We start from the raw sequence: 52,360 nt of genomic DNA, 5'->3' as shown, positions 1-52,360 counted from the left end.
AAAAAAAAAAAAAAAAAAAAAAGACAATGAAGGGGTTGGGGAATTAGCTCAGTGCTGCCCCCGCGTGCCTTGCAAGGGCAAGGACCTGAGTTTGATCCCCCGTACAGCCCCCCAAGTAAGACAATGAAGAATTACTTTGGTTTTATTTTATAGGCTTCTCTGGCTGCCACTTTTATCTCAGGCCTAGAGTGCCTGGTCCTTGAGGGCAGAACTTAAAGAAAAGGGACTGGCTAGGGAAATCATGGGAACCTGGGGTTTGCAGCCTGGCAGTACCCAAATCTCTGGTCCCCAATTCTGATGCAGAGTTCTTTGGCTGCCCACCTGTGGTTCAGGAAGGCATGTGAATTAACCACAGACATAAGACAAAAATCAGTGTGAGCAGTAGTGTGGCCTGCTCTCAATAAATCTCTAAGGGGGGCTTGTCTGGAATCTTAGAGGAAGCCCCATGTCCCAGTGGGTCCTACGGAGAGGACATGGAGCCATAAAAGATGATTCTCAGCCTCCAGACTTAATGTTTGCCTTGTTGCCTTAGCACTTATTTAGGAATTGTTATCCCTTTATTCTTTCTTGTCTTCCATTTTAGAATGGGAATGCCTATCCTCAGTTTGTCCTGTGACTGTATTTTAGAAACATTTAATTTGATTTCACAGAGGGGAATTTTCTGCAGGATGAATCATACCTTAAATCTTACTCATATTTGATATATTTGATATTAGATGAGACTTCACACTTTGATTTCATAATTGATGCCAAAATGAGTTAAGATGCTTGGGACAATGTGGAGGGAATGAACACATTTTGTATGTAAGAAAGACAAGAATTGAAACCGTGCTATGGTTTCAGTATATATTCCTTCTTTTCCATTTATGGTTGAAACCTGAAACACATCATTAAAATATGAGGAAGTCACTCCAAAAAATGGGCATTTGCAGTGAATAGACACTTCTTGGTGAAGAAGTGCCGACAGAAAATTAATATTTTAAAAAAATGCTCAGTATCACCAGCCATTCTAGAAATGCAAACTAAAACAACACTGAAATGGCTGGGGGTTTAGCTCAGTGGCGCAGTGCCTGGCTAACAAGCACAAGCTAATGAATTTGATCTATGGTACCCCCCAAAAAGAGAGATTCCATCCCACTCCAGAAAGAATGGCTATCATCAAGAAGTAATAAAACTGGCAAGGCTGTGGGGATAAACGAACCCTTCTCCACTGTCGGTGGGAGAGTAAATTGGTCCAACCAATACGGAAATCAGTGTAGAGATTCCTCAGAAAACTAAAACTACAGGTTTCAGTAGACCTAGCTATTCACCTTTTCATTATCTTTCTGAAAGAGTTAAAAGTATAATACCACAATGATATATATGCATATCCATGTTTATAGCAGCAAAATTTGTAAAAGTGAAATCTTGAAAACAGCTCAATGTCCATCAATAGGTAATGAAGATAAAGAAAATGTGTTTTTTATATACAATGAAGTATTTCTGTGCCATAAAGAAAGACATTTTTAGGTAAATCAGTACATCTTGGAACCATACTTCTAAGTGAAATAAATTGGACACACATGGGGCTGGGGATTTAGCTCAGTGAGGCTGCACCTGCCTCTCAAGTGCAAGGTCCTGATTCTGATCCGTGGTACCAGAAATATAAAAATTGGACACACATGTTTAAACATTGTGTTGTTTTTCTTGTGTGAGAAACCAGAAAAGTAGATAAGGACTAAAATGGATGCTAGATATTGTGAAGTAGGAAGAAGATGTTCAAATGGGAAAGGGAACAAGGCAGGAGGGAGGGGAAAGGGACGGAAAGGAAAAGGAAAAAAAGAGAATAGAAGGAAGAAATGGTAACAAAGCTTTTGTAAATGAGGAGGAGAAGAGGGGTTGAAGGGAGGGGAGGGGAATAGGAAAACAAGAAGCAAGATAACATCATGTACAGGTACAAATTCCCTGTATGAATGTGGTCATTATGTATATCTAACATGTTTACCAAAAGTGATTTTCAAAACGAAAATATGAGAAGGTAGAATCTTTAGAATGTTATTAAGACATGAAGTCTCCACCCTCATGGATGTGATTCGTTCCTTATAAGGTACCCCAGGGATATAAATGGACCCCTTGTATATTTCTATCCTTTCTACCATGGGTAGATGGAGCACCAATGTTCCATCTTCATAGTGGAGCAGGTCTCACCAGATACTGAACCTGGCAGTGCCCTGGGTCTTAGACTTCTGACAAAATTCTAAGTAAATTTTTTTCTTTAGAAGTCACTCTGTCTAAGGAATTTTTCAGAGGTATTTTCAGAATATTTCAGAGGTATAGAGTAGGTAAGGAAAAATTCCTCTGCATTATTTCTAGATGATGGCAGTCTATTGATAATCATTCAAGTTGCAATGTTTTCTAGCAACCAATCCTCAAATGAAACTTCTAATGCAGAAAGACACTAGTATTCATTTCCTATCCCTGCCAGATTGAATAACTTCAGTATGTTAATGCTGGAAGACTAGAATGTAAAGGCAGAAACAAATAATTACTAGTAAGCAAGCTGATTTTAAGCATTGTACCTTTGCAAAACTAGATAGATTTTATGCTACTACTTCGCACAAGCAAAATATTTTTGGCCATATAACCACTAAAAGTAGATTTAAATCACCCTTGAATATGAGGTGTGGAGGAGGTTAAATTCAGAGCCCTATGTTCAATTTCTCTGTGTACAACCATTCTATGGTCACCTCTGCTTATGAATTGAGCCTTGAGTTCAAATCCTGAATTATCTATTTAGTGTGTTTTCATGCTCCTGATTTTTGATCACCACTCTCTCTGGCTTGTCACATTTTTGAAGATATGAGGCAAACTTAGAGTCAATGCCACTGTTTTGTAATGTTGTTTCACCCTTCTGTGAAATGAAAATCATCTTTGAATTCGACTTCTCATTGGAATTCATCCCCTCTCTGAAGGGTAGGATCAGTGCTCAGGTTAGGATTGAAAAGAAGTTTTATATGTAGTGCAGTACAGAAATCTAATTTAGCAAAAATTTTCTGCTTTGCCTTTAGCCATTTCCTTGTGTTTGGAAACTACTAGTCATCGTCAACTCACAACTTGGTTCATTTGCAACTATGATTCTTGGCAGGAAATGACAGATACCCTTGACATGCATTAGATCACAGTCCTCACACTAACTTAATGAGTTTGATACTATTAATAATTGACAGCTGTATTACTGATGAATGAAGTAAAGTACAGGTAGGGACAGGGCTTGAAAGAAAAAAAGATCAAGTATCTGAACATTGTTCTAAGAAAGTCAGCCAGCGAACCAGGTCATGGTGCACAGAGCCAGCACAGCATTGGGGCAGGATGAGGAGGACACCTCTGTGCTCTCCTGGCTCTCTGCAGCCCCAGGAATACTACACTGTGTCCCTACACACTTTAGATCACATTTTACCTAAGTTATGACAAGATTTCTTGAGTTCCTGCTAATTACTTTAAAACTCTAGTAGCTTTGTTTTTGAGGGCCACACACAAAAATCGGTATCAGGGCTGTGTAAAGCAACTGAGTAACTTGAGGACAGAAATCAGTGATATTCTGGCCTATTTAACTTCCTGTGCTAGTATTTTTTTCTCTCTCAGCATTGTCTCTACTTCTACTAGCTCAACACCTACATCTTAGCTACATAAAGGAGGTGCTAATGACAAGCACTGGTCTCCTTGGTACCTTATTTTTCTCTCTCCCCTTTCTCCCTCTTTTTTTTTTTTTTTTTTTGGTACTGGAGATCAAACTTTGGACTTTGCAATTGTGAGGCAGGCAGTAGAACCACTGAGCTAAATCCCCAGCTTTCTCACTCTTATTTACAGATATCTCTTCTCAAAAAATCAAAACATAGTTCATAGTTCCATTCAATATCACCCTGGTGCTTTATCTCCACCCTTTCCTCTCCACCCTTGTCCTTTAGTTAGGGACACTCTCAAGCCATGTTATAAACCACCGCTCTTGCTGGGACTACACATTAACATACATGTTTCAGTTATCAGAATTTATTTTCATTTAATAGTTAATTTTCTAGGTTTGATAGTTTTATCAATGCGAATTCTGAGCTAGAAGATCTTTGCCTTGTATTTGAACTTAGTCTCTGATTGTACTGTGTGGGTTTCTAACAAATCTTCTTTGCAGAGTTGAAGAAAAGAAACTGTGTGGATCAGTTGTAGTTTAAATCCACTTAAAGAGACATCCACAATTCTACATGGAGCAAAGAGGGAAGAAATGAAAGTTAAAACATAGTCATCCCAGAGAGGTCATTACCGCTAAGCCTCATTGTGTGTTGATTCTACAACCTGTCAGCCAGCTTGGAATGCCTCTCATTTTCTAACTGGCACAGCTAATGATCCAGTTATGCAAGTGCTTCTGCTTTGCTTGGCATACTTCCTTCCCAGAATAAGCTAGAGGTGAGTTCCACTGCTCTGTTTCATCTTTGGAATGTGGCACCTGATGAGTGTGCAAGCTGCTGGGAGGTCAAAGGACTTTGCTTCTCCCCCATTCTCCAGCCCAACCAGTTTTCTCCTTAACTGCCGCCTCTTGGACATACTGGGGTTGTGAAATGCTGCTGGGCCTCACACCTATGGTAAGAATAATGGCTGCTGGTGGAATTCTGCTGAGGTTGAAAGGGAGCCTCCCACAAGAGTTTATTTTCTAAGGCCATTTTTGCCTCAGCATGAGACAGATTATGGATTGGGCATTTCCTTTCTCAATCCAGTCTTCCCTACAAAACAGATTACAGAATGTCTTTAATTTTAGATACAGAAATATCGTTGTTGGCAGCACTGGTTTTACTACAAGGCATCTTATACCTGTGCTCTTGTTAAAGGAGATGTTAAATGGGAAGTGGAGTAAAATATACTCCTATTGAACTAAATGAGGGATCAGATGACCACATTAATTGAATCACCACGTTGTGATCAGAAATGAAAACCAAATGTGAAATAACGTGCAAACAATTTTATTAAATCATAATTAGCTAATGTTGAAGTTTACAGTCTGTGAACAATTTTATTTTCACTTAAATGACGCCTGAATAATCTCACCAATACCATATTCTTGGATTATTAGACTACAGGAACAAAAGTCTTCATGTGTAAAAAATAACTTCAAATATTATACCAATAATAAGCTTTTAGAGGAAGTGAGACTTTAAAATTAGTATTTCTTTGGCAGGGAATCATTCTTTTGTTCACTGAAAAAAATCTTTTAAAATTGGCTGTTCAGCTGGGCATGGTATGCATGCCTGTAATCCCAGCACTTGGGAGGCCGAGGAGGATCACTGTGAGTTCGAGACCAGCCTGGGCTACATCGTGAGTTCCAAGTCAGTCTCAACTACATAGTGAGACCCTGTCTCAAAAAAAAATGGCTTTTCATTCAATTTTCAGTATGACAACAATATTTACAGTAGCAGATTAGTTAATGGATATACTTAAATGTAGTGTGATTTCCCAGAGGAAAAAAAATTTACTTAGAAATGTCTACATTGAATAATACTATATCATGCTGGCAAAGAAAATAAAAACTGGCTATATATATCCTTTTCAACACTGTATTTTCAAAATAGCAGTAAGCCTTTTGTAGGAAATTAATTGTAACTAAATTTAATAAAGAAATTTATTTTTATATTATTTATCTCTAATGAGGCTTTAATTTTGTCATTAAAATGAAAAATAAATCAGATTAATTTGAACTAGTTTTTATAGGAAGATTCTTTACTAAATGTAAAATCTGCTATGTCCTTTTTCTAAATTCACAGTAAATATGTAAAAATATGCATTTGCCCGAGATACAGAAAATGGTCTCTATAATTTGAAAGCAAAATTATACCTCTCCATTCACACAGATATGGGTGATCTTAAAGAAAATAAAATCACTGAGTTTTACTTTTAGGTAGCTCAAAGCACAAACTTCAAATTTTCTGAGGCTATTCTCATGAATCCAACACCACATTCTTATTTTTATTTCTTATACTCACCTTCTTTTCAAAATATATGAAGTCCTGGATAAAGACAAAAATACAAAAGTGAGTTTTTGGTAACACAACAGAGATGAATTCTCAGATAGAGAGGCTAAGAGAACAGATCACACGCACACTAACATTCCAGTTGCACAAAATATTAAAGATGTAAATCTGGGAATAGTCTAGAGCTGTAAAATCTCTTTTCCCACCTTTCCAGTTTATTAACAAAAAAATAAATTCTGTAATTTTATCTGTTGATACATGCATAAATGTAATTATGTGATTAAATTTGGTAATTGCTTTAATATCACTTTTTGATATCTTTTCTTTCATTCTTTCTTCCTCAACTTTTTTTAGAGACAGGGTCTCACTATGTAATTGAAACTGGCCTGGACCTCACTTCGTAGCCTAGGCTGGTCTCAAACTCACAGCGGTCCTCTTGCCTCAGCCTCCCGAGTGCTGGGATTACAGGTGTGTGCCACCAAACCCAGCTTCTTCCTCAACTTTTTATGGCTCTTCTCTAATCATATAACTTCTCTAGTGACTGGAATCCCATTTACAGGTTTAAGCATTTTTTTCAGGATAATGACAGCCATGCTAAAGAAAGAATACAGTACAGACAGAACCTGTTTTGGTTCAGGATTATCGATTCTGTTATAAACTTATCTACTGTGCCCCAACTCGGCTTACTCCATCACTATTTAAGTAGAATCTTTCTTTTTTTTTCAGCTTTAATTGAGTTTATTAGTACATTTTAGGTATACAGTACAGTTACATTCATCATTGGGATCCTGTACCTTTACATGACAGGTCTTGGTTCTCATTTTTTCTCCTAGTCCCTGCCCTCCCTTCACCCCCTCCTCCCCTCCCCATCTACAAACACTTTATTTCCATCTTTTCTTTATCGAACATTTTTTTCTTTTCCCTTATTACCCTTCCCCTATCCATCCCACCTTCCCTACACCTTTAGCCCCTTTCTTCCCATTTCACAATGAGAATCTTTCTTTTTTTGAGTTAAACAAAATCCTATGGATTTTATTTCTCTCCCATTTATTATGTTCTTGATCCCTTCAACAGTATAGTTAACACTTTTGCCAATTACTTGCTTTGTACTATTACGACTTTACCTTTCTTCACTCCATTTCCCATACACTAACCAGGATTTATCTTTCTAAAATTTGGATTTACACCTATTTTATTTTACCCAGCTTTAAGCCAACCAGTTAATTAAATATCTTTCATTGAGCAAAACTGTGCCTACAAAAGCTGCCTGATCTTTAAAAGTACTTTTACAATTTGTTTGAATTAACACATCAAAAATTATATGCATTTATGGAGTATTTCAATACATGTGTATACACTGCGTCATCTTTCTTTCAGGTTAAATATTTACGGCTTTAAATATTTATCACTTCTTTGTGGTGAAAACCAAGCTTTTTTGTTCTGTTTTTTTAAAAATCATACAGTACATTATTTTGATGGAGAGTTATTCTACTGTGCAATAGCACATAAGAATATATTTCTCTCCTCTATTTTTAAAGGTTCTTAACAAAAACCATTTCTTAACAATTCCTTCACCTCTCCTAGCCCCATTTCCCACCAACTATAGTCAACGATTTTTAGTAAGACTAATCCTAGTTCATCCATTACTTCACTCCCTAGACTCATCTATCTTCCCTCACTGCCATTGTTTAAATGCAGATACTTGATATCAAGTCACTGTATACAGAAACAGGTCAATACGTGTCCCTAAAACAGATGGTTTATCTTATTTTTACATATTTATCATCTTATCTAGGACCTCCTAATAATTCCTCTATCACCATCAAATGGTAACTCAATGTCCCAGTTACCCTGTTTCATAAATCAATTTTAAAACAACGTTGTTTGAACTAATACGCAAACATTATCTACAAGCTGCATTGAGTTAGTATTTCATAAGTCTCTCACTTAATTTTATCTTTGCACTTCTATTTTCCTTGAAATATATGTAGTGAAGAACTGAGCTCTTTTTCTTGTGCATTTTTACATTTTGATTGCGTCCATAAAAGAGTGTTTAAGATATTACTCCAGTGTTACAGACTGTAATCACCTATGACTTCTGCACAAATTTAAGGCTGGGACCCACCTGCAGTGATTTGATAGAATAGTTTCTGATGCAAAACAGACTGTGTGTGTGTGTGTGTGTGTGTGTGTGTGTGCGTGCGCGCGCACGTGTGAAGAGTTACCCAGGTAGTTCTACTGGACAGCTAATGTTGAAAACCATTACTCTTCCCATAATTCTTAACTTTGTGTGCATACTGGGATCAACTTGTGCTACACAATTTTCTGATTTATCTCCTTTGAACTGGGATATATCCTAATACTAGTGGTTTTATTTTTATTAGTATGTAGGTTACACAACCTAGTGGGCTCTATTTTAGCACTTGTATGCAACATTCTTTGATCATTTTCTTCTCGCTCGCCCTCCCTTCCTCCACCCTTTCTTCTCTCCTCTAATAGTCTTTCATAGTCGTTCTTTTACTTTGTTCCCCTCTCCTCCCTTGTCCTCTTCGTTTCCCTCCTCTTCTATCCTCCTCTCATCTCTGCCTTCCCCTCCCCTTCCGTCTTCCCCTCCCTTTTCTGTTCTCTCTCCTCCCTCAGTCCCTCTTCTCTCACTCTCACCCTCCCTCTCTTTCCTCTTCCTCTCAGATTTTCCAAATTAAAGAAAACATATGACTTTCTACGTCTGGCTTATTTCACTAAACCTGGTGGTATCCCATTCCGTCCATTTTTCTGGAAATTATGATTTGACTCTTTTATGGCACTTGGGTTTTTAGAAGTGTGGAACCGCTGTTTCAACTTACGTATTCCCTGTAACCCTTTAGACCTGGAGGCCTGATGTATATATGCTGCTACTGTAGCCACACACTCGATGTTTTAATAGTAAATCAGGACAAAATGTCCCTGTTTCACTGATATTCGTTTTCACTCGAGCTCACAATATTTCCCCCCAAAACACTATTATGTGTTTGGAAATAAATGTTTTACAAGAAGTTATTCTGCATAAAAGGATTAAGTCCTCCTGTAAAAATGCAGACTACAGACAGAAACTGGTTATCTGTGAGTCGAGAGTATCAGTATTAAGTGGAATTGCAGAACAAGAAACAAAAAGGAATCATTCTGCAACACAAAATGATTTCATAGAGTCATGTATTCTTTAATACATTATTGAATCTCCTCAAAATGACACCAGAGAAACTATCTACAAAACAAGATGATTAAGAGTGGACTTACGATGAGGAAACATGCACCAAGCATCACAGCTTTCATCTTCACGTCAAGGTCTGCAGGAAACTGGGTCCCAAAGTTATCAGCATCTGTGAATATCTCTCGGATAAAGCCAGCCCAGTGCTTAGAAATCTTGCCAACTACAGATTTTTCATCAAGTGATGTAATCTATATTGCAAAAATAAAGTCTGAAAGATGTCTGGAATAAAGTGTATCAAATCTACTTTCATTGGAAACTGGATAAAGAAGATGTGGTTTTTCTATAAAATGGAATACTACTCAGCCATAAAGAACGAGAAAGTAGATTCATCAATAGTTAAATGGGTGCGTTTTGAGGATATACTTCTAAGTGAAATAAATAAGGCACACATATGCAAATACTGAATAGTTTCTCTGGTGTGAAAAACTAAAATAGTACTCAAGATCCTAATGGGACAATTAGCAAATAGGAAGAAAAGGACCAAAGGTGTAGGGACAGTGAGAAGGATAGGGAAGGGGGAATAAGGGAAAAGGAAAAAACTATGAGAAAATGTAAAAATGGAATTAAAGTGATTGAAGGGGGGAGGGGAGGGTGAAGGGAGGGTGGGGACAAGGGGAAAAATCTACTTTCAATGTTGGAATGAAATTTTAAAATATTCTATTAAAATTGTACCCATATGTAAATATGACCTATAATTTTCATTTATTATCATTATTGTTATTATTATTTTGTGGTACCAGGGATTGAACTCGGAACCTTGCACTTGCCACACAGGTGCCTATGCCACTGAGCTATATCCCTGGCCCTATAATTTCAGTCCACACACACACATACACACACACATGCTCTTATTAGGTGAAAAACTGTTTCATTGTACAGATAACTGACACAAAATTAGTTTTGCTGAAATAGTTAACGTTTTCTATTTTACACTAGGACGGACAACAATAAATTATTTTAATTGATCCAAAACAAAATCTAAGAAGCAAAAGCTAAAAGCTTACAGTGTTTATTTAATAAAATTTCTAGAAGCTATTAGAAAGATAAAATATTTATTATATATCTATTTTAAGATTAGCATAGAGAGTTTACATAGTTTACAAGTTTAAAAATGATGGAGGAATCATTACTACCAACTGCCAGGAGGAAATAGGGAATAGGAAATTCTAACAGCCTAGAGAAGAGTATTGTCAGTTTTGAGCAAAGAAAGTAATTAATAAACAACTTGACAGGATGTCTCTTGATCAATGGTTGGATCTCTAGTGTGTTTCAATAAAAAAGGAGGAACAAAGCTGTGTAAAAACACTTCCAAAGCACAACAGTTTGGACTTTGTAGTTTTTCTAGAGAAAGGGGCCATCATACAGAACAGAACAGACTGTACCCACACTCAAGCTACTCTTCAAGTGGTCATGTAGGGATCGAGTGTAGCCCACAGTCACCAAGCTATGTACACATAGGATTGTGTTAAATGTGGAGGAAGTGTGTCCTTTTCAAATGTGCACAAAGTATCACATATGCTTGCAACAGTTCCACCTGGGACCCCCGGAATAAATGTCAGGAAACAAAATCTTGACTCATTTCATTTGGATGGATAGCGATAAGATCCTAAAAGTTCTGAAATATATTTCTAATATGAATTTGTAATGACATGGATTATTATCAATCAAATATTCGTTTTATTGCCTATCTTACTGTAGGTCCAATATATCTCTTCTCATTCATGATTGGGTTTGGCCGTATGACTTGTAAAGGTTAAAGTAGGTGGAATGAATACTATTCTTCAAAGTGGCTAATTTTCTTGATGTGGCTCTTGCTGCCCAGTGAAAAACTACTAGAAAATTATCTTCCAATCAGTTGCTGTTGTTATAATGTTTCAAAGACAATTCATATCTAAATCATAACAGATGCTAAGATATACATTGAGAAAGCTTGCTAGAAAAAAATTAATTTCTAAACATCAAATATAAAACCTTTCACAAAGCTTCTGTAGTGTTTTCTCTTATTTTCTAAAAATTAAACATGTCAGCTAAATTTTTGGTAATATTCTTCCTCAAAGGAGTATTGTTTCCTTCAAATATTTAAAGCAACTAAGTTTTTTAACTTTTCTAGATTTATGATAGATGTGCCATTCCCTGCATAGAGAATTGTTACACATACCCTCATACAAAGAGTTTATACATACTTATTACCCACACATCTCTACATCACATGTGTTTTTCTCAAGACCGTCTACCACTTTCAGTATATTACCTCTATAAGGAGAAGGATTCACTTGCATATAACCAGATGCTAACGGAATAATAAGAGTTCATACAAACAACAGACAGGTACATGATGGTGACAGCACGGAGCTGCACAGTGAAAAGCCTTGGGAAGGAGTGGAGAGATTGCCAGAATATCTATATCTTTCCATAAAGGGAATTAGCCCTACTCAGCTTTATGATGTTTCTTTCTCCTCTGTGGAAAGGTAGCTCCAATTTACCAGATTGTATGATTTTCCAAAGGAAACAAGAGATCAAGATTAAGTTATAAAGTCTTCCTCTCTTTAAACATTTACAACAGAAACAACTGTGTTTATTAGGTTGGGGAATCCATTAGAAACTTTAATAATCAAATTCTATGTAATGGATATATTTATTACAATAACCTAATTTAATATAAAGATACAGCGGAGATGACAGAGTAACATAAGTAGGTAGTTCCCCCACATCCTTGTATCCCTGGTGGGGGCCTGCAACTGCATACAGTATTGGTCTCTGCTTTTTTCTATACATACATACCTATGACAATGCTTAATATATAAATGGGCACAGAAAAAGATTAGCAAAAATAACTAATCATTAAATGGAAAAATTGCAACAAGTACACTGTATACTCTCTCAAAATATCTATTGTACAATACTTAAAATTTGTCTGATGAAATGATGTGATACAATACCAATGTGGTGAGATATAAGGAAGTAACTTGCAAGGATTGTGCCTTAGCATTAGACTTCTCCATAAGGGTTATCGGAACATCCACAGTAAGACACCACTACAGTTGATCCGATAACCAGCTTTTACCCAGACGACTACCTAATGGACTGACCTTATGAGCAGGTAGCATATACAGTGATATTATGTCGGAAAAAGGGATGACTTATATTCTGGCAGAAGGAGCAGGATGGGGCAAAAGATTCGATCACAGTGCTCAGAGTGGTATGCAATTTAAATTTTAATAAATTGTTTATTTCTGGAATTTTTCATAAAATATTTTTGGATTCTCATTGCTTATTTTCCTTTTCCATGTCAGTACTTCATATATAACCAAAACTAGAGAAAAATTGTGAAAGAAGTTACTTCTGTATTACCCTTTTATTAGTCAGTTTTCTTATTGCTGGAATATAATACTGGACATCTCTGATCTAAGGAAGGTTAAATTTAATTTAGCTCAGTGTTTGAAGAGATACACTGCATGGTCAATAGGCTGCAAGGGAGGAACATCATGTTTAATTCATGGCAGCCAAGAAGCACAAAAAGGGAATAGCACCAGAGAGGAAGGGGCAAGATACCAGACACAGACTCTAAGACCACACCACCTTGACCCAGGGATACCCAGAAGTGTGCTCCACTAATGCCCTGAAGAAAGATCTTAAAATCAATCAAGTCAATATTCCAACCTTACCACCATATTCTATCCCTTTTCATTGTTACTCTTATATCCAAACACACATGATTAAACCATACTTAATCCCTGTACTAAAAAGAATAGCAACTTCATAATTTTGCCAACATAAAACAATTATTCTCCATATAACCAGAAATCCAGTAGTCTCTCAAACTCTCAGCAGTTGCAGCCTTTTTCAGAATTCAAAATCAATGTGTGTTCTGAGACCCAAGGTAAACGCATAGTTGTGAATCTCTGTTAAAAATCACAAACAAGTTATACAACCCCAAGATACAATGGGGCATGGTAAGCACTGTCTTTCCAAAGGGGAGGATTAGGAGGTTAGAGTTTGGTGGAAGAAAGACTGAATGAAACCCAGCATAGCAAACATTAAGTCTTATAACTCCTTGTTCCACATCCAGGACACATGAGGGTGAGATGTCAGTTTCAGAGGCCTTGAGTGGACCTACCCATACGCTTATTGAAGCTCACACGGACTCTTTCTGGGGCTGACTCCAATCTCAGTATACATTTTCAGTATTAGTTATCATTCTTGTTGTTGGAACACAATCCATAACACTCAGAATGTAAAGGTGGATACATTTAATTTGGCTAACAATTTCAGAAAATTCAGTACATGGTGTACAAGATCCAAGGCAGGAACATCATGGTGGAAGGGTGTAATGGAGAAAAGATGCTTAGTTCCTGGCAGCTGGGAAGCAAGTGGGGAAGCAGCACCAGACAAGAAGGGGTGAAGGAGCACATATAGGCTCAAAGACACATCCAGAGTGTGCTCCCTAAATTCCCCAAGGCAAGTCCCAAAGCCAATCAAGTCACCAATACACCCTAATCACCACAACCTTATTAAAACTATCTCTGACTTATTGGGCTTTTTGTGGGAAGTAAGGGTATCAGAGCTTCTATATGACCTAGAGAACCTATAGTTGGAACACGCATAAAGGGAGGCTCCATGAGTTTGGGCAATCAGATTTTGAGGAATAAGTTAGTGCTCTATTTTTTTGGGGGGTGTGGTTTGTTTGTTTTCAATTTTTCATTAATTACATTTTTGAGATGGATCTGATATGTAGTTGAGGTTGGTCTTCAACTTGTAATACCCCTGCCTGACCTTCTCAGTACTGGTAATATGGAGTTTCACCATATAGAAACCACCATATTTAAGTGCTAGATATTTTATTTCAATATACTTATCTACATAGATCAATTTTTATTTTTCCATTCAGCATAACCAACCCTAACCTTTAATCTGAATAGTGGCTATGACTCCAGCTAAAGTTAAATATGGTAGCACATTGAAATATTAGTAGGAAATACTTATTTAATGTATTAATAGCATTATGCAAAATTATACTCTTCATATATTAGGAAAGCAAATCTTATAAACATAATGACATTTCTTACCTTAAAATCAATATCTGAACAAAATGTCCATGTAACACAAATGCCAACAATTTTTAGTATATCCTTTCGCTCTTCATTTTGAACAGTAAACTTCTGCTTGAAGAGGTCCCACTTCTGAATAACATAACCTATTGGAACACCAGGAGGAGCCTGGATTTCTATTTACAATAGCAAAGAAACATAAGTAAGTGTAATAATAATTATAATATTTATCCTCAGTGAAAAAGTAAAAAATTCTTCCTGTACCACTTCACAGACATTCCTAGTAATTGCACACTGACCTCCTGAAGGCAACATGGGAAACAGCAGAGGTTACATCTCAGTGGTCTCTCCATAGTTATGACTTCTCGGCCCAAATTATCAAGAATCCTCAGAGTAAAAGGCCTATATTTTCCACAGAAATTTTGGATTAATATATTAGTATCTTCCACTGCCAAGTAAACTTTCTGTCCTAGTCTGTTCTTAATTTCATATTTGTTATTAGTTTCAATGCCTATTAAGACTAAAAACATAAAGGGGGGTTCATAATTATCATTTTGTTGAGAATAGCGAATCTCTCCTATATTATATAATATCTAGCTATACCAGCTTTAGATGATATTTGCAGCAGCACAAGGAAGAGAAAAAGGAAAGGTGCTTTAGAAGTAACTCAGACTGAGAACAAAGACAAAAAAAAAAAAAATAGGAGAAACTGTTCCCATAAGAAAAAAATTGAGCCCTCATGTAAACCATGAAAAACAATTCTTATCTCCTTATTTGATAGACGGTCACATAGAAAGACTTTGCTGAAGAGAACTGATGTAATGCTGTAGGTGGTCTCCATGGCGCCTGGTGTGTAGATAAAATGCCTACTTTTGGTACAGCATCCACGTATTATGGAGGAATTACAGAAGTTTTGCTACATTTATATTCTATGAAATCTTGTATTTTGTATTAAGTAAATTGGCTTGAAACATTTTAGAAACTATACTTTGGTCTTATTTTTTGTACCACATTTGAGCAAGGTATTAAGGTTTATTCTCAATGCAAACGTGTGAAAAGGGAGGGAAAATGGAAGGGTAATTAGAACAGCACGCTAGGCCTGAGCACCGTTGCTGCACTCAGCTCTAGTTGGAAGTGGGGGATGGGTGTTAGCCAAGAGGAGAAGATATCTGGAAACATGTTGTAACTCAATTAATACAAGAGAAAAAAATGGGAACAAAGTCTTTGTAGATAGGGAGGGGTGGAGGGGTTGAAGGGAGGTTAGAGGAATGGGGAAAAAATAAGAACCAAGATGGATTATGTAAAGGTGCAAATTTCCAACGATGAATGTCATTATATAGCATATCTTACGTGTACCAATAAAATTAATTAAAAAAAGAAAGCCTACTTTTTACAGCCAGAAACTAGCAATTAATATTTAAATTCATGAGTAGCCTTCAGATACTGGATTTATAATTTATTAGATGACTCACCAAAATAACAAGAGCTTAAAAGAAAAGAGGCCAAAACCACAACCTGTATGCATGTTATATGTTAGAAGTTTTAGTCTGGCGGAGAAAGACTGCAGGAGTTCTATCACTATGAACTTTTTAAAATGTCTTTGATTAGATTTAGACAGATGTGAATTCTGCTGTTAAAAGGACAAACCTTCTATCTCATAAGTATATATTTGGTAAGAAAAAAAATGAAACTGATTTTGAAAGTATTTATTACTTAAATGATTGTTTCATTAAACAATCTCAGAAATTTCACCTCATTCAATTTTAAAACAACATGGGTAATATAATCTCTACATTTTATTCTGGGTACATAACAAGTGAAAATAAAACCAGAAAATTCCATATTTATGTCTTTCAGTTCTATTAAGCTTTGAATTGAGAAAAAATGTAAGTGCATGCTTAGCTTCTAGAACTTCTTTAGAAATCATCTTCTTTATGCTACTTATATGGAAAAAGAATATATTCTATAAATTTGGGGAAAAAAGAAACAGGAAAATTTAGGATGTCTCTTTTAAAAATTAAGAATTAAATAACTTTGAAGATTACTTATAATTGATGACAAAGGAACACATATTTCACATTTATAAAGTATGTAAATCTAAAGAGATATGGAATATGTTATATGCATGGTACTTTGCCATTTGATTTTATGACATAAATAACATATGGTAAAATAAATCATATTCAAATATTTAGAATACAAATTATCAAATATGGCCTCATTTCCAGAGAAATGCTAGTTTAGAGAAGGTAAACAAAATCAACATCACTGTACGAGCTCAAAAATTTATATTATAAAATTCTAATATAATAAGTGACAATTAAAAATCCCTTTCTCAGCTTGTACAATTGATGTTCTAATTTCTATCAGTGGAAAGGAACTCGGAAACAGATGAAGATGGTTTTTAATAGTCATAGTCTGCAAAGCAGAAGAGTTTTATTACACTCATATCTAAAGGAAGACACTATGGTTCAGAAATCTTTGTAGATCTTATTTCCCAGGCAGCTGTCCTGAATCATCTAGTTGCTTCCTAGGTTATTCTTGCACCTGGAGTGCATTGGCCACAAGGCGCTATTTAGTTGCATCCGGCCCTCTCAAAGGACCAGTAGGGCTCCTATAGAAAAAAGAAGTGCTCTCCAGGCTTTCATCCACCATCCTCCAGTACTGCAGGGCCTCTGATCTGACTAGGTAGATAGTCCTTAGCACATGGATCATTTTATAGCACTTATCTGAACTCCTAGGAGGAAATGTGGGCATGAACAATACTTTTCCATTAAAACCCTATCCATTCAAAAAGTTCATTCTCTTTGGAAATTTAGTAGTTAAAGTCCACATGGTTCTATGCCATTTCCAAGTTGACCACAAAGTAGAAATCCAAACCTAAAGAAGTAGAAGTCAGGTAAAGTGACAGAATAATTTAAGATGATTGTTGAGGGGGAGAAAAGCAAAACTGGTAGTGAGCTTGTCTGCAAAAATCTCTTTTTAAAAGCATCATCAATACACTGGTTACATACTTTCCAGAAGTTCAATTCTCTGGTGAACCAGAGCCAGATCTATCTGTTAAGAGAAAAAGAAAATTAAATGCATATAATCAATTATTAACACTTAACATTATCAATATTTCATGTTGTACTAGGCTTTAGTGAAAAATTAAATTTAACATTTTAATAGGTAAAATATGTATTGAAAGTTTTCACTTAACTTAAGTAAATTTAGATCAATAAAGCTAATTTACACTGGAATTCATTAAACAAAGTCTCTCTAGAAGAAGCTCAACATTTTTCATAACGTTTTTTACTCCTGGAAGAAAATTTCTAAATACAAGTTCCAAATGTTAAATGTGCTTGATGACTTCAGTTGTAATATGTAATAATTTTCTCTAAGTATTGTATGAGATCCTGATTTTGAAAATGTGTTTCAGAGTTTTCCTCAAAGAATATAATTATGGCTAAAATTGTTATATTTTATCCTATTTGAGTGCATTGTGAAAGGTTAAGTCAGGACAGTATGCCAAAGACCACCTGCTTTATTGAAAACCAGATACATATCATAAAACTTTTTTATATGTTTACAGATTGGGCACATACAACTTTATATCTGATTTTTACCTACCTCATTTCTCTTATCACATAAATGTTAAACCTCGCGTGCCACAATTCACTATCATTTAGTATAGCAAAGTAGTGATCTTCACTCCCCCTTATGTTTGGTATTTATAAAATGTAATGTTCTAAAGAAAAAAGCAACATTATAAATATAGCATTTTATTGGTTATTGAAGTGAATCAATTTATATATAAAATATGAACTCTTTATTGGGCACTGCTATTTGAACCTAATCCATAAGTTCCTTTCAAATTCCCAGAAAACTCTTCAGTTTTGGGATGAAAACACTGGGTTCAGTTCCAAAGCCCAGATTAAAATTCCAGTCTCACTTTCTCAGATTTTTGACCCTGGGTGAGATATGTAAATTCTCCTGACCTCATTTTTCTCTTCTGAAAAGTGGTGATAATTATATCCTGAAAGCATCAGAAATTTTATGTAAGGTTTACAAGGAATAACATAGTATTGCACTCAGGGCAAAAAAACCCTTGAAAATATTGCTTAACTAATATTCTCTATTGGCTATAATCACAAGTTGAAATCAAGATAATAAAAAATATAATGATATCTACATTTGTATTGTGCTTAAAAAATGAACATGACCTAGAAGAATTAGAACAATCTCTTAGCAGATGTTATACCATTTCAGATATTGATGATTTACTCCTTTGTTACTCTAGTTAAGTAAATTGGAAGCACGCTTGTATCATTTATAAGTGTTTATGTATTTGACATTACCTGACTTAAATATTCCAGTCCAGGTGGGCAGTTCAGTGAAGGTGGTAGCATTGGCATCCAGTGTATTCCTGCAAGTACATTTGGACAATTATATATTGACTAGCTTTGGACAGGAAACCAGCTTGGCTAGTACCTGAAGAGCTAGCTACAAGGATTGAGTAGTCAGCTAGGGGACCCAGATAAGCACCCTGAGGGCCAAGGTAACCAGCATGGGGACCAGCGTAGCCAGCCTGGAGACCTAAATGTGCAGTCTGGGGCTGAGTCACTAGGCTGGGGAACTTGACAGGCATTCTGGGACCAGAAGTAGCCAATGTTTCCTGGAGACCTGGAAATAGGAACAAATTAAATAATTTAAATCCTAAATTGCTGGGAATAAACACATCCCACTTAACTCAGCTTGCTTGGGGTTTTATCCTATACTGCATTCCTATCCTATTTCTCTTAGCCATTAAGAAACCAATAAATATTTAGATTAGAAATTTCAGTTTCAAAATTTAGCAACCTGAGTACTTTGGAAAACAAAGTTTGAGAAACAAGGAAGAAAAATATTATAAGAATCAAAAAATTTTAATGACTAACAAGCAGAATAGAGAAGAAAATTTAATGAGCATGTGCTTTATATTTCTCTGTGAATGTGTGATTACAAGTAAAGTTTATAAGCTTATTTATACAGTAATAATTCCATAGGAATGACATATATTTTAAAGTACTGTGATCCACAAATATTTTAACATTGAAATCCATGCAAAATTTTAAATAAGAATGTAACCTCTATGTACAAAAAACATGTACTAATGAAAGTAAATAAAAACATTTAAAATAGGCAACATATACTTTTAAATGGGATACTTCTGATAAAATCCATGCACCATTAAGAACTAAAGCTAATAACACTAAATTGTACAATAATGGATTTTCAATAACTTTTCAAAGGTATTCCTTCTATAATGAATAAATGTTTTTAATGATAATCATTAATTTATTTCAGTGTATCTATTAATTTTGTGGAATTAGGAGTTATAGCTGTCAATGAGGGAATCTCTTAGTGAGCTCATAATCAACTCAGGAAGACAAAAAACAAAGAAAAATGTATGCTGATGTGATGGATGGAGAAAATACATGGAGATGACTGGGTAGGAAGTAGTAATTTTAGATAGAAATTAAAAATTTAGCTTGATTGAAAAGATGGTGAGGAAGCCTTATGTAAAGACTTGGGAAGAAATGTTGCAGGAAGAAGGAAGAGCAAATGTAAAAACCCTGACTTTGGAATTTTGCACGTTAGGAAACAGTGAGGAACATCACAAGAGAGAGAGGAAGACCAGGAATGGCTTCCAGTAAAGCAGCAGGAAATAATCTAACTATTGAAAGGAAGTTTGTATTTTATTCCAAAATGTGATGAGCAGCCAAAGAATGAGTTCCATTTACGTAAATTCTGTGAGGTCTTTGAAAGTACTGAGTGTAGCAGACATCCCTGCCCAGCACTAGCACAGTAAGTGGCACATGCTTTTGCTCTCCATAATTTGGCTATATTGTTTTTTGTTAGGAGTCAGACCAAAGTCCTGTGTGACTCAATGGGTATGTCAGGCGGCAGACTGGGTGAGTATAGCTTCTCCCCTAATACCTGCCACAGAGACCTAACACCGGGTCTGTGAAGTGGCAGGGCTCTGCTAAATTAACGTACATCTGAGGTTAGCCAGATCCCAATTAAAACCCCTTCCCCTGGTTATGGCTTCTCACTGACCCGATGGGTTGCTGGTTAATCGTGACCGAGGCCCAGTTCCCACTTTTTCTCTCCCCACAAGATAAGCAGAGCCTCCTTGGCACCATACCAGATGTTTCATAATATATCACTAGATGACTTCAGCTCACCTTCTTTCCACGCTTGTAATCAATACACACTGGATACCCTTGGGGCCTTTTGTCTTTGCTGCCCAGAGGAACTTAGATCATCCCAAGACCCAGTTTTCTCTGTCTTGTTTTTGGTCTATATTCTTAGTTTGTGTTGTGTTGCCTCGTAGGAGACTAAGACCCACTGCAGGAGTTTCTGGTAACTTCCCTTTCCCGTTCTCTATGGTTGAGCATTATGATTAATGATGAAACAGAAGGAATCCCTGCTCTCACTGCCATATCAGGGAGGCAACATTACATTCACTTTTATTTTAGGGAGGTATTACATCAATGTCTTAGTTACTTATCTCTAGCTGCTGAGATAAAATACCTGACACCAACCTAAAATTAAAAGGGGAAAGGTTAATTGGGCTCACAGTTTGTAGAGGCCTCAGTCCATCATTGGCTGGCTCCAAGGCAGGGTGGTATGTGGTACAGGGGCAACAGTTTATGGAAGGCCAAAGGTAGCAAGGTAACATAGGCCCTTAGTAGCATTTTCTTCCCCTTTTATTTTATCCAGACTACCGCGATTAGGGCAGTGCCAAACCAATCAGTGCACTGATTTAGTAATCACACACCCTTAATCCCAGCACTTTAGATTCAGCCAACTCTGAAAAAGCCATATGACCACATGAGACTCCAGGGGGACTTCTAGATACAAATCATGACATTTCAGTCCTCACTCCCAAGGCTCACGCACATCCACTTATGTAAAAAGCATTTTGTCCTTCCTTAAGAGTTGCAAAAGTCCTAACAGTTTCAGCATTGCTGAAAATTCCAAATTCAGAGTTTCTCTGAGATGAAAGGCAAACTCAGCTACAAGCCCTTATATGAATGAAAAGAAAGTTAACACTGTCAACGTTCAATGGTACAAAATAAATATTTCCATTCCAAAATGTACAAATGAAGATACAAAAGAATAGCACCAAAGCTAGTCCAAAAACTAGCAGGGTAAACATTACATTCCCCAGTCCAACTTCTCAGCAGCCCCTATAACTTATGGTAAGTTGTGAACTCCATCCGAAGAGTTTGGGTGGCTCCACTCCTATGGCACTGCTAGTGATTGTAGCTCTCATCACTTCTTTCTTGAGCCAGCTCTGCTCATTCCTTGTTTTCCTCAGATGATCCACTTTTCTGGCTTCGCCAAATTTCTGAGGTCTCCACTGTACCTTCAGCTTCCCACTCCCCTCTCAGGGGCACACTGCCTGGTCTCCCAGGACTTTTTCTACCTTCCTGACCCCACAACTCCTGCTTTCAGTGTGTCCCTAAAAACAGCACCGCATGGATGATGCCAAAGTCTGATGCCAGCTGGAGCAGTACCCTGGCTTCCTTCTCTCTTGGCTGTAGGGGTCCTTTGTCTATTAACCAAATCCCAAGCAAAAACTCCTGGCCATTCTAGAACATAGTACTCTGGGTCTCTCTTCTCAAAGTCTTTCACTTTTGCAATTTTGAGACTGCAAAGGGTGGAGTCCTGTTGCTTCTTTCGATGCTTTCACACTATCTTTTCTATTCTCCTCTTCCTTCTCAGAAATCAAGTTTTCTCTGCTCTATCTTTACAGATCCTAAGATTAATGGAGCTTCCTTTCTGGTGAAACTCAAAACATTTTAAATCATTGTGCAGACCTCTTTGGTCTTGATTCTCAACATAAATCTGACTAAAAGCACCCAACAGTCACCACGCCACTGCCTCAACATTAGACTGCCCTGATATGTCTTCTGGCAGATTAATTATTCTGCCAGCCTTAATCTCAGTCTCAGCAAAAGTCTCTGGATATGAGAAAAATGTAGACAAACTTTCTGCCAAAGCATAATACACACCACCTGTAGTCCAACATCCAATGCCATCCCTCCCGACTGAAAACCTCCTGTGCTTGGTGTTTACTAACTTTCTGGTTTTCTAAGCTCTGACCAGAATCTTTCATATAGAACAGCCTGAGGCATTCCAGCTGTATTTTTTTTCAGCTGTCAGCACTGAGCTTTTCCTAACTCTTCCCCTTCCCACCAGCCAGATCCAAAAGTTCCCATGCAAATGGTCAGGTACGGTCACAGAAATGATCCCACTTCTCTGGTACTAAATTTTGTCTTAGTTACTCTTCTCATTGCTGAGGCAGATACTCAATATCTAAAGTTAAAGGGAAAACAATGATTTTTTTAGCTCTCAGCTTGCAGAGGTTTCAGTCTGTAGTCTGCTGGCTCCAAGGCAGAGTGGAACCCTGCAGAGTGGCATCACAGAGGAGAAACAGTTCATGGAACCCAAACAGCAGCAAAAGCTACAAGGGGATTACCAGAATTAGGGAGGTACCAACCCAATCACATACCCTAAATCCTAATATCACACACTCTAGATTTAGCCACATCTGAAAAAGCCCTGTGACCACCTGAGGCTTTGGGGGGACGTCTAGATACAAACCATAATATCCAGTGTGATTTTTAAATTCGAATTGGAGAAAAATACTTTGAAGTTAGGGGTCTGCTGGGAGCAATGCACTGTAGATCACTATGGCCAGGCCTAACTCATACCCAAGGCCTGGCCGAGAAGAGGATGATTTTCCTTCCTGTCCATTCACCAGAGAAACATCAAGCATTATCTCCTGCAGACCCTAGTCATTCTCCCTGTTCCAATCAGGCATCCCCTTTCATTATTTTTTTTTTCAGATCACTGATTTTCATTCAACTTGAAATCCTGATTAGAATCAAAGTAGTTAGAATAAAGCATTACAAATATTACAGAATTACTACATTATTGTGATATGGCTTTACGTTGATCGTACGTATAGGAAAAAATAACATTAGAATTAAATCAATAGCAACATGTGCAAACCAAGCACATTAACCATGACCATCCTCAAATTGTTTCGGTTAGGCAATGGCTGATATTGCTGCACGCAGGTCAATCTTCTTTGAAGGACTTCATCCATTTAAAGAAAGTCCCTCCTCCTGGCCCACAATGGCGAGAGGTCTTCGATAACCTCCACTTAGGTTGCTTGCAGTCCTTGTCCCCAGTGTTTTCTGATACATCTGAGTAAATAACTTCACCTGCAGTTTCAGTTTTGTCTCATCAGGACAAAGAGTTTCCACCAACTCTGTAAATTTTGCTGTTGTTTTTATCTTCTTCTTTGTCTTATTCTTTAAGTTTGTTAATCTCTCACCATCTTCTCACTTGGGGAACCTTTAAGCCACATGGGCGTGGAAGGCATCGAAGTTTTATGACTGTATATGTTAAAGGTAGCTATTAATATAGGGAGAGGAATAGTGTTATGACTTGGATCAAAACTTCCTTTCAAAAATCTCAGGTGGTCAGAGGCAGCCTTTTAGAATGTGATCAGATGGTGAGGGCTTTAGCCAGTTCAGTGAACTAAAACAATGAGGAACTCAGCTGAATGGGCTGTTAAGAGGTGGGGTGAGAATGGTTGCTATTTCTCAAATCAATAGATTAAGCATATTGCATTATCTGAAATAGGGTAACAGTTTCATTTTTATAAAGCTGAATGGACATATCATTAATTCATTTCCTACCAAACATGTGTCATTTATTATTTGCAAACTTCTGTAGTTAGTGTCTTCCATACTGTCTCATTTAATCTCCAAACACAGTGTTAGTTGAAACATGTTATCCCTAATTGTAACTGAGACTGAGCTACTAAAGAGACTGAGGTCCTGCAAGGACTGAGTCTTTGAGCTACTGTAACTTGTTCAAACCGCACAGAATGCTAAGTGACGAGTGCAGAACATGAAGTCTGATTCAAATCTTCTCGTTTTTCTACGAAAATCATGGGTGATATTTAGTAGTCCAATGGCCCCTCAGTACCTATAGGAGTTTGGTCAGGACATTCTGTGGTACCAACACCTAAGAATGAACAAACCTTTGTATAAAAAGATTCAAATATTGCATATGATCTATGTATACCCTCCAATATTCTTTGAATCATTTCTAGGACATTTATAATACCTAATATAAATGCTAAATAGCTGTGACAGTATATTCTTTAGGAAACAATGTCAAGTAAAAAGTGTGCACATGTTCCATGCAGGTAATTTTTTTGGGGGGGTACCAGGGATTGAACTCAGGACGTTGTGCTGCAAGTGAGGCAGTGGCACCGCTGAGCTGAATTCCTAGCCCATGTAGATAAAATTTAGGTTTTGAATATTTTAATTCTATGGTTGGTTGCTTATAAGGAAACTTATACACTGATCACAAAATATTTACCTCCTAAAAAGTGTACATTTTAAATAGGCCAATTCACATAAATTTTATCTTTAGAACAATGCCTATAGCATAGTGAGCTCTCAATTTTAACTTATCAAATTGTTAACATCATTGTTACATCAGGACGTATGACACAGATATATGTGGCCTTGGTCGTGTGAAAAAAAACAAAAACAAAAACAAAAAACCTCTATTTTTCTACAAAACTCTCAAGTCTCATTAGATCTGAATTTAATTTTGTGTACCTAGTTTTAGTTAGCTATGGGATGGGTTAAATCATTTTCTAAGTGGCTTGGATGAATATCACAGGCTCGTTAGTAACTCTTTGGATACAAACCTTACAAGAGTTTACAGCAGAGGTTCTCAACCATGGCTACACATTAGAACTATTCGGCATTAAAAACTTACCAGCCGCTGAGTTCAGAGGTCTGATTTAATTTTTCTAGGTTGGTGATTTCTTACTAGCACTTTTAAGTATTTCTGGGTGACACTGGACGAAAACTACAATCTTAGAGTCTTGTTGCTTATTTTGCGCATATTCTTTTAACTGTAAACATCAGAATGAGATCTATAGACTGTTGGGAGATTTTTAAGAAAATAAAACTCTTTTCTCGGAGAAGAAAACCAAGTGGGTACACTCTTTTATCCTAACCAGATCACCTTTGATATTAAGTCCCCAGGATGTTTTTCTACTAAATCTGGACATGCCCAAAACTTGCCATTAACGAAAGTCTAGTAATACGTTGATAACTTCAGTTTTTTAATGAAAACCTTTGAATTATTTTATACAATGGCTAAAAAAAATCATTCCCTACTACATAGTGATATACCTCAACTACTTTTCTTAGAATTGTAAAGTATGATTTATCATATACATGAAAATAAGCTTTTATGGGTCTTATAAAATTAAAATGAAAATTATTTCCAGGTAGCCATGTTTCTATTGATTTAAACTTCCAGTTTTAAACAGCTTTATCATTTTTATTCTGTTCTCATTGAACACTTTCCAAATACAAAAACATCTGGGGACAAATCACCTAAATGTCATTACATGATCAGAATTTTCAGAATAGGTGAATGAAATGATGAGTACAATATTTCACTTATGATCTGTGTCTTGGAGTTGAATTTATATGCAGACTTGTATTTCCTTTGCTAAGTGTAAGCTTGCTATTGACTTTATCAGTTCTTCTTTATACTTTTTATCATCCTCTGTAATAAAAAATTGCTTATATGGAATGCACATAATGCAAAAGAAAACCAGGAGTAACAAGTTACCAAAAGTTTTAGTGTAATTTTAAGAAAAAGAAACACTAGAATAAAGACCCATTCCCCTCCCCTTATCAGTACCTATTGATTACTGTTGCTTTACTTCTTTCTTCACATATTTTACCTGGTGGTGCTGGTGGGGGACAGTAAGGAGGCGGTTGAGTTGGCAAATTTGATTCTGGGTGAGGAATATCCATTTGCATGTCTGAAATTCAAGGAGAAATAAATAAATGTGTTTAAAAAGAGTATATATTAAAAACAGCAATGAATTTTCCTTAGATAATTTTCATTTGTGTGATGTGCTGTATTGAAACAGGGCAAGTAGGATGGGTGTGGTAGCACACACCTGCAAGCCCAGCACTCTGCTTGGCTAAGGCAAGAAGATCACAAGTTTCAGCACAGGCTGCAACTCATTACATAGCAAGACCCTGTCTCAAAATAAAGTACAAAGGAAGGCTGGGAATGTAACTCAGGGTGAAAGCCCCAGGTTCGATCCTCCAAATCACCAAAAAAGAAATAGGTAATTTATCTTCACTTTGTTTGTATTATCAGAGAAAATTTGCAGTAGAATCCTGTTCCAAATAAGTTATCTCTGAAATAACATGAGACAGCTTAGTTATTGGGACTCACTTTCAATTTTTTCAAACATAGCTATGACATACAGTTCCATTCTTTGATTTTGCAGTATTAGGAAAAAAGATAGCTTTCAAAATACATATAGGCTATGAAGCAAGACATAAATGAAAGAAGTTAGAGGTGATGGTAATTGTAGGAATAAGAAAGATAAGTATAATCATTTCTGGAATTATTTTTTTAAATATTTAAAATAATGCAAGGACTTCAGTGTATACCATTTCATGCTTATCCTGGACCCATACAAATAAGCTTGAAGAATATAAAGTTTCTAAAATATACTTGATTCTCACCTATGAAAACCACGATACTTAATTATACTAAACATATTAAAGTTTGTTGTCTGTCAATTAATGTGAATTGGATAATTCTTAACGCATGAACCATTTTGGTTCTCAGCCTCCTACTTCTTCATATGCATGTCTCTCCTGTAATTCCATTATCCACACCAACAAATGCATAAATATGTATGAACATCTCTTATGTTACTCTGGGTATAGTTGCTGGGCTATAATGACTTTGTCTTACTGAAAGTTATGGTCCAGTAGATACTACGCTTACATTATCCTTTTGGTTTTCTAGTACACGTATAAAATCATTTGTTTTCATATTATGGTGACATGACATGAATAAAGAAAATTATCTTATTCAACATTTCAATCTGATATGTTCTGTATATGTCTCTATTGTGCACTTTCTAAGACCACGCAACTCGTGGGTTTATGAGGAAGGCTGGATTGCAGCCTTCTCCTTTCTCCGCTGTTCAGTTGTTTCATAGTAACTTCAAGAAAATTCAGTCCACACAGACTAGAAAATTCTGATAGCAAAGAATATCTTACTCAAATTAGGACTTTTCCTTGAGCAGACACTAAAAGACACCCCAAATTATCATAGTTCTCTGAAATATCACAGGCCATTTGATTCAAACCATCTTTGCTTATTTCTCAGTTGCAAGTGGCAATATTAACTGATTACTTTTTACTTTTTTTCATCACATATTTTACCTTGTTCTGTTGATGGTGGACAGTTAAGGGGATGTCCAACTGGCACAGTTGTTTCTGGAGGAGGAATATCCATTTGCATGTCTACAATTCAATAAAATAAATATATGTTTAAATAAATTATACATTCAAAAGCCTTGTGTCTAGCTGTTAAGATATTGCCTACAGCCTATACTCACCAACCTTCATTTAAAAACAAGAAGATTAGATTCAGAACAGATCCCAAACAAACACACTTCTGAGCTCACAACTTTACCCTTAAATGGCGTGTCACATTTTGGCATCACTTAACTGGTAGCATTACTTAGCATGCAGCACACACACACACACACACAAGCACACTCAGGAGCAGAAAGAGCAATAAATCAGCAGCTCATGATTTCTAGATTTGGGTATCAAAACAATGATCCTAGTTTCAGAGATTACAGGATGAATTCTTGCAAAGAGAAAATAAGTGCATAGGCAGTTGTTCATGTAGAACAGATAGTTTAGGAATTATAGATAAATTTCTATATTTTTGAAATGCAATTTAAAACAGCTTATACACAGCATAAGACTTTCACATTGCCTTTCAGCTATATTATTTTTACACTTCAAATGTATAAATACATAAGATTACAATCTAGGCATATTCATATATATATGTGCACATTTTATTTATATTTATGAGCATATATGATTATATTCACATATAATTTTATATTCGAAATTGAAGAGTTGACCATAAGCAAATGAATTTTTAAAAAATTGAGTGGAAGTAACTGGAAATTTCTCATCTATAAAACAGTTTAATTGTATATAAACAGATTTTACAAACAGCAACTAAGAGAAGATCCTAAAATTCCATGTGGGAAAACAAAGGAGTTAGGTTCTCAAGATTATCTAATATATCTACCAAGTTTGACATTGTAGTGAGAGATGAATTTTTTAGCCAACTCAAAAAAAAAAAAGGACAACAGAGATAATTTCAAAAAAATAGGTTTTAATTTTTATTTTCCATATGTATAGTATTTTTCTTTTGAGTACTTGAATTTTTAAAATGTGTATGTATGTATATATTTATTTATTTTGGTACTGGTGATCGAACTCTGGACCTTGCGCTTGAAAGGCAGTCAGTGGAACCACTGGGCTAAATCCCCGGCGCTACTTTGAATTGTTAATAAGGCAAAAAACTTTTATTACATACTTGTTATATAAACATTTTATTTAGAATTTTAAAAGAAAAAAGTGAGAATATTATAGTTGGTATTCATTTAAGCCTATGTATGTTATGAAATATGTATTAGAGCATATGAATGTTATTACAATGAACTAGCAAGTATATTATCTGTTAATGAGTATGCCTTCAATAGTTCTTATGTATTAAAACATAGAATGAAAACATATACTGGCTGAAATACAGTATATATTATGCAATATATTTACCATTAAGCTTAATATTTAGCTTTTCTTAGGCTTTCTTATTATTAATGAAAAATTAATGGCAATGGTTATTCATGTACACATTCTCTATAGTTGAAATACTTAATTAGGCATTGGATTCTAAAGTATAAACACTACAAAGCAAACTATATACTTTTGGGAACTGAATGAACACAGTGGCAATTAACAAGTTACAGATTTAACATCATGGAAAGGTAGAAAAGCAAATGTTTAAATTATGTTGTGATTTAAACAGTTCTCAAAAATAAGAGATGATCTCAGCAAATGTCAATGAATTTATAAATCAAATATGAGTCTTGAAACAAGGTAATCTGGAAGTATAAAGTCACACTCAAGGAATAAACATTCTTATTTATCTAGTCTAGTTTACAAAATCATTTAAACCCTTTGGAGTACAATTCATAAACTAATGCTATGCATCATATCAGGTACATATTAAGCATCTAGTGTTGTAAGATCCTACCTAATGAAGACCAATTGAGAAGACACATAGTGTTCACTTTTCTTGGAGTCAGAAATCAACTCCTCCTTGGCCGGAATCTTATTAAGGCCTTTTCTTCCTGTCTGGTTACATCATCTTGAGTTTTAAAACATAAGCTAGTGAGGGTAAGCTCACACTGGAAATACTATTTCAGAATAGAAGCTAGACTCTTACTGTACAGAAGGTTTATGTGCAACAATTACATAATATCACAAGCACTAAAAAATGATATGTTCTAAATTCTGGTGCAAAACATAAAGTGACCCTTGCACCTTTACATGTGCCAGTTTAAGTAAATTGCAATGCATCCAATAAATAAAGTTATCTAGCTTGTAGATATCTGCTTTCTTGTTATAATAGTCTTTTGATTTAATCAACATTAATGTATCTATTCCAAGACATGTCACTCAGTTTTGGAAATAACTGAGTGTGTCACTTGTTGAATTAATTAGTTAATAAATTTAACATGAAAATAAAATCAACATTTTAATTGTTAAATAATATCTTCTAATAATCTCATTAGAAAAGTTTCAGAAAGATGTCAGGAAAAGTAGAAATTATATTTATGAACCACCTACAGGAAAAAGTCTATCATAAAGTCTAACTATATATTGTACCAGTTCAATCATAACTACTCCAGAACAAACAAAACTTTAAAATAAAATCTGTTTCCTGAATCTTTTTACCTAATTATGTTATATGAGAACGTTGGAAGGAATTCAGACATTGTACACTACAAAAATACATCTCTATTAGTCTTTCTGTCTTTGATCCATTTTAATTTTAGTTAAGTATATGTTGAGAAATACTGGTGTAGATTTAGTCTTTGGCATTGAATGGCCAGTCACCTTTGCCAATACCTTTTATTTATTTTTATTCATTCATCTATTTATCTATCTATTATTTATTTATTCATTTATTTATTTATGCAGGTACCAGGAATCCAACTCAGGACCTTGTGCTTGCCAGGCAGGCAAGGATCCACTGAACTACATCCCCCAACCCCCAACACCATTTATTAAAGAGGCTGTCTTTCCTCCAGTATATGAAAATCAAATAGTTAAATATGCTTTGAGCTGTGTCTATTCTGATCCATCCATCCCCATATATGTTTTTGTGCCAGTATCATGCTATTTTTATCACTATAGCTTTGCAATATAACTTCAAGTCTGGGATTGCGATGCCTCTGGCTTTGCTCTTGTTACCCAGGACTGCTTTTGCTATTCAGGGTTTTTCTAATTTCATAGGATTTTTAGGGTTGTTTTCTCCAGCTCTATGAAGAATGCTGTTTATATTTTGATTAGAATTGCATTAAATCTGTATATCAATTTTGGAATAATGGCCATTTTTATTATTGTGATTCTATCTGATAAAATGAGTAAAACTCTTGAAGTCCTAGACATAGGTAAGAACTTTCTGATTAGAACCCTGCTGCACAGGAAGTAGTACAAAGAATCAATAATTGGGATCATATAAAATGTTAAAGCTTCCCCACAGCAAAAGAAACAGTCAACAGAGTGAAAAGAAAGCCTACAGGACAGGAAAAATTTTGTCAGCTATACCTCAGACAGAGCACTAATATTTAGAATATATAAAGAATTTTACAAAATCAGACCTCTCACAATAAAAGACCAATAAAAAACAGGCAAGTTAAAGTAATAGACACTTTACAGAAGAAGAAATACAAATGGCCAACAAATACATGAAGAAATGCTCAACATCTCTGGTCCTTAAAGTGTAAAATATACAACACTGAGATTTCATCTTATTCCAAAAAAATAGCTATCATCAAGAAATCAAACAATAACAAATGCTGGTAAGGCTTCAGGGAAAAATGAACCTTCTACCTTGTTGATGGGTGTGTAAACGACCATGGAAATCACCTTGGAAAATTTCCACCATGAAAATCAGTACAGATATTTGTAAAAAAAAAAAAAATACTGAAATTCCATTTGACCCAGCTGTTCCCTTCTAGATATTTTCTCAAAACTGTTAAAGATATCAGAGTACAGTGATATATGCATACTCATGTTTATAATAGCAAAATTCATAATAGCTAAGTCTTAGAAGCAGACTATATGTCCATCAACAGATGAAGGCATAAAGAAAAAGTGATACAGATAATGGAGTACCACTGTACCATAAAGGATAAACTGGAGTCACTGGTAGGAAAATAGGTGCACCTTGAGATTATAATGTTAAGGAAATAAATCAAATTTCACAAGCTTAAATATAATGTGATATCTCATATGAGAAATTCAAATTATAAATAATGAGCAAAGTGAAAGATAATACAAAGTAAGAAGATAGATCTTTCTCAAATATGAAGAGAGTCAAGTGATGGAGGGATGGGAGGGAGGAAGGGGAGGAAAAGGGGATGAAAAAGGAATTAAAATTTATTATGTACATGTACTAACTCCACACAAAAATGTAAACATTATGCACTGTAAATATGTATTAATAAAAAATAAAATCATTCTGTCAAAAATATTAAATTCCTGCTGTGGGTTACATTATAATTGCAAGACACTCCATCAAAGAGAAGGAAAATCACTATGGAAACTTCCAGCTCATTCTACGTTAAAATCAATGCATCTTTTGTGATCTTGAAATGTCTCATTACTCCCAAAAAATATTTCTGGGAAATCATAAACATACGATTTAATTGTCAGAAACTACTTCCTAATTGCCTAAGAATATAAGGCCCTCCACACTTAGTTTCCCAAGACATAAGGTAAACCAGATCACATTCTTCTCAAATATCAAGAAGTCAATCTATGTTCTGAAATATTTCAGCTCTACATTAGTGCTTTAAAAACAATAGCCAGAAGGTTAGGTCGCTAACTTCTTCCAATAAGTGAGAATGAAAAGGGAAATTGGGAATAGGCCAGGAGGAGAAGGTAACATTTATTGAGATAAGTCACAAATTAAATAATTCCCTTGTACTTCTAATTATATTTTAGGTAAATTGTGTGCATTTTAAAAAGTTAGTAAATGTTAAAAATAATCTCAGGTCTTGATTACGGTTTGTATAATGTCTAAGCAAAACAAAAATGTTTGCATTTATGAAAATGGATGAAGCAAGGAATGGGTGAGCATCGGAGCACACCCACATGTGCACCCGTAATACGGGAGTCAGAAGTGTTCTGAGGCTGAATATAAAGTCAACACACCTTGTAACATGAAGTCTTCTGTGTTGTACATTTCTGTATTTTAGGCTCAAGAAAATAAAACAAATACACCTACAACCAATCTGAAAGAGGGTTGTATTTTACACTGCACTTTGAATAAAAGTATAGATCATACATCAGCTAAAACAAACGGAGATAGAAGTGATCAGGTGTTCCACCTCAAAACTAACAATTAAACCAAGGAGACAAAATAAACAAAATTGCTATTTAAGGTCATTTTCATTTGATTGTGTCGTACTTCTAAAAAGCCTTTCTGGGCAACCCAGCGCTCCTTCACAAATTTCATATTCTTCTTAGAAATGATAAAAATATTTATGGAGAAAAAAGTGGATTTTGAATGCTGTAAAGCTCACTGAGTTAAGATGGTTCATGATTTATATCCTTCACATTAATGTTCATATTTCACTGGAAAAAAGACAATAAACGATAGCTTTGAGTAAAGTTGGTTAGAGACAATGTTTGTGACAACCTCCCCTTACACGAAATAGAAAAGTGTTGAATTTCAATTTACTCTTGTGGCCACATATTTTTATTAGGCCATGTAAGACTTTTTTTTTCTAAGCAGGTATTAAAACAAAATTTGAAAAAATAAACAGAACAATTGTTAGTACTTATTACATAAAGTGCTGGATTTTAAATAGAGAATTATTTAGTGTAGTGCTATTCTACATGTGCATAAACATGCATATACACGAATACAGATATTTTCTATATAAATATTAATATATTATTTATGTGGTTTTCAAGGAATATTTATTAAAGGTATAGAGCATGTAAGGTCAATACCACACTTTAGATCAAGCACCATGCCAAGGCACCCAGGGAGATTGTTAATGCAATTTAATGTTTATATAAAATACTGAAGTACTAAAGTCAAAGTCATGATGCTATAAGAGGGGTTGTAATGGTAGTGGCACTGCTGGGAAAGTCAGACATGAACTGAAAATGTGTAAAGACAATACCACAGAGGTCTCGGTAAGCGTGTGTGGGGGGGTGAGATGGGATATAATAGACAAGGGGAACCTCACAGGTAGAAGTTGTGAGGCTGAAAATACTTTCGCTTGTTCAAGAAAGTAAAGGACCTTTGAGGTTGCAAGGCCCAGGGAGGAGGTGAGAAGAGCGCGGGGGCCAGTTCACACTTTAATGTCTCTTCACCTCTAGGCGAAGCTCTCTAAGAGATGTTGTTCTACTATACTCCTGTTTTATAGACTGCCTCTCTATCCAACTTCAGAAACTCATTCAATTCACCTTTCAATCCTTATTTAATTTCCTTTTTTTTTTTTTTTCATTGCTCAAACGCCACAACTGTTGGGAATGCCAGTGTGACATAGAGAAAGTTCAGCTGTAACGAAGGTTCAAGATGTAATGAGAAGGCCCTAGTTTGCCCTACATTTGTTACCTTAACCGATAAATTAGGAGTAAGGACTGTTCCTGGAGCTGGACAGCAGTCATGCCCAGACTGACAAGAATAACAATTCCTATAAGATGATGAGGTAGCCAGATAGAGAGCTAGATGAGGTAAATACTTCATCAAACATTTGAAATAATAACACACAGCTTTCATTAAGTTCTTTCTGTAGTGCCAGGTAAAGCTGTAACAACTTACATTAGTACGCTTAAGTCTTAAATCTTGTATCACTTGTGTTACACAATTTCAGAGATAAAACAAGTTGAAGAAAGTAATAGAGGCAAGATTCAAACTCCAGCAACCTGACCGTGGAATGCACGGTCACTATGCCATCTAGCCACTCTGCCTTTCCTACACCTCTGGTATTCTAGAATGTCAAGCACAGTTTGTGTTCTGGTCATAATTCCAATTAATACAGAGCATTCCGTGACAGCAAGCAGGATTTACTAGTTTTTCCTTCAAATCACTTATTATGCTGTCAGGAGCTGGGAGGCCCATCTTCTGCCCATGATTTGGGACTGCCCGTTGAGCTGTGAAGAACTGTAGCTAAGTGAAAACTGGAGCCTGCAGGGTCTCTTCAGGCAGGACATATCTTGTCATTGCAAGGGATTTGGGACCAGGTATTCTGCTAGGGCTCCTTGATGAGTGCCTGCTCCACTTTGGGGATCATTTGCCAGCTCTTGGACCTCTTTCCCAAACCTCCGCCACAAATTCTCTAGTCTAAGAGAAAACAAGGACATCTCCAGAGAAGAAAGTGGATATGGGTATCCCAAATTGCCCTCCAACCCCCACAAAATAGATTTGTTGACATTTGTGACAGAAAAAGAATTTCTAGAAATGTCAGTAAGAGACATAGATTTATTAGGCAGAGTTTGAAAGTGAGAGAAAATAAGAAAAGGAATTCTACTTATGTATATCTTGAGGAGCTAAAAGAGACACCACTTTGAAGCAGACAGTAAGACTAGTCTATTAACAACAAAAGGACTCATTTATGACCTCTCAAGGTGGGCCAAAGATAGGTAACTTTCCACTGGGTCGTGAGTAGGGCTTCATGTTTAGGCAATTTCCTTCATATAGGATGTGGATTACTGGCAATTCTCACTCTTGGTGACATCTGGACCTCCTCCTACCCTGCAGTTATAGTGCATCTGGGTCTTGAAATAAAGTAAGGAATGGGTTTGGGCATATTCCATCAATTGTTAGCAAGGAAGAACAGAGAAAAAGATATGTTTCCATCTGGAGTGAGTAAGAGGTCATGGGCTATGACTTGAGAATGTCTATCTCGTGGTCCATGAGGACTCTTGTTCTATTTCATTCCTTCTTCCAAGGAATAGAATTGTTGCTGAGAAATGGTTCTCTAGCCAACATGCATTTTCTTGTATCTAGATGTGGACATTTGTCTGAACCATTGCCAGTATAATTTAAGAAGAAACAAACTTGTTATTGATAAGCCCAGCACTTCTAAAAAATGTCCTTTCATAGTGCTATTACCCTCTCACCAGCTTAATGCAGGAGATGAAGAGACTATAAGGGATGGCATCCCTAAAAAATCAGATGAGTCTCCTCACCCTGAAATACCACAGAAGTAAAACCTGCCAGCAAATCAGAAGCCCCCACAGATTACAGGAAGTTGAAATTGAGCTTTAAAAATTAGGATTTTCTTTTGACTTTTCTTTTATGCTACTGATAGCTATCTCTCTAGGTGGTCATTTTGAAACAGAAATATTGAATGAGAGCTTTAAAATAGGATTTAAAAAATTAAGCTATTCCTCCAGCTTCTTCATGCTGAAAGTAAAAACTGTCACCCTCACCAGTTCTGGTGCCAGGAAAATTTCAAGAGTACCAAACTCTTTGGGCCAACGAACCTCTGGGCCTGTTAGCGGGCTCACTATAATCAGTATAAGCATATTTCCCAGCTTTTGTTCTATCCCCTCTATTAGTTGAAGTTTTTGAGTGTGTCTACCTGCTGCCCTATCAATTTGGCCAATTTGTGAATAAATAAATTTTTTCCTTTTATTTTATTCATTTGTTAATACTCTTCATGGTTGGCAGGGGCAAAAATTCAGTGAATTATCTACTCCAGTTATGGAGGCTGAGAAGGCCCATAACTTGTTTTTTGCAAGCAGGGAGGCCTCCCGTACTTGGTTTCATTCCAAGCCTGGAGCCCAGGGAACCAACAGAATCAGTGCTCTAGGCCTCAGGTGAAGTTCAAATGCCTGAAAACCACCACAATAACTAATGTAGCATGTGATGGATGCTCAAGCTCAAGCAGTAAGTGACCAGAATGTCTGCTATTAAAACCAAGAAAAGCAAAGAATAACAATAGTTAGCATAGATGGGTAGAAAATAGTATCCTTAAATATTTATGGGGGAATACAAATTAGTATATCCATATGGGTTCCATAAAAAACTAAAAATAAGACTAATATATGAGTCTGTGATTTCACATCCTGCATATTTATTTGAAGGAAGTAAAGTTAGTATACAAAAGAGATACCTGCACACCCACGTATATTGCAGCATTAAGACTAAGATCCAAGCTGTGGAATTAGCCTAGTTGAGCATCAATAGATGATGAAAATATGGTACAGGTACACAATGGAGTATTACTTGGCCATAAAGAAAAATAGAATCAGATAATTTTCAGAAAAATGCATGGAATGGGGGAACATCAGGTTAAGCAAAACAAGTCAGATCCAGAAAGTTGTGTTTTGTAATATGTGTAGAATCAACCAGAAACAGATGAAACATTTGGGAAAACTATATAATCTTCATGTTGTGCAGGAATCAACAAGTGTCATGTGTTTTGTAATATGTGTAGAAACTTGAAAGAAAAATGACGTGAAAGTAGAAGGATTATTAAGGAAGCAAATGTGGTCAATAGGGTAAGGGATGAAACTGAAGGGCAAAGAAAGGTAGAAGGGAGCATAGAAGCAATAAAAATGTATCTGTTAGTGTTCACTAGAAGAAATATGTATATACAAGAAATATATTTGTGTATATATGTGTGTGTGTGTGTGTGTATATACATATATATGTATATATATTCACAAAGTAGGAGAGTTGGAGGATCCATTCAAAAGTCAAAGAAGCTCACTGGAAAGTGTTGCGTGTGCTCATATCAGGAAGTCCAATGGTCTGCTCTAGAAGACTAAAGAATCTGTCCTGGAAGCCTGGAGATGCATGTCCAAAGGTGATGGCAAAGACTGGAGCTCTTACAAAGGAGTACAAATGATACCTCCTTCTTCTTTCCCTCTTTACTCCATTTAAGCTACAAGCCTAAGGTCTGGTGCCACCCAGATGCAGGTGGGATTTTCACCTTCAGTAAGCCAATCATCTAGATACTCCCAGAACTGTGCTAAGCCAATCAGCTAAGTGTTTCTTATTCAATTTGATATCACCATTAATTATCACATGAAGCATGATTGTGTATTCATGAAAAGTTCACAGTGAAATCCAGATGTACATTAATATGTGCAATTATTATTAATAATATACATGAGAATAGAAGACAATCCTTCCTTCCTCTGCTCTTTGCTCTAATTAGGCCATCAGTAGATTGGTAATCACCTGTTTGGTGAGGAACACTGATTCAAAAGCTTGTGTCTTCTGAAAATACCATTATAATCTGGAGGACTTGAGAAAAGGCAAATCGTTTCTATTACTCTCACAAATCTCTCTCTACTCACTTTAGAACACTGACAGCAACTTTTGTGTGTGTTTGTTTCCCTAAATATACCAAGCAAGTTTTCACTGTACACAACTAGGCGTGTTGTAACTCAATTCAATTCTGATATCATTTACTTGGAGTTAGTGTTAGGTCTTACGTGTTCTAAACACAGTCCCAGAAGAATGTGGTCACTGCAGGAACTATTCGCAAGTACTAGCTTGTTGTCTCTTTAGTCAAACCTCTGTTTCTATTGGTTCCAAACTCACTGAATCAACCAGAAACAGATGAAACATTTGGGAAAACTATATAATCTTCATGTTGTGCAGGAATCACACGATGGTTTCTATGTTTATGTTATTGCAATACTGTACTAAATCAACAGATTAGATAATTCATTTTATAATCCATACTAAAGCCTTACATTTTGCACTAGATTGGGACAAAGGTATTGGGAGAGCTTACTTCTGGTGCACACAGATGAGAAGGGAAGGAGTAGAAAAGGAAGGTAAATTAGAATATCATACTGGGCCCAGAGCATCCTTGTTTTAGCTCAGCAGTAGCTGCTGGAAGTGGAGATGAGTATGAGAGAAGGGGAGAATGGGTCTGAGAACCAAGGCTTCCACTCATAGGTGACACAGACCATGGGCATGCTATGAGACCTCTGTACTTTCCAAGGGGCTCATCTGCTTACAGAGGAAACTGAGTGAGGCTAAGGGCTGACACCTGGATAATATCTTCCTGAGGGTGTGCTGGGTTGATTCTCACACTGGAACCCCTCCTGTTTGAGGGCCAGGAAGGGACGAACAATGGTGGGACTGCTCCACAGAAGGATGTCAGATATAGGCAACCCTCTGTTGGCAGGGTTGAAGGGAGAAAGGAACCCTTCTCCATTGTTGGTGGGAGTGCAGACTGGTGCAACCACTCTGGAAGTCAATATGGAGATACCTCAAAGAAATAGCATTAGAGGTTCCATTGGACCCAGCCATCCCTCTGCTGGGTATCTTTCCAAAAGAATTAAAAGAATCGTATCACAGTGATATATGTGCTCCTATGTTTATAGCAGCACAGTTTGTAATAGGTGAAACTTGGAAACAGCCCATTTGCCCATCAGTTGGAAACTGGATAAAGAAGATGTAGTTTTTCTATAAAATGGAATATTACTCAGCCATAAAGAATGAGAAAATAGCTTCATTCATAGGAAAATGGATACATATTGAGGATATACTCCTAAGTCAAAAAAGTCACACGTTTAAATACCAAATAGTTTCTCTGGTGTGAAAAAGTATAATAGTACATAAGATCCTAAGGAGGTAATTGACAATGTGAAATAGGAAGAGCTAAAGGTGTAGGGAAAGTGGGAAGGGTAGGGGAAAGGTAATAAGGGAAAAGAAAAAAATATGAGAAAATGAAAAAATGGAAATAAAGTGTTTGTAAATGGTGAGGGGAGGAGGGGGTGAAGGGAGGAGGGGGTGAAGGGAGGGCATGGATAAGGGGAAAAAATGAGAACCAAGACCTGCCATGTAAATGTACGAGATCCCAATAATGAATGTAACTGTACTGTATATCTAAAATGTACCAATAAACTAAAAAAAAAAAAAAAAGATATAGGCAACTCTCACAAATCCTTTAAATGTCTTTTCTGGAACTGAAACAATCAATACATAGACTTTTTTTTTTTTTGTTACTGGGATCAAACTTGGGTCCTTGCGCTTGCAAGGCAGGCAGAGGCACCACTGAGCTACATCCGCAGCCCTCAACCCATAGGCTTTTAGGACTATGCTAACTAGTACTAATTAAATCACTAATTGGATATCTATTTAATTTTTAAATTAGTATTTAAACTTTTTCAATTAGAACTTAAACTTTACTTTTATCCAACTAGTGATTTAATTAGCTAGCTTAATTTTTAAACTTCTTCATCTGTAAAAAGAGATCAGTGGGCTTACACAGTATCAATATTTTCTTTCAATTAGTTGCAAGTATTTCCACTATCACCACTCCTGTTCAGTATAGTTTTGGAAACAGCCACAGCAATTAGACAAGAAAAAGAAATAAAAGGAATAAAGATAGGAAATGAAGAAGTCAAATAGTCTTTATTTGCAGATGACAGATATTCTATATAGAAGACCTAAGAACTCCATTAAGAGTCTTCAAGACTTAATAACCAAATTCAGTAGAGTAGCTGGATAGAAGGTCAACACACAAAAATCAATAGCTTTCCTGTACAGGCAAAACAAACTCACTAAGAAATGGGGCAATCAATTCCTTTCACAATAGCAATCAAAAAATTAAAATACCTAGGAATCCACCTAATGAAAGAAATCAAAGATATCTACTCTGAAAACTACAAGTCTCTCAAAAAAGAGATAGAAGAGGTTATCAGAAAATGAAAAGATGTCTCTTGCTTCTGGGTAGGAAGGATCAACATAGTGAAAATGGCCATACTTTCAAAACTGCTAGATAGATTCAATGCAATCCCAATTGAAATCCTAGCAGCACACTTTACAGACCTTGGGAAAACAATTCAAAAGAGACAAAGGAGCCAAACACTTTCACTGGAAGAAAGAAAGCCTCTTTAATAAATGGTGCTGGAAAAACTGGATTTCAACTTCACAAAGATTAAAACTAGGCCTATGTCTCTCACCATGCACTAGACTAAAATTGAAATGGATTAAATATCTAAATATTAAAAGAGAAACACTAAACCAGCTGGAAGAAGGGTTAGGTAGAACTATTGAAGATTTTGGCATAGGAAAAGATTTCATGAACAAAACCTCAGTTGCCCATGAGCTAGCACAAACAATAAACAGTAAAGAAGAGAGGCTCAGAATGGTTTCCCTCAATCCAAAATCAGCACATGGGATCAATCCAGCAAGTGCCCACCTGGCAGGCATGGAGATTCAGCCTCATGAGGTGGGTACATACGGAAATATTCATGCAGTTTACCTCAAGGCCAAGGTACTTCCATGGCTTAACAGATGGGAGAGGTCTGGGTCAAGAAGAGGTGATGAGGAGCAGTGACCAGATGGGCTGTATAAACATTGTCTTATTCTAAGAATAGGAAGACAAAAAAATACTCTGAACTGCTCCAAGCAACACTAATTAAAAAATTAAATATATTGAATTTTAAAAAGCATAATAATCAAATACGGCAAATAAATCATGTATCAGGGTATCTGTATTGTAAACTGTGAATCAAAGGCTTCACATCCCAAAGGGTTCATATGAAAGACACTGTAAGGAGTGGAATGAACTTACAGATGAATTCCTACACTGTGTCAGAATAAAACGGACAGAAAAATTCTTGTGTATTTAAGCTGATCTCCACTGTGAAGAAATTTAGAAACTAATCTGTGTTATTAATTAGGCTTATTCAGTGGGAGGGGGGACTGAGTTTACAGAATTCCTCCATGGTGAAGCTGAATTGAAATAGTTCTCATGAATGTGTCAGCAGTACCTGTGACTGCTCCTCTCTCTTTCTCCGAAAGCCCCCACACCGTCTGTCCTGTGATCATGGAATCTGTACTGAGGTCTTGTGCTCAGACACGCCCAGTAGTAGTTCCACTAAATCATGAATTCTGAATATCTGTTTTGTAGACCTGCCAAGAGCATTAAGAACAGTCTATAAATACATCAGCTTGCCATTTTAAATATGTTCTGGTTTGTTTTGTTATGTGCTCATGACTGGAAAAAAAGCAGGCAGTGTCCCTCTTCTGTCATGCATAAACATTAATTAATATTAACAGATATGATTACAAATTTTTGAAGCAAATACTCCATAACTAAAGCAAGTTAGATCTTATTTCTGCTACTGTTGCTGAAATGTGACTTTGGCACTGTTGAATTTTATAAGAATTTCTGGCCAAAAGGCTTAGTAGGACACAGATGTCTTTTTATTTTTTTTTGTACCTGGGATTGAACTCCAGTCCTTGAGCTTGCAAGGCAGGGCACCGAACTGCTGAGCTAAATCCCCCCCGCCATTTTTTTCACAGATGCCTTTTTAATAATCAAAGTTTGTATTCATTTAAAAATAAGATATGAAACATCTTTTGCTGGGATGTCAAACAGTCACAGTTGTAAGTCTTGCCTTATTTTATGATTCCAAAAAGTAGCTGTGCAATTGTGGATCAATTTATTTAAGCTAAAGTAATAATACTTTAAAGTAAAAAAACAAGACAAAACAAAACATAACATAATATCTTCTGCATTCTAATGAAAAGACTACAGTTCTTTTTCCTTTGAAAAAGTCTTGGCAAAAAATGGTACCAGATTAGAAAACTTAACAAACTACAAGAAAAAAATAAAGAAACAACAGCCATATTTTGGTCCCAATAAAACTGACCACGCTTACCTTCAAAAAATTATTTTTGAGCAATTGTCTTTTGTATTGACTCTTCCAAGGCCAGCCCTGTCTACCTGCCTATGAGTCATCTAATTATCTTAGCTGTCTACAACAGGAGTAGGGAAAAGGAGTGGGCATAGCGCAAATATCCAGGAAGCTGCCCTACCCTAAGTGAGCAGTGATCTTGTGTAGATTCCTTATATAAATATTACAGGAAGCTAAGCTAGATAGAAATTAATATATAGTCAGAAAAGTATCAGGACCTCAAGAAGTCAGCACAAAAAAATAAAGACATCAGAATTATGGCTGGAGCACATCTGAAGAGAGCCAGGCTTTAGGGTAGAGATGCAATAGCCAGGCCTGCAAAATAAAGAGCAATTAGAGATTATACTGTAATTAGCACCACCTGGTCTAAGGGGCCCATATAAGCCTCAGATAAATAAGTGGATGACCGGAACATCAAGACCTATACTTCCCTCCTTTCCAAACATGACCTTGATCTTTCCATCTTCCCTTGCTACCTGACTTCTGACTTATATTACGTAAGTAACTATATTTGTTATCCCATAGGTTGATTGTCGTCTCACCCACATTGTATTTACCTTGTGATTTTGCTGAACCCTTGTACCTGACTTCTGACTTATATTACGTAAGTAACTGTATTTGTTATCCCATAGGTTGATTGTCGTCTCACCCACATTGTATTTACCTTGTGATTTTGCTGTATAAATTACTCCTGACAAAGGGCCTCAGTGGTCATGCATTTGGGACCCCCTCCTAGAAATCCAGGAGCTATTCTTCTTCCCTTCTATTTCCAATAAAACTTTTCTAACTAACTTTCTCCTTTGTTAGATATTTCATTCCTCAATTTTATAAGACCATAAACTCAGTGCGTTTGACATCTAACAGATCAGGAGTTACATTGTTGCAATGTCACAAGGAAAGGAGGGTCAGTAGTAGTTTTGAGAAAATAGAAATTCCATGTTTATAAAGTGAAATATGGCAATATAAACTGAAATGGGACTTGAATGTTAAAATCATAAATAAATATACTACAGTTTCCTCAATAAGCCTTACCTTTTAAGTTTATTAAATATTAATAATTATAATACATGTTAAATTATATATGTGTATGTGAGTGCATACATGAATACGATACAGAGAAAATGATGTATCTTTATCATTTTCAGACTTCTTTCTCCAACAAACATTAGATCCCATTTACTAAAGCGATGGTTCTTCCTTCTGGTCCCTGTAATGGTAGCATCCATATTGTATTACTGTTACAGCAAAGTGCAACAGCTCGCCATTACAGCCCAGTGCTACAGCTCTGTGTCACAGCCAAGTGTTAGGGCTATCTGAAGGTCTCTGGTCATGAAGAAGTACAGCGGCACTTGGAGAGATGGATGGATTCTTTATTACACTAGCGGACCCGGAGGATTTGTACTGCAAAGTCTGAACCTGAACTGCAATGCGAGCTGCCTTATATAGAGATCTTTGTGGCAGCAGCAGGGGCCAACCTACCCATCCCGCAAGATCATTGAGGTGGATGAGTGGAGTTAACAGAACATTTTTGAAACCTTAGGAACAAACGTTCCGCAGTACAAACAGTTACATTGAGCAGAACATTTTGACATATTGAGCAGGAACACTGGGCAGTACAGTTACATTGTTTGAACAGAACATCCTATGGCAAAAACATGGGGTGGGGGCTTGGCAACAGACAAAGGCCTGCCCTATTGTGCATTATTTCTTTATCATACAAAGTGTCAAAATGTTATTGTTCCGGAAGCCTGTTAGATTTATTGAGTCATATTTTGTGTGGGTGAGAGCAGCAACCTATATCTTATGATGCTCTCAAGACTGTCTTAATATATATGCTAAAGTTTGACCACAATCACTGAGCTAAAAAATCCTTAGTGGATTAGGTGTACTGATTACACCTACCCTGACACTGACCTAGAAATTACATTTTAAAACATTTTTAAGACAAATGGATTAATTTCAGAAGAACAATTTTGCAAGTATTATAGTCAATCACATAGAGCGAGTTAAATAGAGATTATAATTTAAAAGAAAAAGTCAATAGTTTAAAATATGTAATAATATTGGGTGTTTTCTATCAATATGGCAGGCCTAGCTCTAGGAATGTTTTGTTTTATAAAGTATCTTACTTAATGCCTCTAGATTCACTGAGAGCATTTAAATGCATAGCCACATGTGGACAGTTTCCTTCTGGTAATATGCTCATTTTATAGACGGGTATACAGACACAGAGAAACGTTAAATAATTTACTCAAAGGACAGAGCTGTTGAAAAGAAATAAGCACAGAGCTGAACAGTGGAGTAACTGGGACAATAACTATGTCCATAAACTTCTACATCCCCACTTTTGATCATTAGGAAATTCTGATAAGAAGTTGTTATAATTATGTACATTTTATTCATAAATCATTTGCTTCTGAAAAGTAGTTCGTGCCTGTGACATCACAATTAGCAGATGAGTGCAAATGAGAATCTCTTGCCCTGATTAGCCTATCCTGTAGGCTGAAGGTTTGAAAACGTGGTAATTTGTTGCTTTTGATTGGAGAGACATGGCCTGGGGCTACACTGTGCGTCCCCACCCTTCACCCCAATTCTCTTGTTTTCTGGAGCACCTGCATCATTCATTATTCATTCATCTTCTTTGCCAGAGCCTAGCAGCAGGTGAATCATGTGCTCTGGTAGCCACTTCAGTTCACTGGTCAATATAAGTCTCAAAACAAAGGTCTCAAGACACAGAAGCACACAGATGGGAAATTTGTCTTGTGTTCCTCCTCAAGTTTCCTTTGTTCAGGCCTGATTCCTACCCACATAGATTTTTTTCTCTGTGGAAACTCTACACCTTTCTTCTTAGGAGTTCAATGTGTTATGTGGCATGAATAACAGCTAACATGAAAAGAAACAGGTATTAGCAGAAGTTGCTTGGGAACTTGGGTCTCAGTGGGGAATATTCTTTCTATTTAAGTCACAGACTGAAGAATGAGCCAATGAAAATAGCTGATGCAAATCTCATGCAAGGTGTTTTTAGTTCTTCTTTCATATTTAATGACCTAATTGATCTGTGACAACTGACACTCCCTATTATGCAATTAATCCACCCTACAGGTGGCCATAATCTCCTGGTAAGTAGAAAGGACAGCAAGCACAGTTTAATAAAAGCCTGCTGTGACTACTGTTATTGTGGGCCTACTTACACGTCATCAGGAAATAACCGTCCACAATTCCCATCCTGGTTTTCCAGTCCAGTAGAGGAGGCTACATGCTTTATGAACCACATTGATTCTGACATGAATCAGCAGAGTAAATAAAAGGCCCTAGAGAGATACTTAGAAACTCTCTTGAGAGCAAAGGTATAGATAGGTACTTAATACATCTCAAATTCAACCTTTCAGTTCAGGGATTGTGATACCCTTCTTTGCCTTTGTTGTCCAGAACTGTTTTACTATTCTAGGTTTCTTCTCTTTCCAAACAAATTTTAGGAATATTTTCTCTAGTTCTGAGGTATGATGATGGTATTTTGATTGGGATTACATTACATTTGTATAACAATTTTGTGAGTATGGCGTCTTCAGTATGTTGGGCCTTTCTACTGAAGAGCAAGGTGTATCTTTCCATTTTCTGATATCTGCTTCAATCTTTTTCAGAGTACTGTAATTTTCACTGTTTAGATCCTTTATTTCCTTGTTAGATTGATGTGTAAGTATTTCATTCTTTTTTGATACTATTGCAAAAGGTGTTTATGTACAGGAATGCTATTGATTTTTGAGTCTTGGCTTTGTATCCAGTTATACTACTGCATTTGGTTATTAAATCTAGTTTTGGGGTTCTTCTATGTTAAGAATCATGTCATCTGCAAATACTGATAATTTATCTTCTTTCTTTCCTATCGTTATTTATTTTTCTTGTCTAATTGCTCTGGCTAATGTTTCCAGAACAGTAGTGTTGAATAGTAATAATGGAATAATGGTAATAATGGAATCCTTGTTTTGTTCCTGATTTTAGAGTGAAAGATTTCAATTTTTGATCATTTAGTACTATGTTGGCTATTAATTTGTTATAGATTGTCTTTATCAGATTGAGGTAAAGACCATCTATTCCAAGTTTCTGTTTTTTTTTTTTAAATCATGACTGGATGTTTTTCTGTGTCTATTGAGATAATCGTGTAATTTTGTCTTTGCCTCTGTTGATATGGTATATTACATTTAATAATTTGCATGTGTTGGACTATCGCTACATTCCTGGGATGAATCTTACTTGGACCTGATGTGCAATCTTCTTGATGATTTGCTATATTCTGTTTGCCAGTATCTTATTGAGTAATTTTGCATCAATGTTCATTAGGGAGATTGGCCTTTAGTTTTTGGTTAGTTCCTTCTCTGGTTTTGGAATAAAGCTAATACTTACTTTCAGGAATGATTTTGGGAGTATTGCTTCCCTTTCTTTTTCATTAAAGTGCTTGAAATGAAGTGGTAACATCTCTAAATTTCTTGTAGAATTTAGTAGTGAAGCCATTAGAACCTGGGCTTTTCTTCTTTGGTTAGTTTTTAATTACATTTTCAATATCATTGACTAATATTGGGTCATTTAGAATCTTTATATCTTCTTGAAACAGCTTTGGTAATTTGTATGTATCTAGGAATCTATCCATTTCTTCGGTGTTTTCCATCTTATTAGAGAACAATTTCTTGAAGTAGGTACTGATGATCTTCTGGATTTCCACAGAATCTGTAGTGATTTCACCCTTTTCATTTCTAATTGCATGAATTTGAGCCTTTTATTTCCTTTTATTTAAAGGTTGGCTAAGGGTTTATCAACTTAATTTAATCTTTCAAAGAACCAACCATTCATTGTTCTTTGTATTGTTTTCTTAGTCTCAATTGCATTAAATTCTGCTCTGATCTTTTTAATTTCCTCACTTTTGCAATTATGTTTTTGAATTATTCTTCTTTGAGGTTCAACATTAGGTTATTTATTGGAATTCATTCTATTTTCCTAATGTAAGAGTTCACTGCTATAAATATTCCTCTTAGGAATGCTTTCCTTGCATCCCATAGGTTGCAATATGTTGTATTGGCATTATCATTTAATTGAAGATACTGTTCAATTTCTTCTTTAATTTCATCTGTGAACCAATGATTTGTTGTTTAGGAGAGTGTTATTTATTTTCCATGTTTTTATGGAATGTTTGAGGTATCTTTTGCCATTGATTTCCATTTTCATCGCACTTAGATTTTATGTGTGGGATAATTTCAATTACTTTGTATTTGCTTAAGTATGTTCTAAGGGCTAGTATGTGGTCTATTTTGGACAATGTTCCATGCGCAGATAAGAAAAATGTGTATTCTGATGCTTTGGCGTGGGACATCCTGTAGACATCTACTAAGTCCATTTCACAAGTTTGGTTCAGTTCTCATATTTCTTTGTTGATATTTTTGTTTCTGTTATATATTTGTGACAGTGAGGTATTAAGGTTCCCCATTACAATTGTGCTAATACTTATAAGATTTTTTTGTCTCTTAATATTTATTTTATATAGTTGGCTGCACTATTTGGTGCATAAATATTTATAATCATTATCTCTTGTAGTTTTCCTTTAATAAGTATGTGGTGACCTCCTTTATATCTTTTGATCAGTCTTGGCCCAAAGTTCACAATGTCTGCAAAAAGAATAGCTACCCCTACTTTTTTCTGGGTTCTTTTTGCAAAGAATTAAAAACATCATACCACCATATATGGGTACCATGTTTATAGTGACACAGTTTGTAATAGCTAAATCTTGGAAACAACCTAAGTACCCATTAACCAATAAGAAGAAAAAAAAGATGCGTTTTCCTATACAGTTGAGTACTACTCAGCCAAAGAAAGACAAACTTGAGACATTTATAGTTAACTGGATGCACACTGAGACTATACTCTTAAGTGGAATAAATCAGACACATGTGTGAATATTGTATTGTTTCTGTGGTGTAAGAAACTCGAAGGGTAAATAAAGTCCAAAATGTATAATAGATAACATGAACTAGGAAGAAACTGTTCAAAAAGAAAGGGAAATTGTGAATAGAGGATGGGGGAAAAAAGAAGGGAAAAGAAAAAATGAGAAAAGAAGGAAAAAGTGAAAACAAACCTTTTGTAAATAAGTGGGGGAGAAGGTGGAATGGAGGGGAGGGGATTGGGAGAAAAAGAGGATTCAAGATATACCGTATACAGGTACAAATTCACGTTGATGAGTGTACTTGTTATATATATATTTAAATTGTACCAATAAAATGAATTTAAAAATTCAGTCTTTTCTCTATCTCTTGAGTTTTGGCACACATTTGCCCCAAACCCTTGCTGTTGCTATTCTCGGTCTCTTCTGGTTCCAAGTGAATTTTTGGATCGTTTTCTCAAGTTCTGTGAAATATACTGTTGTGATTTCAGTAGGGTTTGCATTGAATCTGTATAGCAGTTTTGGAAGCATGTCCATTTTCACTATGTTGATTTTTCTTACCCAGGAGCAAGACATATCTTTCCATATTCTTATACCCTCTTCTATCTTTTTTCAGAGTGCTGTATTTTTAGAGTAGAGGTCTTTTGTTTCCTTCATTAGATTGATCCCTGGATATTTCATTTTTTGGGATATTATTGTGAAAGAAATTGTTTCCCTAATTTCTATCTCAGTGAGACTGTTATTTGTATACAAGAAAGCTATTGATTTTTGAGTGTTTACCTTGTATTCAGCTACTTTACAGAATCTGGCAATTAAGTCCAGCTGTCTTTTGGCAGAGTTTTTTGGGTCTTCTATATAGAGTATCATATTGTCAGCAAATAGTGACAGTTTAATTTTTTCCTTTTCTTTCTTTCTCTTGTCTCATTGCTGTGGCTAATGTTTCTAGAACTATATCAAACAGGAGTTCTGACAGTGGACATCCTTGTGTTGCACCTGATTTTAGTGTTAAGGTTTTTAGTTTTTGACCATTTAGAATGATATTGGCTGTTGGCTTTTCATAGACAGCCTTTATCAGATTGAGATAGAGGCCATCTATTCCAATTTTCTTTAGAGTTTTTATCATGAATGTGTGTTGAATTTTGTCAAATGTGATTTTTTTTTACAGCTGTTGAGATGATTATATTCTTTTTCCCTTAAGTCTGTTAAGATACTGTATTACATTTATTGATTTACATACTTTGAACTATATCCTTGCATCCCTGGGATAAATCCAACTTGGTCATGGTGCATGATCTTCTTGATGATCTTCTGTATTTGTTTGCCAGTATCTCATTGAGGATTTTTTCATCTATGTTCATTAGGGAGATTGGTCTGTAGTTCTCCTTTTTGGTTGGGTGTTTCCCTGGTTTTGGAATAAAAGTAATACGTGCTTCCAGGAATGAATTTGGAAGTATTGCTTCCCTTTCAATTTCTTTTTTTTAAAAATTGAGTTTATTGGTACATTTTAGGTATACAGTACAGTTACATTCATTATTGGAATCTTGTACCTTTACATTACAGGTCTTGGTTCTCATTTTTTTCCCCTTGTCCCTGCCCTCCCTTCACTCCCTTCCCACCTCCCCATTTACAAACACTTTATTTCCATTTTTTCATATATTTTTCTTTTCCCTTATTACTTTTCCCCTACCCTTCCCACTTTCCCTACACCTTTAGCCCTTTTCTTCCTATTTCACCTTGTCAATTATCTTATTAGGATCTTATGTACTATTATAGTTTTTCACACCAGAGGAGCTATTCGGTATTTATGCATGTGTGACTTATTTATTTCACTTAGGCATACAATCTCAATATGTATCCATTTTCCTATGAATGAATCTAATTTCTCATTTTTTATGGCTGAGTAGTATTCCATTTTATAGAAAAACCACATCTTTTTTATCCAGTTTCCAACTGATGGCTCTTTCCAAGTTTTAGCTATTACAAACTGTGCTGCTATAAACATAGGTGTGCATATATCACTATGGTATGATTCTTTTATTTCTTTTGGAAAGATACCCAGCAGAGGGATGGCTTATTCAAATGGAACCTCTAGTCCCAGCTCTTTGACGTATCTCCATATTGATTTCCATAGTGGTTGCACCAGTCTGCACACCCACCAACAGTGAAGAAGGGTTCCTTTCTCCCCACAACCCCACCAACATTTGTTATTGGTTGATTTCTTGATAGCAGCCATTCTTGGTGAGGTGAGGTGGAATCTCAGTGTTGTTTTCATCTGCATCTCTCCAATGACCCCATTGAAAAGTTTAAAGAATAGTTGTAGTAGTTCTTCTATAAATGTCTTGTAGGATTCAGCAGTGAACCCATCAGAATTTAGGATTTTATTTGTTGGTAATGTTTTAATTGCATTTTCAATTTCACTGAATGTAATTGGGGTGTTTAGACTGTCTATATTTTCTTCATTCAATTTTGGACAGTCATAGGTATCCAGAAATCTGTCAATTTCTTATGTATTTTCCATTAAATTAGAGTATAGGTTTTGATGTAGGTATTGATGATCCTCTTGATTTCTGGTGGATCTGTTGTGACTTCACCTTTTTCATTCCTAATTGCATGTATTTGAGCACCCCCTCTTTTGATAAGGTCAGCCAACAGCCTATCACTTTTATTTGTTCTTTTGAAAAACTAACTCTTCAATTTGTTGATTTTTTTGTTTCCTTCTCTTCATCTCCATTGCATTAATTTCTGCTCTGAGCTTTATAATTTCCTTCCTTGTATGAGCTTTAGGTTTGTCTTGCTCTTCCTTTTCTAGGAGCTCAAGGTTAAGCATTCGGTTTTTTATTTGAGCTCATTCTGTTTTCCTAGTATGGGCATTTACGGATATGAAATTCCCTTGTAAAACTGCTTTCACTGTGTCTCATACATTCCTGTATTTTGTATTGGCACTATCATTTAATTGTAGAAACTGTGTAATTTATTCTTTAATTTCCTCTGTAACAATGATTGTTCAACGGGGTATTATTTAATTTTCATGTGTTTGTGAAGTTCTTGCAGTTTCTTATGCTATTGATTTCCAGTTTAATTGCACTACAGTCTAATAATATATAGGGGATAATGTCAAGTCCTTTGCATTTACTTAAGCATGTTGTATGAGTTATCATGTGGTCTATTTTAGAAATGACCTGTGCACAGCCAAAAAGAATGTATATTTTGATTTTGTGGGGTAGATTACTCTGTAGACATTACTAAGTCCATTTGTTCTAAGACTTGGTTCAGTTCTGTTATTTTGTTGTTAATTTTTTGTCTAGATGATCTGTATATTTGTATCAGTGGAGTATTGAGGTACCCATTACCATTGTGTTAGTGCTTTTTTTTGTTTTTTATATCCATTAATATATATTTTATATAGTTAGCGGCAAAAGTATTTGATGCACATGTATTTATGATTGCCATTTCTTCTTCTTGTGTTGTTACCTTTACAAGGATATAGTGGCTTTCTTTGTCTCTCTTAATTAGTTATGGTTTGAAATCTATTCTGTCTGCAAATAAGATAGCTGCCCACAACTTTTTCCAGGCTTCTGTTGCATGTTTCATGTTTCATGTTGCTCCTATTTTCCATCCTTTTAATCTCAGTCTATGAGTTTCTTTGTTGATTAAGTGGATTTATTGTACACAGCATATTGTTGGATTTTGCTTCTTAATCCATTCTGCCAGCCTGTTTCTTTTGATTGGTGCATTGAGGCCAATAGCATTGATGGTTATAACTTATGTATTGGTTTCTCATTATCATGTTATTTTCTTTTTGTTGGTTCTTTTACCTTTTTATTTTTCCTTCTCTCTCTTTAATTTTTTGCCTTGCCTGGTAAATTGGCTCTGTTGGCCCTCATGGAGTTGTGGTCTTCATTTTCTTTTTCCAGGATATTGTTTAGAAGTGTTTGGAGTGCTGGTTTAGTGTTCATGAAATTTCTCAGCTATTCTTTATGGTGGAAGTATCTTATTTCCCCATCCATTTTGAAAGATACTTTTTGCAGGATACATCACTCTAGATTGGAAGTTATTTTCCTTTAGGACTTGAAATACCACCCTCCAGACTCTCCTTGACTTGAGGGTTTGTGTTGAAATGTCTGCTATGATTCTGAATGGGTTTCTTTTGCATGTGATTTGTTTCTTTTCTGTAACTGCTTGTAGTATTTTGTTCTTCTGTTGGGTTTCCAGGATCTTGATTATTATATGTC

At 35.9% G+C, this 52,360-nt stretch overlaps 1 protein-coding gene across 1 annotated transcript; it reads right to left on the bottom strand.

Moving 5' to 3' along the window:
* Positions 1–4,105: 4,105 nt before the first annotated feature.
* On the bottom strand, positions 4,106–34,464 carry LOC104863012 (phospholipid scramblase 1). The gene is made up of 10 exons (XM_010625269.1): positions 34,344–34,464; positions 27,626–27,706; positions 26,113–26,193; positions 18,626–18,693; positions 17,300–17,342; positions 14,581–14,805; positions 14,304–14,461; positions 9,264–9,425; positions 6,003–6,026; positions 4,106–4,228 (listed from the first exon to the last, which is right to left on the bottom strand). Exons 2-10 carry the CDS (start codon positions 27,702–27,704, stop codon positions 4,199–4,201), a joined length of 870 nt encoding a protein of 289 aa, XP_010623571.1. The 5' UTR covers positions 27,705–27,706; positions 34,344–34,464; the 3' UTR covers positions 4,106–4,198.
* Between the last annotated feature and the right edge of the window lie 17,896 nt (positions 34,465–52,360).

Source organism: Fukomys damarensis, unplaced genomic scaffold, assembly GCF_012274545.1.
Source record: "Fukomys damarensis isolate Sample0158 unplaced genomic scaffold, DMR_v1.0_HiC HiC_scaffold_37, whole genome shotgun sequence".
Classification (NCBI taxonomy): domain Eukaryota; kingdom Metazoa; phylum Chordata; class Mammalia; order Rodentia; family Bathyergidae; genus Fukomys; species Fukomys damarensis.
Note: the sequence above shows the minus strand (reverse complement) of the source record. Positions and strands in the feature narration are given on the sequence as shown.

Bases quoted from the DNA above. Each gene is read 5' to 3' on its own strand.
- LOC104863012 (XM_010625269.1), bottom strand. From the start codon at position 27,704: ATGCAAATGGATATTCCTCCTCCAGAAACAACTGTGCCAGTTGGACAT. The intron at 18,694-26,112 runs GTAAAATATGTG...ATGTACTTGCAG, and splicing joins TCCCCCACCAGCACCACCAG to GAATACACTGGATGCCAATG. The intron at 17,343-18,625 runs GTAATGTCAAAT...TTCTCTTAACAG, and splicing joins GACTGGAATATTTAAGTCAG to ATAGATCTGGCTCTGGTTCA.